Source organism: Eubalaena glacialis, chromosome 2, assembly GCF_028564815.1.
Source record: "Eubalaena glacialis isolate mEubGla1 chromosome 2, mEubGla1.1.hap2.+ XY, whole genome shotgun sequence".
In the NCBI taxonomy this organism is placed as follows: domain Eukaryota; kingdom Metazoa; phylum Chordata; class Mammalia; order Artiodactyla; family Balaenidae; genus Eubalaena; species Eubalaena glacialis.
Window position 1 is genome coordinate 132669605 of NC_083717.1, and position 72089 is coordinate 132741693.

General features: G+C 36.3%; 1 protein-coding gene across 3 annotated transcripts; it reads right to left on the bottom strand.

The window, feature by feature from the left end:
• Positions 1-7250: 7250 nt before the first annotated feature.
• Positions 7251-42768, bottom strand: MBIP (MAP3K12 binding inhibitory protein 1). 3 transcript variants are annotated; one of them, XM_061182459.1, is made up of 10 exons: positions 42621-42768; positions 38854-38973; positions 36874-37098; positions 36689-36785; positions 34120-34185; positions 33727-33879; positions 30041-30138; positions 24063-24101; positions 10621-10675; positions 7752-7794 (listed from the first exon to the last, which is right to left on the bottom strand). In XM_061182459.1, the coding sequence occupies exons 1-9, from the start codon at positions 42747-42749 to the stop codon at positions 10652-10654; spliced, it is 951 nt and encodes a 316-aa protein (XP_061038442.1). In that variant the 5' UTR covers positions 42750-42768; the 3' UTR covers positions 7752-7794; positions 10621-10651. The 3 variants fall into 3 exon arrangements, with proteins under 3 accessions (XP_061038441.1, XP_061038440.1, XP_061038442.1); XM_061182458.1 differs by lacking the exon at positions 10621-10675 and having other exon boundaries at positions 7251-7791; XM_061182457.1 differs by lacking the exon at positions 10621-10675 and having other exon boundaries at positions 7251-7794.
• Positions 42769-72089: the final 29321 nt, after the last annotated feature.

Consider the following 72089-nt stretch of genomic DNA (forward strand, 5'->3'; position numbering starts at 1 on the left):
TTGAAATATCTGGTTCTATCTGTATTAAATGACTGGTTAATTTGCATCCCTGTTTTAAAATTACATTCCAGAAAATCTCTAGGGTAGCTTGTTTTCCAAGGTTAGAAGCTATGTGTTTTGGAAATCTACCCACTCCAGAGGCTACCACCCGTACTTCAGGGTACCAGCAAAGAAGTGAAAAGAGTGGAAACAACTTAGATGTCCCTCGTTTGGGAAATGAACATAGAAACTCTATAGTTTATTCATACATTTGAAATATTAAGTAACAGTTAAAATAGGTAAAGTAGATATACATAAATCAATATGGTTAAAACTCAAAAACTGTGTTCAGTGAAAAGTAGCAAGTTTTAAGTAGGATACAATTAAAATAACATGTTAAAAACAAAACAGTACTAAAAAAATGCATGAAAATGATGCATACCAACTTCAGTTCCCTCTGAGAGAGGAAGATTGATTGATTTTCACTGTATCTCCACTTGGCCTATTTCTTTAAAAGTATAAACTTGAAGTAAGAATGGCAAATGTTAACACCTGTTAATGTGGGATGATGGGAAATGATTGTTTGATATATTATTGTCTGTACTTTTCTGTATGTTTGAAATAGTTCATACTTTTTAAAAAGGGGGCTAATTTCACAGTTCTGGAATGGCAAAGATCTATTATTAACTTAACTCCTGTATGATAGTCTAAACATATCAATATTCAAACTTTTAATTTTAATATAACTTGGAAAATTTTTCTATTTCCTAGTGATTTATAGCAGTGTAGATTAAGGTCATCCCAGGAAGGCCATTTAAAGATAAGAAAATAGTACTTATAATAAAATAAATTTCTCAGACAGTTCTGTGTTTACCAAGAACTACAAGTTATAAAAAATGAGTAAAGAACATTTGAAGCATTTTGTCCTACAAGGATGGGTTGTTTTTGAAAGTATACCAACTTTTTACGTAGAGAAAGCAACTTAAATGTTTACTTTTTTAAAAAGCATAAGCATGTGAATATTTTGTAACCCAAGGATTTTCTCACAATTTTATTCATTCCTCTTGACTAAAGTTTCCTAGAGAAACTGCATGGGGAAGTGACCTCATGTCTTTAAATTTCTTGAAACCATTAAAAAAAAATCTTGGAAAGTGATTTTATCTTGCCTAAATACATGATAATTTTTTTACTTTGCTACTATTATAAAATTAATATTGGCATATGAATTTTATAAAGCTCTTCATATTTTAAAAATATATCTTAATCCTCAATATACCAGGAAAAATACCATTACCATCTGTGTCCATTAATCTCAAAATTTTAAACTATATATTTTAAGTCATATTATGAATAATTTACAGAAGTATAAAGGGATAGCCTAATTTAAAACTTTAAAAAGAATTTAAGCATAGTAAACACAATTTTTATTTCATTTTTTTTTTGGCTTTGAAGTTATATATACTTGAAATGGGTAATGTCAGTTGAAGGTAGCTAACGGCTCATTACCTGCCATGCATGAACCTGGAATATATCCATCTTGTTAATTGTGACTCCAGATTTCAAATACGTTTCTATTAGGTTCTGGTTTATCATTACTCTGGTTCTTCTTGCATGTGCATTACCAAAATGCAATACTTTAAAAAACTTTGACATAATTTTTTGAAGAAGGATAGCAATGATTGGAAAACATTTTAATTTTTTGATTTAAAAGTACAAATTAGAATAAGTCCAGTAATTTTTTCATTTCTACATCATTTATTTAGTTTCAATCACATTTGTATACATACCTGTCTTCAGCATATTTCACGTAGGAACTATATCAAGTAAATTTTGGTGGCTAAACATCATAAAAGGTGAAAGAATACTGCCAAACTATCTACTTAGCAAAATTAGATGGTCCAGGTCCTTGTCGTAAAATACTGCATGATGAAGCGCTTCCTGTTGAGTAAGTGGATGAGAATACCATATTTGCTTGTTGTCCTTAGAAATGTATGGTTCACTCATCCATTCTTGAGTTTGAGAAAACTCATTTAGAATATGCACCTGAAGACTCATGGTCTGAGGTTTTGCCTACATGATCAGTTTAATCAACATCATTGGGATCTAGACTGTCCTCTCTTTGCATTCACCTTCTGATTCTCTTAATAATTGTGAAAATTCCTCTGTTAATGTTCTCCTACTTGCCATTATGGTCAAAATGAAAAATTCTAAACTCTCAACTGTACTACTCATTGGAAAGCCTTTAAAAAAAAAGAAAGACTCAAAAGCTGGTGTCTTTCCAGAATTTTGTACCTTCTCAAAAGGTGATGTTAATACTGGGGGCAATGTGATATGAAAACTAAGGATGAAGTAATAGTGATCATTTATCGTAAAATAATTACATGGGTATAATTAATTAGTAATGATTAAATAATTCCTGAGCTAATGAAATAGTAAAATATCTCAAAAGATGTAGGAAAAATTGAATAAAATTAAGTCACTGAGAGCCCATAATGTATCTTAGAGTTATAAAAGGGTCCTATGGACACGCATAGGGATTGAAAGATATAATGAATTTTATTATATTTTTAAAAAGTAGATTTTCTCTTTATCCCTGGGAGAATATTAAGAAAAACTAAAAGTCATGAAATATCTATCCTTATAAATAGTTGCTTAAAAACAAAAAACAAAAAACAAAAAACTAAAATTTGTCCAGTGGACCCAGATGGTATCTCTAGGGTTAACAATCATAAAACATTTTCAGTTAAAGTAACAGGCAAAAAAGTACTTCTTAAAGAACTAAAAACTTTATAAAGCGGCAGAGATCACAGGGGCAGAGTTCCCAGCCCATGCTTTCTTTCCCCACAGGGCTGGGCAAGTGTGGCTATTTTTGTTCTTCTAGATCCTAACACTCAAGCCAAAGATAACTGGCCCAAGTGTGGACAGCTGACCCAAGTTGAGAATATGAGTTCCTCTTTTTCCAGATTTTGAATCATAAGAAACAAACACGGGACACCGGAACCAAAGGGCTACATCTAAGCTAACAGCGCCATGGAGCCCAAAGTCTCGAGCAAAATCAAACTGCAAAGAGGCAGGAAAGAAGACATCTTTCAGAGAAGCCAAGCTACAAACAGAGTGAAGCAGGTATGCAGAATCCAGACAACATGCCCCAGTGCGGGCAAGAGGGTAACCAATCCTGGCTGAGCTTCCTGCAATTTGAATTATTCACGTTCTTTATAACAACACCCCTTTACTTAAGTCAGAATTGGTTTTCTGTTTCTTGGAAACAAGAAATCCCTAAAACAGAAATCAGTGCCAGGAATAGGATTGTAATAGGCTCTATGTAGAACTAGCTGTGGAGTCAAGGCAGAGGGATGGGGTAAAGGCAGGGGTGAGAGAGAGAATTCCCAATTCCATAGAAAACGGGTGGCATAGAGGTAAGAGGTGGTAAAATACCTAAACAACTGCCCAAAATCTCTTGGGCCCAAGCCACATGTCACTAAAGCCAAAGCTTCAGATTTAAGTAATCAAATGTTGAAATGTACGAATGTGTTAATTCCCTTTGGACATAATTAAAAGTCAGTGGAAACGAGTTTTCTGTACCAGGTTGTCTGACTAAAAGTAGATAGGAAAAAGCAGGAAATTACATATCTGTGTTTCATAAAGGGAATTCTTTTCTGCTGAGATTGTTGAAGGTAAGATCCAGATATTACTCATGAATTTGGAAGAGCTCAGGGCTCAGGAGCCTAGCAGTTGAAAGGATGATAGCTAGACTAGTTGGGGAAGCTCAGCCCTTTTCCACAGGATGAACATGCCTATCACCCCCAACCCCCAATTTCCAAACCCTAGTAAAACATGTCCCTAGATTGGAATGTAACCTGTGGAGGGGAGGGATTTTTAAGGGCGGACTAGGGAAGAAGTGCTTCCTGTCCTACAATCCTCTTTGAAGTCACTTTTCCTCCTTTATTCTCTTGAGGACAGAGCCATTAAGAATAATGGGGTCTAAGAAGAGCTGAATAACAAAAATCCTGAAGGAATGGTCATTAGGTGGCCTGGTGATTAAGGGAGCGAGCTTACTCGCTCCCCCTGCCCACCCCAGAAATTCTTGGCATCACCTTTTAGTCAGTGATGCACTCAAGAAAGACAATGAAAGCCCACTGAAATACTGGGTAGTTATCACCAGAAGAACCTGTCTTAAACAAGCAACTATACCAACTCACGCCAACGGCCTCTTCTGGAGGCTCCGACTCAAGCAGAAAAGGATGCTGGCACCAGACATTACTTACTGTAGAGAGGAGGACTCTCTAATGTCCTTCAGAAGAGTAAGTCTGAAGGATAACAGAAAGAGGAAATTCTTCTAATGGCCAGATCCTAGGACTGTCAGACATGACTTAGGAACATATTCTACTGCTAAGAGCCAAGAAATGGATTTGTGGTATTTATTTAGGGGCAGACTAGTGACCAGTATATGATCCTGTTTTCTAGGTTTCTTCCCCACCTCTAAGTCATCCTCCTTTTCTAATCGATAATTTTTGTTGAGGTTTTTCCTACTGTATTGCTGATGTGATCGTAGTACAATGTGCCAATAAACCCAGAGGCGGTCATTCTGTCAGGATGGTGATTACAAGCACTGGATAGAGACTGAAGGGCAGACATTTGTTGCTATACCTATAATACCGGATGACATTAGGCAAGATTATCTTGAAGGATAAGTTTGTTATGCAGAGAAGAAATATAGTGGTAAGACATTAGTGGAAACAACTTGTCCACATGCAGTTCTTGGAAATGATTTTAAAGCCCCATCTTTTTTTTTTACCAGGTGACCCCATTTTCAAGGCTTCCACAAACATGGTACAAGACTGTGTGTATGGTGCATATTCCTATGAAGAGGTCCTGCCCCATCATCCTGGCCACAACTGACTGAGACCCCTGATCACGCTGAGATTCAGTCTCTGAAGGACTTGAACTAAGATACAAAGCCAGGTAAGCAAGCAGTGGTCAATGGAGTTGCGAGGCTCTATAGAGCTGGGTTCAGAGTGTGCACCATGGAAGTTCAAAGGCATGAACAAGCCAAGGTGATGGAGACAGGGCTAACATGTCACCCATGTGAGGAAGCAGAAATGATGAGGCCTTCCGAGAAACCAGTTCACAGAGAGAGAATAAAGCAGATGCATAGATGCTTATGTGTAAGAGAAAAAGAATGAGGAAGACAGCAGGAAAGAGACACAGAGGGAGAGGGAGAGCAGAAAACAAGGAGGGTAGGGGACAGAGACAGAACTAGACAGAGCCAGAGGCAGCTAGAGACACAGAGAAAGAGATGAACCGAACCACTGATAACTTTCTGGATGCCACACTGTCAAGCTATACTTCCTGCAATTAAATTCCAGATTTCTGATGCTTTTTAACAGTTCTGCTTTACAAGCTATTTTAGGTAGATTTCTGATTCTTGCAACCAATTATTGAGCTAAACATCTGCTCCTTGATTATACCTGCTTTAAAAAAAACATTTTTTTTTACTGCAGTATAGTGGATTTACAATATTGTGTTCCAGGTGTACAGAATAGTGATTATTTTTGCAGATTATATTCCAATATAGATTATTACAAGATAATGGGTATAATTCCCTGTGCTATACAGTAAATCCTTGTTGCTTATCTATTTTACACATAGTTCCTGTTAATGCCATACCCCTAATTTGTCCCTCCTCACTTCCCCCTCACCTTTGATGATGGCAGGTTTGTTTTCTAGGTCTGTGAGTCTGTTTCTGTTTTGCATATTACATTCATTTGTATTTTTTTAGATTCCACATGTAAGCAATGTCATAAGTATTGTCTTTCTCTGTTTGACTTCACTAAGCATGATATTCTCTAGGTCCACCCATGTCACTGCAAATGGCAGTTATTTCATTTTTATGGCCAGGTAATATTCCACTGTGTATATATACCACATCTTCTTAAGCCAATCATCTGTTGATGGGCACTTAGGTTGGTTCCATTTCTTGGCTATTGTAAATAGTGCTGCTATAAACATTAGGGTGCATGAATCTTTTTAAATTAGTGTTTTTGTTTTCTCTGGATATATACCCAGGAGAGGAATTACTGGATCATATGGTAGTTCTATATTTAATTTTTTAAGGAACCTCCCCAGTGCTGCACCAATTTACATCCCAACCAACGGTGTATGAGGGTTCCCTTTTCTCCACACTCTCTCCACCATTTATTGTTTGTAGATTTTTTGATGATGGCCATTCTGACCTGTGTGAGGTGATATCTCATTGTAGTTTTGATTTGCATTTCTCTGGTAGTTAGTTGAGAAATGATGTTGAGTATCTTTTCATGTGCCTGTTAGCTATCTCTGTCTTCAGAAAAATGTCTTTTCAAGTCTTCTGCCCATTTTTTGATTGGACTGTTTTTTTTTTTTGATAGAGTTCTATGAGCTGTTTAAGTAGTTTGAGTATTAACCCCTTGTCAGTTGCATCGTTTGCAAGTATCTTCTACCATTCCGTATGTTGTGTTTTTGTCCATGGCTTTCTTTGCTATGCAAAACTTACACGTTTAATTAGGTCCCATGTGTTTATTTTCGCTTTTATTTCTTCTGTATTGGTAGACTGATCCAAGAAAATATTGCTACAATTTATGTCAAAGACTGTTTCACCTATGTTCTCTTCTCAGAGTTTTATGGTCTCATGTCTTATATTTAGGCCTTTTAACCATTTTGAGTTTACTTTTGTATATTGTGTGAGAGAATGTTCAAATTTCATTCTTTTCCATGTAGCTGTCCAGTTTTCCCAGCACCACTTGTTGACGAGACTGTCTTTTCTCCATTGTATATTCTTGCCTCCTATGTCATAGATTAATTGATCATAAGTGTGTGGGTAGTAGCTGCATCTTTTAAATGTTTAGTTTGCAACTATGGAAATAATATATGTACTGCCTAATATAAAACTGGGGCACTCCAAAAAGGTGAGGCTCTCAAGGGAGAGGGACTATATAAGTTGTAACATCTTAACTACTTTCCAAAGACACACTTGGTTTTAGTCAATAGTAATAGCTAATGTTTACTAAGCACTTCTTTTAGGCCAGACAGTTTCAAAAGCTGTACATGCATGATTTCAACTACTGTTCATAACAAATGTAGGATATATTAGCGTACATTTTACAGATAAGGAAATTAAGGCACAAAGAAAGAGATTAAGTAACTTGTTAAGGTCACACAGTCAATAAGGGGATAAAAGGTATGATCTACTATTTAGATTAAATTGACACTTGGAAAAGAAAGAATATATGCATTCATTTAAAACTCACTTCAAATTTTTATTGAATGCCTATTATGTACAAAGTACTGGTTTAAACTAAAACTGGTTAATATCAATGTTACAAATATAAAGTCTTCTTAAATATCACTATTCAAAATAAATCTTCCTTTCTGCGGTAAACACACACGTGAAGATGTACTTTCAAATTAAGTTTTTCAATTTCCAAAATACCTCCTTTAAAACAGAAGGGAATAATAAATTCCAACAATGCTATTTTCAATGCATTAACTATTTTAAAGTACACTGGAATATTTGAAGATGGCTTGCTGCAAAGTGGACTCACTCACATGAAAATAAACCTTGATTTCATAGGGAAGTCTACATTAATAAATACACTGCAATTAATTAAATGGATATGTAAGTAAGTTACACACACATATCTAAAAAAGTAAAATGACAATGAGAGGAGTTTTTCATGGAAGGTGATGAGTCACCATGGATTCTGCTTCTCTTGATTTTCTGAGCAGAGCTTGCTTGAGGGCACTAATTTTCTCATCAAGTTCAGCCAGTGAATAGTTCTGCTGTAAACAATAACACAAATTGCTGAAGTATCTTAATGCAGATAAAGTTCTAAATGTACTATAAATATATAAAATATCCAAAAGCATGGTAAATACCCTTTTCTCATGAGAATTTTAAAACTGAACTATATATTAATGTTGACTATACTATAAATTTAAAGACATAAAACAAGGCTTAAATATTTTTTTCTTTTGCTTGTCTAATGACTAAGCTCTCCTGGAACTTTTATACTTTTTGAAAGGATTGTAAAAACATTTTTTCAACTGACTATTCTCATAATCAATAGTAAAAAAAAAAAAAAAAGTATTTACGACTAGTTTAACTGCTTAAAATAACTGGAAATTCTCTTTTGCTAGATTAACTTCAGTCAACTACCTCTCCTGGAAAAAATGGATACTCTCAAATTTATTCAAAATTTTACAATCAAAAAAAATAAGTAGAGGGGGATCAAGATGGCAGAGTAGGAGAATGTGGAGCTCACCTCCCGACACAAACACATCAAAAATATATCTACATGTGGAACAATTCTCATGGAAAACTAACTGGAACCTGGCAGAAGAACTGTACAACCAAAGCTGCAAGGAAGATCTCCTCTACGAAACCAGGTAGGACAGGAAAAAAAAAACACATCAGGTCAGGACCTGTGCCCCTGGGAGGAATATGTAAGGAAGAGAAGGTTTGCATGGGTGGACCCTGGCATTGGGGAGCAAGCAGGTTAGGCCACAATCCTGAATTCCAGTCCTGGGGTCCTGCACAGGGGTAAGAAGTGCCCTTGCCTACTGGGAAATCCACTGGGACAGAGAGAAGGGCTGGAGAAGCCTAGACTCTACCCAGGAGGAGTACATGTGCTGGCTTCCCAATAATCAGGGTGGAGAGAGCCTTGCACTGGTGGATGCTGCCTCATTACACTTCCTAATCCGAAGGGGTGAACACCCCTGGCCCTGTTCACTCCACACCACAGCCTGCAAGATCTGGGCCAACTGAACACTGGGAAAAGACTCGGTCTAGCAATGCAGAGACAGAACAGGGTGCCTAGAGTATGACCCAGGTGGGGCAGGGGCAGCCATTGTCAGAGCACTCAGGAACACAGTGTTTCGTCTCCCAGTGAGAGTGCCCTGGAATGTCCAGTCCACACTGCAGCTTAGTGCTAGATTCTAAGAGAAGACTGCCACAGAGGCAGCCCAGATCTCAGGCAGCAGTGCAGCCACCTCAATTCCTGCAGTCACAACACTCCTCCATGCCATACCTTTGCACTCGATCTGGGACAAATACAGTACAGGAAAACATGCAGCCTTGGGCTGCTTCTAAGCAGAACCACAAATACCTACACAGGCAGAGCATAGGTTCTCTCTGACTGCACGGGCCTCACTTGCTTCAGCAATCACCTCCTTGGGGCAGGGTACACACTCAAGGGCAAAGGAGCCTGATCTAACCCAACCCTCTGGTCTTCTACAACAACTGTGAAATAGACCCCACCCTTGACAGGGCGGTGACAGCAACAGCAGAGGGAAAGCCCTGCCTCACACCCTGCACAGGCTTTAGATACTCCAATGCCAACCACATCCCCTATAAAGGGGATAATGGCCAGCACACGCAGAGGAAAGACGTGGCTGTCATCCATACTAAAACCATCCCTTGCACCAAAGACACTGGATACAGTTTACACAGGAACGTCCCCAGGTAGAAACAATCCTTCAAGAAGACCACAGTAGATAACTTTCTGCCTCTATGAATTTCGGAGAAAGTTAAGTAAAATATATAAAACAAATACTAACAGACATAAAAGGAGAAGTTGACTATAATGCTAGGAGACTTTAACAGCCCACTGACATCAATGGACAGCTCATCCAGACCAGAAATCAGTAAGGCAACAGAGGTACTAAATGACACAATATACCAGTTGGACTTTTAATTGATTTCTACAGGATGCTACATCCAAAAAATCCAGAATACACGTTCTTCTCAAGCACGCATGGAATGTTCTCCAGGATAGACCATATACTAGGTCACAAAACAAGCCTCAACAAATTTAAGAGGACAGAAATTATTTCAAGTATCTTTTCTACTGAAAATGGTATGAAACTAGAAATCAACCACAGAGACAAAAACAGGAAAAGGAGAGTAAATAACATGCACTAAAAAACCAATGGGTGAATGATGAAATCAAAGAAGAAATCAGGAAATACCAAGACAAATGGAAATGAAAAACACAACTTTACAACATCTATGGGATGCAACAAAAGCATTTCTAAGAGGGAAGTTCATAGGGATATAGGCCTTCCTCAAGAAAGAAGAAAAATCCTAAACAACCTAACCTACCAGCTAAAATAATTAGGAAAAGAACAAACAAAACCCCAAGTCAACAGAAGGAAGGAAATAATCAAGATGAGAGGAAATAAATAAAAGAGGTCAAACAAAAATACAAAAGATCAATAAAACCAAGGTGTGGTTTTTTGAAAAGACGAACAAAATCAACAAACCTTAAGCCAGGTTCCCCAAGAAAAAAAGAGAGGACCCAAACAAAATAAGAAATGAAGAGATATAACAACTGATACCACAGAAATACAAAAAATAATAAAAGAATATTATGAACAGTTATATGCCAACAAATTGGACAAACTAGAAGAAATGGACAAGGTTCTAGAAACACAGCCTGCCAAAACTGAGTCAAGAAGAAACACATAATTTGAACAGACCAATCACTAAAAGTGAAATAGACTCTCTAATTAAAAAAAAAAAAAAAAACTCCCTGCAAACAGAAGTCCAGGACCAAACGGATTCACCGGAGAATTCTACCAAACATAGAAAGAAGAACTCATACCTACCCTTCTCAAAGAGGAGGGAACTCTCCCAAATTCATTCTATGAGGCCACCATCACCCTGGTACCAAAACCAGAAAAAGACACTATAAAATAAGAAAATTACTGGCCAGTATTTCTAACAAATATAGATGCAAAATCCTCAACAAAATATTAGCAAACCGAATCCAACAATACCTTCAAAGGATCACGCACCATGATCAAGTGGGATTCATTCCACAGTCACAAGGATGGTTCAACATATGCAAATCAATGTGATACACCACATTAACAAAAGGAAAGACAAAAACCGCATGATCATCTCAATAGAGGCAGAAAAAGCATTTGAAAAAATTCAACATCTATTCATGATAAAAACTCACAAAGTGAAAATATCTCACCAAAATAAAGGCCATTTATGACAAACCCACAGCCAACAGAATATTCAAGGGTGAAAAGCTCAAAGCCTTCCTGCTAAATTCAGGAACAAGCCAAGGATGCCTACTCTTACCACTTCCATTCAACATAGTATTAGAAGTCCTACCACAGCAATCAGACAAGAAAAAGAAATAAAAGATATCCAAATGGGAAGTGAAGAGTCAGAATTGTCACTATTTGCAGATGACATGGTACTCTATATAGAGAACCCTGAAGTCTCCACACAAAAACTATTAGAACTGATAATGAATTCAGTAAGGTAGCAGGATACGAGATTAATATAAAGAAATCTATTGCATGTCTTTACACTAATAATGAAATATCAGAGAAAAATTTTTAAAAGGCCCATATAAAAACGTGTCAAAAACAAAACAAAACAAAAAAAAAACCTAGGAATAACTTAACCAAGGAGGTGAAAGACCTATATGCTGATAAAATGGCCATACTTCCCAAAGCAATCTACAGATTTAATGCAATCTCTATCAAAATACCTATGACATTTTTCACAGACCTAAAACAAATAAACCTAAAAGTTACATGGAAAAACAAAAGACCCAGAATTGCCAAAGCTATCCTGAAGGAAAAGAACAAAGCTGGATGTATAACACTTCCAGACTTCAAACTACACTAAAAAGCTACAATAACCAAAACAGTGCTGTATTGGCAAAAAAAACAGACATATAGATCGATGGAACAGAACAGAGAACTCAGAAATAAACCAATGCACCTATGGTCAATTGATCTACAGACCAGGGAGGCAAGAATACACAATGGAAAAAAGACAGTTTTTTTTGGTGGGGCTAATGGCAGACTCCAGGAGGGCTAAAGCCAAGAACTACTTCCCAGTACTTCTGCTGCCAGTGTCCATGTCCCTGTGGTGAGACACAGCTGCCCCCCACCTATGCAGGAAACCCTCCAACACTAGCAGCCGTGAGGCTGACAGGGTCTTGGTGCGCTGGGGGGGGTGTCAGGCCTGTGCCTCTGAGGTGGGAGAGCTGAGTTCAGGACATTGGTCCACCAGAGACATCCCGGTCCCGCATAATATCAATCAGCAAGAGCTCTCCCAGAGATCTCCGTCTCAACGCTAAGACCCAGCTCCACTCAACGACCAGCAAGCTCCAGTGCTGGATAACCCATGCCAAACAACTAGCAAGACAGGAACACAACCCTACCCATTAGCAGAAAGGCTGCCTAAAATCATAATAAGTTCACAGACACCCCAGAACACATCACCGGATGCAGTTCTGCCCACCAGAAAGACAAGATCCAGCCTCATCCAACAGAACACAGGCACCAGTCCCTTCCACAAGGAAGCCTACACAACCCACTGAACCAAACTTACCCACTGGGGGCAGACACCAAAAACAACGGAAACTACAAACCTGCAGCCTGTGAAAAGGAGACCCCAAACACAGTAAATTAAGCAAAATGGGAAGACAGAGAAACACACAGCAGATGAAGGAGCAAGGTAAAAACCCACCAGACCAAACAAATGAAGAGGAAATAGGCAGTCTACCTGAAAAAGAATTCAGCATAATGATAGTAAAGATATCCAAAATCTTGGAAATAGAATGCAGAAAACACAAGAAACGTTTAACGAGGAACTAGAAGAACTAAAGAGCAAACAAACAATGATGAACAGCACAATGAATGTAATTAAAAATTCTCTAGAAGGAATCAATAGCAGATTAACTGAGGCAGAAGAACAGATAAGTGACCTGGAAGATAAAATAGTGGAAATAATTACCACAGAGCAGAATAAAGAAAAAAGAATGAAAAGAATTGAGGACAGTCTCAGAGACCTCTGGGACAACATTAAACACACCAACATTCGAATTATAGGGGTCCCAGAAGAAGAAAAGAAAGAAAAAGAAAGAAGGGACTGAGAAAATATTTGAAGACATTATAGTTGCAAAGTTCCCTAATATGGGAAAGGAAATAGCCACTCAAGTCCAGGAAGTGCAGAGAGTCCCATACAGGATAAATCCAAGGAGAAAGATGCCAAGACACATATGAATCAAACTATCAAAAATTAAATACAAAGACAATATATTAAGAGCAGCCAGGAAAAAACAACAAATAACATACAAGGGAATCCCCATAAGGTTAACAACTGATCTTTCAGCAGAAACTCTGCAAGCTAAAAGGGTGTGGCACGACATATTTAAACTGATGAAAGGGAAACACCCAGCAAGGATCTCATTCAGATTCGAAGGAGAAATCAAAAGCCTTACAGACAAGCAAAAGTTAAGAGAATTCAGCACCACCAAACCACCTCTAACAACAAATGCTAAAGGAACTTCTCTAGGCAGGAAACACAAGAGAAGGAAAAGACCTACAATAATAAACCCCCCAAAATTAGGAAAATGGTAATAGGAACATATATATCGATAATTACCTTAAATGTAAATGGATTAAATACTCCAACCAAAAGACATAGACTGGCTAAATGGATACAAAAACAAGACCCGTACATATACTGTCTACAAGAGACCCACTTCAGACCTAGGGACACATACAGACTGAAAGTGAGGGGATGGAAAAAGATATTCCATGCAAATAAAAATCAAAAAAAGCTGGAGTAGCAATTCTCATATCAGACAAAATAGACTTTAAAATAAAGACTATTACAAGAGACAAAGAAGGACACTACATAAGTGATCAAGGGATCAATCCAAGAAGAAGATATAACAATTCTACATATTTATGCACCCAACATAGAAGCACCTCAATACATAAGACAAATGCTAACAGCCATAAAAGGGGAAATAGATGGTAACAAAATAATAGTAGGAGACTTTAACACCCCACTTTTACCAATGGACAGATCATCCAAAATGAAAATAAATAAGGAAACACAAGCTTTAAATGATACATTAAACAAGATGGACTTAATTGATATTTATAGGACATTCCACCCAAAAACAACAGAATACACTTTCTTCTCAAGTGCTCATGGAACATTCTCCAGGATAGATCATATCCTGGGTCACAAATCAAGCCTTGGTAAATTTAAGAAAATTGAAATCATATCAAGTATCATTTCTGACCACCACGCTATAAGACTAGATATCAATTACAGGAAAAAATCTGTAAAAAATACAAACACATGGAGGCTGAACAATACGCTACTAAATAACCAAGAGATCACTGAAGAAATCAAAGACAAAACCAAAAAATACCCAGAAACAAATGACAATGAAAACACGACAACCCAAAACCTATGCGATGCAGCAAAAGCAGTTCTAAGAGGGAAGTTTATAGCAATACAATCCTACCTCAAAAAACAAGAAACAACTCAAATAAACAACCTAACCTTACACCTAAAGCAATTAGAGAAAGAAGAACAAAAAAACCCCAAAGTTAGCAGAAGGAAAGAAATCATAGAGATCAGATCACAAATAAATGAAAAAGAAATGAAGGAAACGATAGTAAAGGTCAATAAAACTAAAATCTGGTTCTTTGAGAAGATAAACAAAATTGATAAACCATTAGCCAGACTCATCAAGAAAAAAAGGGAGAAGACTCAATAGAATAAGAAATGAAAAAGAAGTAACAACTGACACTGCAGAAATACAAAGGATCATGAGCAATTACTACAAGCAACTATATGCCAATAAAATGGACAACCTGGAAGAAATGGACAAATTCTTAGAAAAGCAAAACCTTCCGAGACTGAACCAGGAAGAAATAGAAAACATAAACAGACCAATCACAAGCACTGAAATTGAGACTGTGATTAAAAATCTTCCAACAAACAAAAGCCCAGGACCAAATGGCTTCACAGGCAAATTCTATCAAACATTTAGAGAAGAGCAAACACCAATCCTTCTCAAACTCTTCCAAAATAAATATACCAAAGGGAGGAACACTCCCAAACTCATTCTATGAAGCCACCATCACCCTGATACCAAAACCAGACAAAGATGTCACAAAAAAAGACAACTACAGGCCAATATCACTGATGAACATAGATGCGAAAATCCTCAACAAAATACTAGCAAACAGAATCCAACAGCACATTAAAAGGATCATACACCATGATCAAGTGGGGTTTATCCCAGGAATGCAAGAATTTTTCAATATATGCAAATCAATCAATGTGATACACCATATTAACAGACTGAAGGATAAAAACCATATGATCATCTCAATAGACACAGAAAAAGCTTTCAACAAAATTCAACACCCATTTATGATTAAAAAAACCCTCCAGAAAGTAGGCCTAGAGGGAACTTACCTCAACATAATAAAGGCCATATGTCACAAACCCACAGCCAACATTGTTCTCAATGGTGAAAAACTGAAACCATTTCTACTAAGATCAGGAACAAGACAGGGTTACCCACTCTCACCATTATTATTCAACATAGTTTTGGAATTTTTAGCCACAGCAATCAGAGAAGAAAAAGAAATAAAGGGTAACCAAATCGGAAAAGAAGTAAAGCTGTCACTGTTTGCAGATGACGTGATACTATACATAGAGAGTCCTAAAGATGCTACCAGAAAACTACTAGAGCTAATCAATGAATTTGGTAAAGTTGCAGGATACAAAATTAATGCACAGAAATCTCTTGCATTCCTATACACTAATGATGAAAAATCTGAAAGAGAAATTAAGGAAACACTCCCATTTACCACTGCAACAAAAAGAATAAAACATCTAGGAATAAACCTATCTAGGGAGACAAAAGACCTGTATGCAGAAAACTGTAAGACACTGATGAAAGAAATTAAAGATGATACCAACAGATGGAAAGATATACCATGTTCTTGGATTGGAAGAATCAACATTGTGAAAATGACTATACTACCCAAAGCCAATCTACAGATCCAATGCAATCCCTATCAAACTACCAATGGCATTCTTCACAGAACTAGAACAAAAAATTTCACAATTTGTATGGAAACACAAAAGACCTCAAATGGCCAAAGCACTCTTGAGAAAGAAAAACGGAGCTGGAGGAATCAGGCTCCCTGACTTTAGACTATACTACAAAGCTACAGTAATCAAGACAGTTTGGTACTGGCAAAAAAACAGAAATATTGATCAATGGAACAGGATAGAAAGCCCAAAGAGAAACCCACACACATATGGTCACCTTATTTTTGAAAAAGGAGGCAAGAATATACAATGGAGAAAAGACAGCTTCTTCAATAAGTGGTGCTGGGAAAACTGGACAGCTACTTGTAAAAGAAAGAAATTAGAACGTTCCTTCACACCATACACACAAATAAACTCAAAATGGATTAAAGACCTAAGTGTAAGGCCAGACACTATAAAACTCTTAGAGGAAAACATAGGCAGAACACTCTATGACATAAATCACAGTAAGATCCTTTTTGACCCAGCTCCTAGAGAAATGGAAATAAAAACACAAATAAACAAATGGGACCTAATGAAACTTAAAAGCTTTTGCACAGCAAAGGAAACCATAAACAAGAGTAAAAGTCAACTCTCAGAATGGGAGAAAATATTTGCAAATGAAGCAACTGACAAAGGATTAATCTCTAAAATTTACAAGCAGCTCATGCAGCTCAATATCAAAAGAACAAACAATGCAATCCAAAAATGGGCAGAAGACCTAAACAGACATTTCTCCAAAGAAGATATACAGATTGCCAACAAATACATGAAAGAATGCTCAACATCTTTAATCATTAGAGAAATGCAAATCAAAACTACAATGAGGTATCACCTCACACCAGTCAGAATGGCCATCATCAAAAAATCTACAAACAATAAATGCTGGAGGGGGTGTGGAGAAAAGGGAACCCTCTTGTACTGTTTGTTGGTGGGAATGTAAATTGATACAAGTATTATGGAGAACAGTATGGAGGTTCCTTAGAAAACTAAAAATAGAACTACCATATGACCCAGCAATCCCACTACTGGGCATATACCCTGATAATACCATAATTCAAAAGGAGTCATGTACCACAATGTTCATGGCAGCTCTATTTACAATAGCCAGGACACGGAAGCAACCTAAGTATCCATCGACAGATGAACGGATAAAGAAGATGTGGCACATATATACAATGGAATATTACTCAGCCATAAAAAGAAATGAAATTGAGTTATTTGTAGTGAGGTGGATGGACCTAGTCTGTCATACAGAGTGAAGTAAGTCAGAGAAAAACAAATACCGTATGCTAACACATATATATGGAATCTAAAAAAAAAAAGAAAAAATGGTTATGAAGAACCTAGGGGCAGGACAGGAATAAAGACGCAGATGTAGAGAATGGACTTGAGGACACGGGGAGGGGGAAGGTTAAGCTGAGACGAAGTGAGAGAGTGGCATGGACTTATATACACTACCAAATGTAAAACAGATAGCTAGTGGGAAGCAGTCACATAGCATAGGGAGATCAGCTCGGTGCTTTGTGACCACCTACAGAGGTGGGATAGGGTGGGTGGGAGGGAGATGCAAGAAGAAGGAGATATGGGGATATATGTATATGTATAGCTGATTCACTTTGCTATAAAGCAGGGAGGAGATATGGGGATACATGTATATTTATAGCTGATTCACTTTGTTATAAAGCGGAAACTAACACAGCATTGTAAAGCCCTTATACTCCAATAAAGATGTTAAAATAAAAGAAAAAGAAAAAAGACAGTCTCTTCAGCATGTGGTGCTGGGAAAGCTGGACAGCTACATGTATATCAAGTCACTCCCCCACACCATATAGAAAAGTAAACCGAAAATGGTTTAAAGACCTAATACAGGACATGACACCAATAAAACTCCTGGAAGAAAAACATAGGCAAAACATTTTTCAGCCATAAATCACAGCAATTTCTTAGATCAGTCTCCCAAAGCAAAAGAAGTAATAGTAAAAATAAACAAACAGGACCTCATCAAACTTAAAAGCTTTTGCATAGCAAAGGAAATCATCAACAAATCAAAAGACAACCAATATATAGTGCAGAGAGAACACCAGCCCAGAGCATTTGGCTTTGAAGGCCAGCAGGGATGGCTTTTGGGAATCCCACAGGGTTGGGGAAATAAAGACTTCACTCTTAAAGGGCACACACAAAATTTCACACGCTCTAGGACCCAGAGCAGAATCAGTAATTTGACAGGAGCCTGGGTCAGACCAACCTTCTGATCTCGCAGAGTCGTCCAGAGAGACAGAAAGTAGTTGCAGCTCACCCTGGTTACACAGCCACTGGCTGGTGGGCCAGCCATTTTTAGAAGCCCATTCTAACATGTGGACAACACTGGTGCTAGCAAGTGGCATTGTGGAATCCTCCCTCTAGATTATTAGCCCCAGGACCCAGTCCCGTCCTGGCTCAGCAGCCTGTAGGCACCAGTGCTGGGATGCCTCAGGCCAAAGCCACTAACTGGGCCGGGACACAGCCCCACTCACCAGCAGACAGGCTGCCTTAAGACCTCCTGAGCCCATGGCTACCTCTGGACACAGCCCTGGCAACCAGAGGACCCAGGACCCAGCTCCACGCACAAATGGGCAGGCACCAGTCCCAGAATCCCCTGGGCCCCGGCCCTGCCCTGGAAGCCCGCTGTAATCTCTGAACCAGTCTCACCCACCAAGGGACAGACACCAACCACAAGAAAACCACGGCTCCACAGCCTGCATACCCGGACTGCCTACCAGTAGGCCACACCTTAAACTGGGACCAGCTTGGCCCTGCCCACTAGCAGGCCAACACAAGCTTCAGGATGTCCTGGACGCCACAGTCAACTGTGTCAGGAACCGGCCCCACCCACCAGTGATCCGACACTAGCTCTGGGTCGCCTTGGCCACAGAATTAAGACTCCAGGACCTGGCTCTGCCTGCCAGTAGGCCAGCAGTAGCTGCAGGACCTGGATTCACCCATCATGTGAGGGCAACAGCCCTGAAGTGTCCTGGACCTTGACTCCAGCCACCAGTGGGCCAAAATTAGCTCCAGGGCTACCTGGAATTCTGCAGTCAGCCACCTTGTGACCCAGTCCCACCAACCTGTGGTTGGCAGCCTCCACACAAAGCAGGGCCTGGCAGCCAACCAGACTAGGGGCCAACGAAGCCTACTAGACCACCCACATAGCCAGCTGCAACAGAAGGACCCATGCAGCCCTCATAGGGGGAACCCCTAGAGCATATAGCTCAGGTAACAAAAGGCCAATTCTCCATTGTTGGGAAACATAACCAACCACCAGATACATAAAAGTAAAAACAGCAACTTAGGCAAAATGAGACTTGAAGGAACATGTTCCAGACAAAAGAACAAGATAAAACCCTGGAAGAAGAACTAAGTGAAATGGAGACAGGAAATCTACCTGAGAAAGAGTTCAGGGTAGTGATCGTAAATATGACCAAAGAGCTCAGGAGAAGAATGGATGCACAGAGACAGAAGTTAGAAGTTATTAACAAAGAGTTAGAAAATATAAAGAACAACCAAACAGAGATGAAGAATACAATATCTGAAATGAAAAATACACTAGAAGGAATCAACAGTAGACTAAATGAAAGAGAGGAATGGATCAGTGAGCTGGAATACAGAGTAGTGGAAATCATTGATGCTGAACAAACAAAAGAAAAATGAATGAAGAAATGAGGACAGCTCAGGAGACCTCTGGGACAACACTGAGCACACTAATGTTTGCATTATAGGGGTCCTAGAAGAAAAGAGAGAAAAGGGCTGAGAACATATTTGAAGACATAATAGCTGAAAACTTCCCTAATCTGGGAAAGGAAACAGACATCCAAGTCTAGGAAGCACAGAGAATCCCACTCAGGATTAACCTAAAGAGGAACACACCAAAACACACTGTAATTAAAATGGCAAAAATTAAAGTTAAAAGTAGCAAGGAAAAAGCAACAAGTTACATACAAGGCAATTCCCATACGGCTATCAGCTGATTTTTTAGCAGAAAGTCTGCAGATCAGAAAGGAGTTGCATGATATATTTAAAGAGATAAAAGGGAAAAACCTACAACCAAAATACTCTACACAGAAACGCTCTTGTTCAGATTTGATGGAGAGATCAAAAGCTTTACAGACAAGCAAAAGCTAAGAGTTCAGCAGCACCAAATAAGCTTTACAAGAAATGTTAAAGGAGTGTCGAGAAGCAAAAACAAAAGGCCATAACTAGAAATGTGAAAATTACAAAAGGAAAAGGCTCATCAATAAAGGGAAACATACAGTAAAGGTAGTAAATCATCCATGCACAAAGATAGTAAGAAGGTTAAAAGACAAAAGTAGTAAAATCATCTAACATCCACAATAAACAATTAAGGGATACACAAAAAAATTAGATGTAACAATATGACATCAAAAACAGTAATCGTGAGGGAAAGAGAGGACAAATGCAGGGTTGTTAAAATGCATTTGAAATAAGAGATCAACAACTTAAAACAATCATGTATATATGTGTGTATATATATATATATACACACACATATATATATATGTATATATATAGTCTGCTATATAAAAACCTCATGGTAACCACAAACCAAAAATCTGTAATAGATATATACACAGAGAAGAAAGACAAATCCAAATATAACACTAAAGATAGTCATCAAGTCACAAGAAAAAAAAAAGCAAACAAAAATTACCTACAAAAAACAACCCTGAAACAATTAACAAAATGTCAACAAGAACATACATATCAATAATTACTTTAAATGTAAATGGACTAAATGCTACAATCAAAAGACAGTGGCTAAATGGATAAAAAGCAAGACCTCTATATATGCTGCCTACAAGAGACTCACTTCAGATCTAAAGACTCACACAGACAGAAAGTGAAAGGATGGGAAAAGGTAGTCCATGAACATGGAAATCAAAAGAAAGCTGGAGTAGCAATATTTATATCATACAAAATAGACTTTAAAATAAAGACTGTTCCAAGAGACAAAGAAGGACATTACATAATGATCAAGGGATCGATCCAAGAAAAAGATGTAACAATTATAAATACATATGCACCCCAACATAGGAGCACCTAAATACATAAAGCAAATATTAACAGACATAAAGGGAGAAATTGACAGTAACACAATATTAGTAGGGGACTTTAACACCCCACTTACATCAATGGACAGATCACCCAGAGAGAAAATCAATAAGGAATCACTGGCCTTAAATGACACATTGGACCAGAAGAACTTATTCATATACAGAGAACATTCCTTCTGAAAGCAGAACACACATTCTTTTTAAGTGCACATGAACAGTCTCCAGGATAGATCACAGCTAAGCTACAAAACAAGCCTTGGTAAATTTAAGAAAATTGAAATCATGTCAAGTATCTTTTCCAACCACAACACTATGAGACTAGAAATCAACAACCAAACAAACAAACAAAATCACCTGCAAAAGACACAAACACATGGAGGCTACTAAAAAAACCAATATGCTACTAAATAACCAATGGATCACTGAAGAAATCAAAGAGGAAATAAAAAAAAAAAACCTGCCGACAAATGATAATGAAAATACAACATTCCAAAATCTGTGGAATGCAGCAAAATCAGTTCTAAGAGGGAAATCTATAGCAATACAAGGTTATCTCAGGAAACAACAAAAATCTCAAATAAACAACCTAAACCTTACACCAAAAGCAACTAAGAAAAGAACAAACAAAACCCAAAGTTAGTAGAAGGAAATAAATCATAAAGATCAGAGCAGAAATAAATAAAATAGAAACAAACAAAAATCAATAAAATAGTCATTTCCTTAAAAAAAATCAACAAAATAGGTAAACCTTTAGCTAGACTCATCAAGAGAAAAGAGGGCCCAATCAATAAAATCAGAAATGAAAAAGGAGAAGTTACAGCCAACACCACAGAAATACAAAGAATCATAAGAGACTACTATGAAGAACTATATGCCAAAATGGACAAATTCCTAGAAATGTACAATTTCCCAATACTGAACCCAGAAGAAATAGAAAATACCAATATGAACAGACCAATTATCAGTAATGAAATTGAATCAGTAATTTTAAAAATCCCCAACAACAAAAATCCAGGACAAGATGGCCTCAGAGGTGAATTTTACTAAACATTTAGAGAATTAATACCTATCCTTCTTAGACTATTCCAAAAAACTGCAGAGCTTCCAAACTTATTCTACAAGGCCATCATCACCCTGATACCAAAATGAGACAAAGACACTACAAAAAAAGAAAATTACAGGCTAATATCACTGATGAACACAGATACAAAAATCCTGAACAAAATACTGGCAAACCAAATTCAACAATACATTAAAAGGATCATATACCATGATCAAGTGGGATTTATCCGAGAGATGCAAGGATTTGTCAATATCTGCAAATCAATCAATGTGATACACATTAACAAACTGAATAAAAACCATATGAACATATCAATAGATGCATAAAAACCTTTTGACAAAATTCAACATCTATTTATGATAAAAACTCTCCAGAAAGTGGGCATAAAGGGAACATACCTCAACATAATAAAGGTCATATATGACAAGCCTGCAACTAACATCATACTCAATGGTGAAAAGCTGAAAGCATTTCCTCTAAGATAAAAGGATGTCCACTCTCACCACTTTTATTCAACATAGTATTGTAACTCCTAGTCACAGCAATCAAAAAAAAAAAAAGAAAGAAAGAAAAGGAGTCCAAAGTGGAAAGGAAGAAGTAAAACTGTCACTGTTTGCAGATGACATGACACCATACACAGAAAATCCTATGGATGCCACCAAAAAACTACTAGAGCTAATCAATGAATTCGGTAAAGTTGCAGGATACAAAACTAATATACATAAATCTGTTGAATTCTACACATTAACAATGAATTATTAGAAAGAAATTGAGGAAACAATTCCATCAAAAAGAATAAAATACCTAGGAATAAACCTACCTAAGGAGGTAAAAGACTTGTACTTAGAAAACTATAAGACACTGATGAAAGAAACTGAAGACAACAAAGATGGAAAGATATACCGTGTTCACGGATTGAAAGAATTAATATTGTTAAAAAGACCATATTACAAGGCAATCTACAGATTCAATGCAATCCCTATCAAAATACCAATGGCATTTTTCACAGAACTAAAACAAATAATCTTAAAATTTGTATGAAACCACAAAAGACTGAACAGCCAAACAACAGAGCTGGAGAAATCAGGCTCTATGACTTCAGACTCTACTACAAAGCTACAGTAATCAAAACAGTATAGTACTGGTGCAAAAAACAGACACGTAGATCAATGGAACAGAATAGAAAGCCCAGAAATAAACCCACACACCTATGATCAATTAATCTACAACAAAGGAGGCAAGATTATACAGTGGAGAAAAGACAGCCTCTTCGATAAGTAGTGCTGGGAAAATTGGACAGATACATGTAAAAGAATGAAATTAGGACATTCTCTAACACCATATACAAAAATAAACTCAAAATGTATTAAAGACCTAAATGTAAGACTGGAAACCATACAACTTTTAGAGGAAAACATAGGCGGAACATTCTGATATAAATCATAGCAATAATTTTTTGGATCTGTCTCCTAAAATAAAGGAAATAAAAGCAAAAATAAACAAACAAGGCCTTATTAAACTTAAAAGCTTTTGCACAGCAAGGGAAACCATCAACTAAACGAAAAGACCTAGTGAATGGGAGAAAATATTTGCAAATGATATGACTGATAAAGGGTTAATATTCAAAATATATAAACAGCTCTCACAACTCAACAGCAAAAAACAAACATCCCAATCAAAATATGGGGCAGAAGGGAAGGGATGAGATTTAAATTACTTGAGCATTTATTATTTTTCAGCATTTTGTAACTGATACTTTCTTCTACAGTTAACATCTGGATAGATTTTAATACTTATTTGGCCCATCTGAGTCATTCCACACCCTTAAAATAAAATTATTTCTCTAATTCAACACATTAATTTATGTTGCTCTTTTTTTTTCAGTCCTTAAATCCCAAGATATGATAAAAGCAACCACAGTAGAAACTTTTATTAATAAGAAAGGTATAAAACCAAACTATTTCAGAAACAAAATTAAAATGTAGTAACTTACTTGAGGTGGTTGAACTTTTCTTCTTTTTCCAGAAAAGTTCTAGATTAAAAGTAAAAAAATAATAAGTAATCAATGCTTAGAAAATCTAAACAATTTTCCTTTATAGAATAGTGAACAAAATAAGGAGAACCCTGGCAGAAATAAAGCCCACAAACTCACCTAGCACTATCTGTAACTAATATCTGCCTTTTTCTACTTTGGAAGTTACCCTCCAGAGATGATATTAAAAGTATATAATAGTAACATCACAGCAACATGCTTGTCCCTGACTATACACACTTTCCCATTAATTCCCAGCTTCTAATGAGGCTGAGTGATTGTGGAAAGAGGTGCTCTGTGGATTTCCTACTTAGTTTCCTTTAACATTTCTATCCCAGGATATTGAACAAGTGAAGCAGCAATAGACAGAGGGAAACAGAATTTGGAACACCAGGCAAAGGGGTGAAAACATGCACATACACACACACCCTTGATTGACTATAATGGACACTGTGGTTGTCTAAGTGAGCAGCTGTCTACTGCTCCTCTATGTGACTCAGAGGAATACTGATTCCACCCCACTGGTCTTGTCAGTAACCAAAATGGGCATGGGCCCAATTCTGGCCAATAATTAAGGAGAGTCAGCTGGGGATTAGGGGGAGAACTTCTGGGAAAAACTTCCTCACTTCTAAGAGAAAGCCTTCAAAGGAGGCAGTTCCTCTGGACACTGCTGTTATCTGGTTAAGACACCAGAAAGCACTGTAGCTATCTTGCCATCTGCCTGGGGAAAAAGCCAACACCAAACAGAGCTGAGAGGGGAAAGAGCTCAGTTCTTTGACAATCATGATTTAGCCCAGTAAATCAATTTACCCTGAAGATTGCATTCTGCTGAACTTCACATTTTATAAGATTATTTCCATACTGTTAGAACCAGTTTGAGTATAAACTTCTATTACTTGAAGCTGATAACATTCTCACCAACACACTACTGTGTGTTTTTTAAACCCTGACCTAATGAATTATTTCTAGACTTTGTTCTTAGTTTCACAGAACCACAAGCTCTTGAATGGCAAATTAGTATATTAGTACATCTGACAAAGAAACTATCAACATAGGTGGCAAAATTTTCTCTTGAACATTTGTGACCACTGAGATTTAGAAGAGAAGGTAAAAATTCTGATTTTCCTTTGTGTCAAAAGCTATTTTCAAAGAATACTGAGGTATGCCTCTTATCAGCAGTTTATAATAAGTGGGAAATCAGTTAAGTGTTGGAATTATTAAATATGGGGAAGAAAGTGCCTATATAAACATGCTCCTTCCTGTGCCAAACTGAGCTGGATACCTGTGGTGGGGCCTATGGGCAGGTAAGGGCTTAATGTTTAATTTGGTCACTACTCAGTCACCTACCTTCCCACAAGGTGGTTTTTTACACCCTGATGAAAATATACTTCCCCTTGTTTTCCTAACAGCTTAATCTGTAAAATATGGACAGTTTCCATGTCATTGAGCAATCAGATTATTAATATATCATGAAACCGAAGTGAGAAGTATCAAAACAAGGACATCAGTGGTTCAATGACTTTAAAACAGTAAAATGCAGCCTTTGGGGGCTTATTTTAGGTCTGAGCAGAATATTTCAACAAGCTGAACACTTAGAAACATATCTGTTGTGGATACACTGGACCAGCTTTAACATTTATTCTGTTTGGGTACAAGGAAATCTCAATGTAAAAGGCAGAAATTTTAACAAGTCTTGGTACCTGAGAGAAAATATTTGAGAGCACAACACACTAAACAGCTGAACAGAGATAATTAAAAATTGTCTCTACTCTCCCACTATTTTAAGTTAGCAGGTAATTTATAGCTACACTTATAATGCCTGTGTCCCAAAGAGAAGGTGATTAAACATATACATGAGGTTCAGAAAACCCATGCTCTAAGAAAACTCAGTGGTAAGGAGGCCTTTTTCATGACCAACCCCCTTCCTTACTTCTAATCAGTTTTAAAGGGTAACCGATTGCTAAGGGTTACAGGTGGAGTGCCTTAAATGTTTCTTCCCTTCTAGTCCCACTGCCCTGATTCAGACCTTCATTTCTCCTTGGTATGGACAATGATATGTTTTCTAAACTACTTTCTTTGACTTCAAACTCTCTCCAACTCACAACTTCACAATGTCACCAGACAGAAACCCATTCTAGGTTTCTTTCGCAAAGACTTAACTGTGCCCCAATGACACTGGAATTACAAACAGGTTAATGTGACCTTCAAGGCCCTCCAAAACGTGTTTGCAATTTAATTTTCCAGCCAGACCCACTTGTTCACCTCATGCTACAGGCCCACCATGACCTTCCCGTGTAAACGGCCTGCATGCATGAAGTTGACGTGGCCTTCAGGGCTCCTTTCTCCCCACGCTTCCCTTTAGAACCGGGACTTAACCATTACAGACTAGAGTTAAGATTCCACCTAGTCAGTGCTTTGGAACAAAGTTAACATACTTTAAAAGTCCAATAATTAACTATCAGCCAGGTCCTATCCATTCATTCGCACATTTATTCCATGCCTACTACACTCTGTGTTCAAAGATGAACAAGACACAGTTCCTGCCCTTCAGAGGCTGAAAATATAGTGTGAAAAATAGATGTGTAAACATATAATTATAAGTGATAAGTGCTATAAAATGAACAAAGTGCTGTGGAAATATACCTGTGAAGAACATTACACTTACTGTTTTCAAGGGTCATAATTTAAAATCAGTAAGTAATTCTCCGGAAATACTCATAAAATTGTATCTTTTAAATGGTCTGTTAAGCAATGCCCGTAAAATTTTTAAAACATTACCACATTCAAATTTTTCCATGTTGAATGTGATGGGTAAAGATCTTTAGAACTACTATATTAAAACGTGCAACAAATACTAACTTTGTTGTAATTCGTGCTTTACATACATTAACTTTTTTTGGAGTTTTATGTCTGTTTCATAAACGAAAAGAGCTTTACATAATCTAGTTTTTTTTTTAGGAACCAAATACAATTTATATCTTTTTTCTGTTAATGTTTCCCTTTTCATATGCTGTGCTTCAAGGTTACCCAAGATAATCCCTATCCGACTGTGTTTAGAATTCATCTACATGTGAACCTGGATTAGACACATTTCAGTTAAAAACTTTTCATAAATTCAATTTCTAACAAAAGTTCAATCCTTAGGAAATTTAATGGGCTCAATTTTCCCTTACTTTCTAACTTTAGAAGCTACATATCTAGTCTTTTCCATAGACTTCTGAGGAATAGATACATAAAACTATGCAATTGCCATACATGTACTCCCAGCAAGAGGAAGGTAAGAGCAGTGAATAATGTGCTATGTCGTCTGCAGGGTGTGTGTTCATCTCCTCTCACGCGCAAGGACAACCCTAGAGCTGGCTCCATTCTGAGCGAGAAGCGCAGCTCCTAGAGATGGCACATTCATCTGTTATGGAAGGGTGGATATGAAATCTTTGCCTTTGGGTCTGTACCATACATATTCATAGGCCTTAAGGACAGAGTCAATCTGAATGTTTAAACCATATCAGTGTTTTGTGCTTGTTGCTCAGTATTAATTTGGGTATGTCATTTCCGATACTAATCCAGAAGTGATCCTTCTAATCAAATATAGATTGTTTAATATATTTGGAAATATTCTTTTAAAGCACTAGTTTTGTTACAGATGACAACCCAACACATCCATGCCAATCCTGTTTACATTTATCACACTTCCTGCCCCTGAAGTTAGTTTCAGACCTTAGGCCTCTGACAGTCTCAGTGTTCTTACCAATTCTATGTTCTCACCTCTACACTGTCTCTCCCAGTTATCTCAAGTGTAAGTCCTACATCTTGAAAAGCTTATCTGATATTTATATCTGCATATCCTGCTATGACTCTAAGTTCACATTTCACCCAAAAATCTCTCTCTCCAGATTTTATTTCTACCAATGATGGTATCATTTTTCCAACCAGAAACTGGACTCATTCTTGCTCCATGTCTCCTTCCATATCCAATCAACTATCAATATTTGCCAACTTTTCTTTCCTACTGTCTATGGCACTAATCCTTTCTATTCTCACTCTCATGTCCTTGTTTCAGGATCTCAGTTCACATCTAAACTAGTATAATACTGTCTCCTTCTTTTCAGTCTCTCCCTTTTCATATATTTCCCAGAACAGTAATAGATAAATCTTCTAGATATCACTTGCACAAGTCACTTCCCTGCTCAAATGATTTCAATAGCATTTAAACTTTAAACTTTTGGGGACAGCATTTAAGGTCCTCTACAATCTATTTCTACCTCCTTAATCAAACATTCTAAACATTCTATCCTGTGTAAAATGGATCCCCCAAAATAAGATTATGATTTAAAGGGCTTGTTCTTTTGTTAACTAAATTTAGTAATAGGTGTATGTTAAGCTTTTAAAATCAGAATGAGAGAGAAAAGATAAATGATGGGGCAAGATCTCACTTGAGGCATCTAATACTATGATACTCTCTTGTAAGATCAGTTCTATTGTTAACAAGAATTATATTAACAAGGTATGAAATTGAACTAGAAAAAATAACCTGCCTAGGGATTTCTTAATGAAGGCAGCTTGAATGGGAAAAACTTATGGTATATTGTTGTAGGAAAAGGCATACAATCTCTATGAAGTTTTCTAGGAAGATACAAAGGATAATCCTAAAAGTGGAAGGACCTTTGTAATTATGTAAAACAACCAACAAATCTTCTAAAATTAAAGAAGATATATTGTAATTGTATGACTTATCCATGTTTATACAGCTACTTCATAGATGGTTTCTGAAATTAAATAAATGCTAATATTTACTGAGGTTTTACCATGTGCTAGACAGCAGGCTAGGTGCTTGACTGGTATTATCTCATTTAATCCTTGCTTCAGCCCTCAGTACTTTAATAGATATCATTTTATATTTGAGGGAAGTAAATCACTAAAAGTCTCTAAATTATTGAGCTTTAAGATTCACTGCTCACTTTGGTTATTCAACTTGCCTTCTTCATCTGGAAATACTCCTTTTGTACCTTACTCTAATACCAATTTGAAACTGGAAAGATTGCTGTTATTCCTAAAATAATTCTAAGCACATTTTCACCAGTGACTTATAATGATCCATGCTAACTAAGCTATCTTACATAATATTTCAGAAACAGGAGTTTCAGTAAATTTTATTAAAAGTTTAGTAAATTTAAAAATTTTGTTCACTTTTACTTTAGTTCTTTCTAATATGGCATTGTTTTAAAACAAACAAACACTAAGCCCCAGAAAAGGCAGGTGTTATGTATAATCACCCCAGAAGACTGAGGAAATTAACACAAGGAGCTCAGGATGGCTTGTCTGAAACATGCTGATATGACAAAGAAGATGCTTATCAGCACAAATTGTTTTTTACTGTCCTTGGTAAAAGGGATAAGAATGAATGAATAAATAAATGCTAGAATTGAGAAATTAAACAAATATAGACTAGTCTTTCAGAAAGTCTAGTGGTTAGGGTAAAGAAAAAGGTAGGGTGGCAGATTGAGGTGTGTGTTTGTTTCGTATGGGGGAGAAATGTAAACGCGTATGAGCTGAGGGAAGGAGTCTGTGGAGAGTGAGAGATTAAAGAGACAGAAGGGACAACAGAGAACAAGGTCCCAGAGGGAGTCTTTGTTTTACAAGATAGCAAGTTCAGAGTGACAGGACTCACCACTATTCAGGCTGATGTATTATGCCACAAAAATGGCTTAAGTTTGAGAATTTGGGTAATGTACCATAAAAGTAACCCTTTAAAAAAAATTGAGTCCATAATACAATATTCAAAATCACAATCTTTAAAGAACTAGGTAACTCTTTACTCAGAACTATGTTCATTCATCACTGAACTATTAAAAGTGTTTTGCACACAGCAGATCGATGAGTGAATTATGTGATAATGAATCCTAAAATAACATTTATTTCTTACAGACACTTATACTTACTACAGATTGAAAATATTCAGGAGAGATGCCTTCCAATTCAAGGATTCTGTCCTCAAGTTTTTTAATTCTCTGATAAATGTCTCTTGGCACCGGACCACCTAAATACATTAAAAAAAATTCTGAGATACTATGGATAATTCTTTCTTCTTACAATTTTTATTCGTAAAATACCATGCAAAGACACTTATGCAAAAGAATGGGAATTATTTAAACTTCAGAAAATAAGTTAACAAGAGTAAGACAGAATGAAATCTTTAGCAAATATTTTCATAATATACTCTATGGGATATATTGTTATACTACACTTCTCCCCAAGCCCCATTTATGCTTCCTATGTTGCTAGGCATTTTGTTTTATGTTAAATTCATTTTACAAGACATTGAATAGTTCCTGTATAGAACAACTTGTATCTCTGATAGACTTTGACAGTTAATTAGGAGGAAGAAAATGCATAGTGACAACTGACAATTCAATTCAGTGGTTGTAATATGTCATATCATTTTCTTCAATTTATACTTCTCCTTACATGCCATATTTTCTCCTTTAACCCAGAAGAACATTTAAAAGGAGCTTTACCATAATTTTCTTTTTAACATCTTTATTGGAGTATAATTGCTTTACAGTGTTGTGTTAGTTTCTGCTGTATAACAAAATGAATCAGCTATACGTATACATATATCCCCATATCCCCTCCCTCTTGCGTCTCCCTCCCACCCTCCCTATCCCACTCCTCCAGGTGGACACAAAGCACCGAGCTGATCTCCCTGTGCTATGCGGCTGCTTCCCACTAGCTATCTATTTCACATTTGGTAGTGTATATAAGTCCATACCACTCTCTCACTTGGTCCCAGCTTACCCTTCCCCCTCCCCGTGTCCTCAAGTCCATTCTCTATGTCTGCATCTTTATTCCTGTCCTGCCCCTAGGTTCATCAGAACCATTTTTTTTTTTTTTTTAAGATTCCGTATATATGTGTTAGCATACGGTATTTGTTTTTCTCTTTCTCACTTACTTCACTCTGTATGACAGACTCTAGGTCCATCCACCTCACTACAAATAACTCAATTTCGTTTCTTTTTATGGCTGAGTAATATTCCATTGTATATATGTGCCACATCTTCTTTATCCATTCATCTGTCGATGGACACTTAGGTTGCTTCCATGTCCTGGCTATTGTAAATAGTGCTGCCATGAACATTGCGGTACATGTCTCTTTTTGAATTATGGTATTCTCAGGATATATACCCAGTAGTGGGATTGCTGGGTCATATGGTAGAAAGGATGCTCAACATCACTAATCATTAGAGAAATGCAAATCAAAACTGCAATGAGGTATCACCTCACACCGGTCAGAATGGCCATCATCAAAAAATCTACAAACAATAAATGCTGGAGAGGGTGTGGAGAAAAGGGAACCCTCTTGCACTGTTGGTGGGAATGTAAATTGATACAGCCACTATGGAAAAAGAGTATGGAGGTTCCTTTAAAATACCACAATTCTTAACTAACAAACTGTCTAGGCAGGGGTATGGTAAAATTAAGGTTACTCAAATTTCAAGATTATGATTATATCCCAAATCCTTCCATTTCTTAGCACCTCCAATGCAAACATTCTGGTCTAGACCACCATCATCTCTCCCTGGATTATCACAACCTCCAAACTGGTCTTCTTGTTTCTGCCTTGCACACATAAAGCCTGTTCGCAACACAGCTGCCAGCAATCCTTTTAAAATGTAATTCAGATAGTGTTAGTTCTCTGCTCAAAACCTTCCAATACCTTCGCATTTCACTCAGATTAAAAACCAAAGCCTTTACAATAGTCTACAAGATCCTATACAATTTGGACATTCTCCCCACATTCATACCATTTCAGCCATTTTTCTGTTATTCAACTAGGCCAAGTACTCTTACAACTTTAGCACTTGTGATTCCCTCTACCTCTGTATTCACAAGGCTTGCACTTGCCAACTTCAGGTCTTGGCTCAAAAGTTACCATATCAGTAAGGCCTTCTCTGACCACACTTTAAAAAATACCAGTAATACCACCTCCCCCTACCTAGCACTCCCTCCCTATCTTTTTCCCCTTATTTTTCTCCAAACCATTACTACCCCCTGACATTCTGTATATTTTGCTTATTTATTGCCTGTTTCTCCACTCTAAGCTCTTAGAGGGCAGAATTTTATGTTTTGTTCATTGGGTATGGCTGTGCAGGTTGTACACTGCACAAACCTAGGAAGCATCAGTTCATAGACTGAACAGGTGCTCAATATTTACTGAATGAACAAATACATGATTAAAGAATCATTAGGCAATTAAAGAATATGGGTAAATTTTCATATCAAAAGTATCAACATGTTAAATATAAAAACTCTAGAAATATGGGGGGGTTTTTTTTGAGAATTTTTAAATTTTAGGATCTTGGTTGTTCTTGCTTTCGAATAAAGTAAAATGAATAACTTACTCATCTGACTTTGCTCTTGCTGCTCCCTTTACCTACAACATCCTCTGCCTCACCTCCCTACCTTTCAAGAACCATTTCAAGCTTCACTGGGTCAACAAAGCACTGCCTGAATCTCTTCACATGGAGGCTCCTTGTGCCCCACCATACCCTTCCCTCACAGCCCCTTTAACATCCCCCTTTGCTATTAATCTTTCTCCCAAACAGATTATAAAGTCCTTGACGCCAGGAACTGTGACTACATCTCAGTATCCCTCCTGTCTAAAACAGTGCTTGGTGTATAGTAGGCGTTCAACAGATACTTTTCAAAATTAACTACTTGATACCATTAGATTTTATCAACCAGTCAATCCTGTTATACCATTTGTATTGTAAATGCATCTAGTTCTGAGAAAGGGAATGAATTTTAATGCTAATCTCTTACTATCCTCAAAGATTTACTCATTCTCTTATCATCTTCTCCCTCCATCCACAAATACACCAGATAGACTGGACTCAGAAATTCCCTGAACCATATTTTATGCCTCTGTGCTTTTTGCAGATATTTAGAAGATAGAATCAACAGGATCTGGTGACTAAATCGGGAGGGAGACTGAGGCTTTGCAGCCAGTTAAGATCTAATTTGATTTCTAGTTGCCACTTACTACCTTGGGCATGCTGCTTGAGCTCTCAAAACTTCAGTTCCTTTATCTGACAATGATTACAGCACCAACATCTCACAAGGGTACTGTTAAATAGTGAGTTGATAGATGTATAATATTTTCAGAGTGACTGGCACTTAGTATTTAGTCAGTCACTTAATAAATGTTAGTCCCCAATGGCACTTATTTATTTATATCCTTATCCTCACTGGAAGATCTTAAAGGGCTAGGGTTACACTTATTAATACTTTTTACCAGCACAGTGGGGGATACGAATGAGAGATGGTCATGGTTAAGTTATGAAATTGATGGCAGGAAAAAAACTACATTAGTTTTCAGCTATGACTTTAATAAACTGAGAGCGTCAGGATATTGTTGAGAAGTGTAAGAGGAGGAAGAAGAGCGTAAACACATGAACTGTAAATTCCTTGAGGGCAGGGACTATGCTTTCTTCATTTTCGTACCAATCAGAACAGTGTTTTTTGTACATGACAGCTGCTCAATGAAAACTTGGTGACTAAGTGAATCGGAATTTCTTTAACCACTTGCAAAGATACATTACAGGACACTGCCCAACACTCTGCTTACCTGTCTGCAATCGCAAGTGAGCCTCAATGTTTTGTAGTCGTTCTTCTACAGCCTGATTACCACAATCGCGGAGCATGCTGTTAGGTTTATGACCTGACCCTTGAATTCCTTCAGGTCTAGTCTGTGGTCCATATGTATTCACAACTCTAGAAACTAAATTAAGAAACTTTTGAGCCTATTAAATTTACATTTCAAAAATCAGACAGTCTCTCTCCTTAACAGTACTTTATGTTCTTTTCATAACCACAAACCCAAGTACAAAGAAAGGCAAGAGTTTTTGATTTGTTTTAAAAAAAATAAAATTTAGATAGGAAAGTGATTTCTATTCCATTTTGCTTATAATCTAGAATAAGCTTCTGCCAGTGATGAAGATATTATATAATGGATACTTACCTTTTACATGACTTTTAAACCCAGGGTAAGGAGTAAAAACAGCATCGGTTCTCGCACAACTATTTTCTAAGGAGAATTTAGATGAGTATAAGTTTAAATATATTCTTAACTTCAAATGTATGATATTTTGATAACCCTTCAGTAATACATATTAACATATTACTCATAATCAGAGAATATCATTTTAAATAACAGTAATTAAATTACTATCATGCACAGGATAAAATTTAGTGATCTTTACTCTCTAAAACGTGTATCTAATGTTCTCTAATTTCCAGATTTATATATAGAAAAGTCCTCAACATTTGGTGGGATAATTTAATTTTTAATGAATACCAATATCCCTAAAAACCATCTGGGCCTTTAGAGAAAATAATTTATATATTATAGAGAGTTAAAGTTTCTAAGCTAAAGAGACATTATTCACTTTATTTCAACATAGAAATAAACAAAACTCAGTATTTTTACTAAAATATCTTTTTAAAAAATACAGCATTTTTGATATTACTTACTGATCAAATTAGTGAACATCTAGTATAAAGTATTATGCATTTAACACATTTTTATTTCAGAATGACACACAAAAAAGACCTTGAAACCTACAACACACACTTTTATACTTTTCCTAGATTTCCAGTGCTCATCTAAAAAAAAAATCCCTAATCACAAAAGCTACCTATCTCTTTCCAGACTGCCCCTTTCAAAACACGCAGTTTTAAGAATGATACCATGTGAAATTTTGTTCCAGATTTTTTCTAAGCTGAAAAGTATAGTTTCTTTCAAGTTATATATCAACAAATAAATCATAAACCAAGGGAGAAAGTTGGAATGATATTAACATAATATATAAACATTTCAAATATTATAAAATAATCTTTAAAATGACATTAAGTAAAACCATGCATTGCAGTAAATTTCCTAAAAAACTCTGCTTAATTAATTTATAATAAAAATGGATGGTAAAAGAGATACTGAAGGAAAATTCTTTTTTTCCCTAGGGAATTTGATTTTTTTAAAAACCCATTGTTTATATTTTGGTCAATTGAGAGGTGTTAAAAGGAACACACTAACACGTTACAATACATCTGAATTTTTTCAGTCTAAGTTTCCTTAAGATAGTTCTGCTGACACATCAAACTGTGTGAATAAAATTCCAAACCCACTTATCTTCTAAATATAGATACTAGACAGAGTCATTTTCTTTTTCTTTTCTTTTTGAAACACCTGAAAATATGTTTAAAGGGCCATCACCTCTCCATTCTCTTTCTACCATTTCATGGGGCTAAGGGTTAAAAAAAAGAAGCTATCATCCATTCCAGAGCTATATTCCAAATATATAGATTAACTGACCCATTAGAGAAAAATTCAGCATGGTGTGAAGACAGTGAATGTATGAGTGCTAGTCACTCTCCACAGCAATTCTTCCCAACACTGTTTGGAGCCAGCAAGGGATTGAATGGGCTAAGGAATCCTGCTGAGCATTTCAATTCTTGTCAATTTCTATCCCCTGGTGGTTTATAATAATAGAGTTAGCAGGGAGAACAGAGGAATAACATTAGTGATACATGTGCTTGCTCCTTCAACAAACGCTTTCTCATGGGTAGCTTGCAGTTGGATTGTAGTACCTGAGATTTTGCCACTGCTGCACCTGTTCTGAAAAGCTAACAGTAAAATATACCAAATCTAGAGATACGTATGTATAATGTTAATAGTAGAAAAGGCGGCATTTAGGACCCACCTTGAGCCTGTATTATTTCATTATTAAGAGAATCAGTGTACCAATGTGATATGAGTCAATTCTAGGTTCATCTGACAATTGTGTTCATAATAATTAGCCACGAGATATTAGAGGCAACAAGAAAAATGTTCATTCCAATTAGGAACTCTTCTCCATAATTTTTTCTAAGAACTACTTGTTCTGATTATTACTATGATACCTGACTATGATCTATGCTAGTGCTTTGCAATTTTGTATTCTGCAGCATACCTGCAGATCTGTAAATATACTATAACATCATGTGGAGAGGAAAGGAGAATCTGATGAAAAACAGCAAATGTATGCACTATGAGAGAAAGGAAAAAAGCATAAGACACCATAGTCTTGATGACAAATTGGTTTTATCGTGACATAAAACATTTCAAACAGCTAAGGAGTAGTGAGAAAACTGCTCCCTCTTGAGGAGTATTAACTTTACTAAGTTCACTTCATGTATTAATATCATAATTTCATAAATACCTTTAGAGACTTGAAATTTATATAGCTTAGACCTTCTTACTAGTGAGACTGAGACACCCTGCCACCCACACTTTATCTTCATTTCCTGAAGGAACTTTAAAACAATCTTTACACCTGTGGTAAACATTTGCCTTTTTACGTTAGCATTTATTTGACTTTTGGATAACCAAGATGAAAACCATTTTGTATTATTAAACAGAAGGAAATACTGCTGTCTTAGTTTCCAAATAAACCTGTGAAATAATTAAACTGTGTTCTTAATGTTATTCATTTTAAAAAACAAATGAAAGATCATTAAAATCCTACAAAAATTAACTTCTTCTAGGTAGTTACCTTGATTACAATCAATAACATTGCAAAATTCCCTGACGTTGTTTTCATTGATTTCAGCTTGTTTTCTTTCAATAAATGCAGATATTCGTCTGTCAATCTACAAACAATAAGCATGTGTGTCTTAATTCAAACATAGTAAGATTTAAAAAAATACTCCACCCACCCCCCAAAACCCAACTTCTTACTTCTGCTTTTCCAGCCTTTATTTGAACTACTTCTGGATCAAAATGGATCTGTGTCTTTTTCACATCTCCCAAATCACAATCTTTGTGCTTTTCTTCCTCCTGTAGGTCGCCAATGGGAAATTTGGCATTTACTTCATTCTTGTTCCCTGTTTCTGTTTTTCCTATTTCTTCAACAACAGTTGTATTCTCCTCTTTAATCAGAGGCTGAAGTTTTGCTAAAAAAGGCTGAGAACACAATTCCATCTGCTGAGGTTCAAACTGATCAAAATTAATCACATATTTACCATATTTATATAAATTTCTGCTAAGTAAAGGCAATATTCAATATCAATTAACTAAATTTAAAAGGTTGGCACATCATACATAGATCTGAGCACATGTAAGTGTTTGTGCTGTTCTCTGCTATTGTGACCAATATCATTTGTTATAAATCTGTTTAAAAAAAAAAAAAAGGAAAGAAAAGAAGAAAAAAGAAAACCTGAGGAAATTTAAAATTTTCTTTGAGGGAATCATTCTGTCACTCATCTTTTATTTTGTGCCAAATCAAAGCCTCAGCCTCTGGCACCAATGCCACTTAATTAACATGTCATTCAAATGCCTCCTCAGAATACTAAGGCTTAGTATTTTTCCTCCTTAACACGAGAGCCAGTGCTCTCACTCAGCAAAGCCCTGCATTATCACTATATCACTGGAGATTCTCCACTTGAAACTGCAGTTGGCCGAAGTAAATGAGAGAACATAGACATGAAATATATAGGTGTTACGCTGAGTGAACACTCAAGCTTCTCCTGACATGGCAAGATATCTTCTTGGGTCACGAAATTAAATTTTTAAAAAGAAAACGAACAAGAGCCATAGCTGAAAAGAGGTAGATGCCTATCACCATACTAGAGGGGGGAAAAAACCCTGTTGTATAATGTAAATTATACTACCCATTCCCCCCGCACAGACCCATCCACAATTAGGCCTCAATTGAGTCCTATAGCTCATTGCTTCCGCCCTTTAAAACTAGGGTTAACTATTACTTTTAACATGAAACAGAGTTAAAATTTCCCATAAAGTCACTGAATAGAGGACTGAAAATTAAATGTCTACTCCATTAATCAAAACACACCAACACTTGTCAGTGTTCCAATTATTTTTTCATACCTACAATTTTGCTTCCATTATTTGCTATACCAAATACTCTTCTGAATCCTTATAACATCTTAATAGAAGTAAACTGACCAATCCAAACCTTTGCGACACTTCATATTTTATACTTTGAGTAGAGATAAACTGCAAACTTGCATCAATTATAACTGCAAAGATGTTCAATTGGAAACTAGCAAGGTCATAAACTGTTCAGTTATTGAACTGAAATATTAAAAAATATAACAATACTATTATAAATTAACAATTCAGTGTTGACTTAATATAAAGGATGAATTATTTCAAACTCAAGAAAAAGACGATAAAATAGTGACTGGCTACTTACTAATATGAGACATTAATGTCACAGAAATTACTTTCTTTTTAAAAACTATGCTGAAACTGTTTAATTGCAATAGACACTCCAGGATGTGTCATGCTGGGATAATGCCACTTCTTGAACCACTGAAAGCACTCCATGAGCCTCCAAACTCACCCAAGGCATGGAATCATTATCATAGCATGACACACACCTGCCGTGTCTTATTGCTTAATTATAACCCACCATAGATGCAACTGTATTGAATTTTCAGTGCAAGTCTAGAATTGAATAGAACTGCATTCATTCAATCTTCATACCCACATCAGCCTGTTGGGCTATATTCCTGTAACTGTCCTGATCACTATGTAAATTAACAGATTTGGATCCAATCTGGCCGAAGTAACCTTTTATTAATACCACTATTAATATAGTGTTAAGATAGAACTGACAAATACTACAGCTTACAATTTAACTACAATTAATTTCTAGTCTCAATATCGAGTTAACATTTTTAACACGAAATTTACCTGTAAATATAAAACATGTTGTTCAAGTGCACTAAAGAGCAAAGCAGGCTGGAATGCCGAGAGGCTCTGGAGCTTGTTCCAATCGATTGTAATTTTCACCACATCATCTCTGATGTTAAGCTTCAAAGGGGCAAACCAGCAACACCACAAAAAATTACAAGATTAAGCTGTACACATGGGATTGTCCAAAATAAGATTTCTACAGAATAACACACCATTTAGCTCAAAGTTCTCAAGTTTTCAATCATACATAAAAATGCTCTACACCTAGTTACCACTTTAAAAAGCCAAAAAACGTGAAATTTTCATTAAAAAATAGAATGACACCTCACTCTAATTCTATTCTTGGGTCTGTGTAATGGGACCATCTTTTTTGATAATTCATTATCTAAAAAACTTTGGATAGGGGTCAAAATAGTCTTGTTCTACTCAGAATCCTACTGCTTCTAGCTCAGAGCATTAAACAGAGGGGGCAGGTACCTTTATGAAAGTTCTGATATACACATTTCTTTTTGTTAAATATGCACATAAACACATAACTGAAATATATCATTCCTCTGATGTCTTCTGAATCACATTTTTATTGTTTTCAATTTTAGCCAATTTTAAAAATAATTTAAAAATCAATTCATACATTTATATTCATACATATTATAAAGTCTAGTGATACATGGCAACGTGTTTATCTACTTCAAATAAAAATTAAACTATTATTTAGCTGTGGAAATCTGAAATTGAAAAACAAATACTTTTCCACAATAGTGAAATAAATGGCCAGAGACTGGATGGAAAGGCCAGACTTACTGCTAAACAGTATTTTCTAGTAAAGTATGAGGGCTCATCGTATGAAAATTTCTTATAAATTGGCTATCCGTGACCTATGACAATAAAATTATATACAGAAAACTACCAAGAACCTGAATATAAAATTAATATCAAAATGAGTGAAGATTTTAGAGGGAAAGCCTCCATCTCTAGTCTTTCGAGTGAATAAAAGTGAATCACCGTAAACTTTTCTAGGGACACGTGTTTATAAGGATATACTACATCGCAGAATCAAGTTAACTATTATTTTTTCAAAAATCATTTATTTAAAATTAGTCATGTTTTCTACAAAATAAAGACAAGTGTTACATTAGTTCAAATACAGATCTTATAAATTGTGATTGTAATAAAACAAAAAGATAAACCAATGTACATAGAACGGAAAAGATCCTAAGTTCCCAAAAAAGGCACTATATGAATGAACGCTATATGACAGAAGTTCACCACCCTTTGACCAGAAATATTTAAAGTCCATATTAGACAAGTGTAAAGAAATAAGTTTTGTGTAGGCTGCACTGGCAAAAATTAGTTTACATTATTTTAACTAAGGTTTTATATTAAGATAACCACATTAATCTTAATTTACATTATTTAATGCCTATAAAGATTTCCTTAGACAACAACTTATGCATGGAAGTAAACTATTACTATACTTTTACAGTTCTCAAGGGATCTATAGTCTATTATAACAAATTTATGAATACAGTTTGGGGATAATGCAGGCAAATCCTCAACCAAAGCAAAGCATCAAATTTTCTAGAGACAATAATAACTTACAGAAATTAAATTTAATGTTTGGATCATATTCTCATTTCAATTCAGCAGAATTATGTAAGCTTTCAAGTGCAGTTAAAGATACTTGGTCTTTTAAGAAAATCACATAATAATGTCACAAATTAACTTTAAAACTATCCCAATACATCCAACTATTATTCAACAAATTCCCTGTTAGTAATATGAATTCTATGCATTTTTACCCTATAGAACTTGTAAACCATTCACTCAAAAATGTGTTAGTCTGCCATTAATATGGCCTATTTAAAATATGTATTTCAGTAAAAACTTTATTAAATTAATATGAAAATCCAAGCTAACAATAAATATTTCTTCAGCTTGGTAAAATGGACCAACCAGAGGTAAGCAATAAAGTTAAAATTAGAAAATTGGAAATCTGGGATAAAAAATACTTTTTAAACATTCAACTTTATGTTTCCTATTGAGGAGAGCTAATAACACAATGATACTATACAGAATGAACTTAGGCATTTTACAACATACATTTTAAAAAATTCCTTAAACTTGTTTTGAAAGGAAATAGTGATTTCCACCAAGGGCAATTTTATAAGTATAGTACTCGGGCTTTAATTCTTTAAACAATACATCTCGAAATATAAAGAGTATTACCAAGTTGGCTAGCATTTAATTGATGAGATGATCTTATTTTTTGACACTTGTATAAATGGTCCTTTCACTCTGTCATGAAAACTCACCAAATATTTACTCTAAACATTTTTGACAGGTGACATAAGTAAATTTTAATCACATCTCTACTTTTACCTACAGAATATCTGAATGTTTAAAATTTTTAAATGAGTTTTAAAAATTCAGTATACAAACTATTTCAAAAGAAATGTTTAAATTATTTCTTAATGTTATTTTTTAAAAGTATCTCATCAGTGGGGGGAAAAAACTTGTGTAAACTACAGGTGCGTATAAACTTTTTTCATCTTGATATTAGGATATTAAAAAAAACCCTTAAAGTTCCAATGTCCACGCCATAGAAAGTTCTCAAACTTTTAAACCATTTACAGGTCTTGAGTCTTGAGACTGAAATAATATGTCCCCAAGTCTTAAAAAAAATGTTTAAGTCCTTGACAAACAAGTGAGTTTAAAACTTTTAGCCCAGTCTATTAATAATCGTTCCATTACACCAAACTGAATGTTTAACTTAGAGTAATACTCTTTTTAAATTAGAACAAATATTAGGATTTTTAAAAATATTTAAATAACGTTTTAAGAGACTGATTCTCCATCCACCCAAGGCTTTTAAAAATAATTTTCACAAATCAAACGCTCTACTTTCATAAAGGAAGTTACCATTATCTTCAACATAAATGCCTAATTCCGTCTAAGATTTAAAAAATCTGCTTTTTAAAAGCAGACAAACATTTTCAAGTTGTTTCTCATCTAAAATTTGCTTTGCATTTTACATCATGAAACGAAATAGTGACTTGAGTGTAAGGAGCACCTTTATTTAAACCCGATTTTATTATGACATTTCTACAAAAGCTATTTATCAGCCAGTTAAACTAGTTAATAACTAAATTATTAAACAACAGTTGTGATACAAGCAGTATCGACCATGGATAACTCAGCCAACTTTACGCTATGAGTAGTTTAGATTAATTCCTTTTCTCTTCTTCCCCGTTTTAAAGGGGAAGAGATGCAAGCAACGGCCAGAAGTAAAAAAGAAATAAACAAAAGCAAGTGACTCATAAGAGGAAATCACCCAAAAAAGGCGGAGAGAAAGCTTTTCCAGAAATCGCAGGCCGTACTAACCTATCAATTTCTATAAAGAATGATCTGGAAGTAAAAGGAGCCTGAGCGCCAGGCGCCTCCCAAACCCTCAGAGAAGCTTCTCCGCATCCATTCTCTCCAAGCCTGTTCATCTCCGAGCCGGGTTTTCACTTACACTAGCCTCACTCACTCTTGGGGAGAAGAGTCGCACGGAAATCTAGCCTGCAACCGGCCGTGAACTAACCCGCGCGGCCATCCTCACTCAGACCGCAGACGGCGGGGCCCGGGCTCCTCCCCCGGCCTCGGCTACTCGCACCAGGTCCCACATCCGGCAGGCCTCCGCTGCCCCCTGCCTCCGCTCGAGGAAAAAAGGGGGGAGGGGCTAGACGGTTCCCAGACCCCTACTCCCACAGACCACCACTCACTTGTCCAGCCAGGGTATGCAAGGAGCGAAAGACTTCGCAGACCACCTCTTGGGAGAGGTTGGGGCTGCAGCTCCGCTCTAGGCTCCTGTCACCGATGGTCGGGCGACTAAGCTCAGCGGCAGTAGCCATGACACTTTCGTAGGCCGCCCCCGCCAGCACCGAAGAGCCCTCACAACCCACCCCTCCCTCCCCTGCTTTGGTCGCTGAGCGATGATGTAAAAGCACTGCGTCTCTTTTAGAGCGGGGCTTTGAGCACCCGCCCCCTCTATGTGACTGACAAGCACGTGCACCAATCAGGTGCAGTTACAGGGTTCCGCAGAGGACCCAGAGCGGATGACTGCGAACCTGCGTGAGGCTAGCTACAGTATTTCAGATAATGATTGGAGTCTTTATCTAATGAGGGTTAGCTTCTTGAACCCTCATTAGTTAGTTAACATCACTAATTTAACATAAATTAGTTATCATCACTAATTTTTCATGCGAGGAAGAGGATATAAAACAAGAAAAAACTTTTATGCCTCATTTACCATCAAGGGAATGATATTAATTACTTTAAATCTGCAAAATAATTCTGTCAAGTTTTAAAACTGATAAATCAGTTGTTACTCCCTGGGTACTACGGTAGAGACGCTCATCCTAAAGCTGTTTTAAAGAAGGGAAACACTGTCAATATGATTCTAACAGGAATTTAACCAAGTAAGCAATCGCATGCAACACAATCTTTGAAATTAAAGATCAATCCGAATTGAAATTTGACAAAGTATTACTTATCAGATAACTTTAGTTAAAGATATTTGAAAGATTTTGTAGTATTACAGAGTCTAACATTAAAAATTTTGTTGTGCAATTGAAAAGAAATTTTAGAAAGTTTTTAGTGTTAAACTTTATTCCAAAACACTTGAAAAAAATAAACATCATCAGTTTAGAGATGAGGGATTTAAAATTCTTAATTCCAGTAGTCTAATGCGCTTACAGTAGAAGAAGCAGAGGTGGAAACCTGCACAATGTGTATTCAGTTTTAGAGTACGCTGAATGAAAGGGGGGAGGAATAAGGCATCAAGGAACTGGGATTAAGGGCAGTAGGGATAAAAGAACGCCTTTGACCTGCCTCTAGGGAGCCTGTTAATTAGGCTTTCATTTCCAAAGATCACCAGGCGACAGGATCTTGAGTAATCTTGTCTGCTCCCTTGTTCACAGCAAGATATACAGTTTATAATCCAGCCTATGTCTAGAGATGTCCATAAAAAGATTTCACAATATCTAATCCCAAATTGAGCAACCTTCTCCTTCAAGCCACTCATCCCCATATTTAACCTAAATTCATGATTCTTTGCAATGTTAGCAATTTTCTTTGCCTCTGGTTCTCTTGTTAGAGAATAATTCTAATGGGGTAACTAAAAGTTTTTGTTTTGTAACATATTTGCAACTAGTTTCAGATTATTTGTTTTCATCTAGGTGTGAGGTTTGGTTTTTTTTTCAAATATTCAAGACAGTGGTATAAGACACATTTGGGAATTTGCTTTGTATATTATAAGAATACCATCTTTAATAAGGTACTGCTCATTCTTTTCTTTGCCATCACTGATTTTGAAATTTCAAGTTTTACTTGTTCCCTTGAACATCTAATATAGAATTAATTGATGGCCATTTGATCTCTATATAAATTCTCTATGAGATTCTCTGTTTCAATATGCAGACTTCCACTTATATCATAGTATTGCTTACTTAGCTAATACTTGCAATTTAACTCTTTTGTGCATTATTTCTTCTTTCCAGGGACTTTTCTTACTCCTTCCTGATGCCTATTACCTTCATTTTGGAACTTTTTCTTATTTTCTTCTATTTACTTTAAATAGAAGAGTTTGTAGGCTGAAAAGATGTGGATTTCCTTGGGCTAACTTTAAATAGAAACATATAGAAAATAATGTGTAACAAAAATATGATGAAAGCTCTGAAATTTAGAGAGTAAAGGAAATAATTTACCCTTTATAGAAAACTAATTACAGTTTATAAAGTGGGTTGCTGAAAAATCTTCTGCCTGGCGGAAATAATTCAAACTGTTGGTCTTGGCATTAGCGACAGAATTAGAAATACAGTCCTGAAAGTTCATCCTAAGAATCACTTGGGAGGATAGAAACTATAAATGAAATCTAGGCTATCTACCTTATCAACAAAAATGTCCTTTACAAAGAGCTTTAAAGGTACAACCCTATTAAATAAACAGTGCCCAGCAAAGTGCCTGAGATACACGTGCTCAATAGATGGTGTAATACACCTTTTTCCTAATGTAGAAAAGGAAAAGTTTAATTTGCCTTCTCTGGCTCCCCATCACCTGATGGATAAGCCCAAGTTCCTTAGAATGGCATCTAAGGCTCTTCTCATGATCTGGCCTTTTCCTAAATTTCCAGCCTTATTTTCTGCCACAAACCATCTGGTGCTTAATGCTCTCAAAACTGCTTTTACTTCTTCAAAGCTTTACTATTTTTTTGCCTCCATGTTTTTATTTGTGCCCCTGCCTCCTATCCAATTGGAAAACTCCTATTCCTCCTTCAAAAACTCCAGTTCAGAAATCTCTGGGAAGTCCTTCCTCATACTCCTTGTCATAAAGACCTTATCTTCTCTGCTAAACAACTCCTACAACTCGTATATGCTTCCATTATTGTACTTATCACATTGATATGAAATTTACTTGACTACGAATCTGTCTCCCCACTGAGCTATGACACTTTATATGTATCATGTTTGTATACTTAAGGCTTAGCATAGTTTCTGGCACAGAGTAATTGCTCAGTATATGCTTGTTGAGCTGAATTTATTTGCCTAAGTTGAACAGATTTGTAAAATGGAAAAAAAAAAAAGTTCCTACACTTGAGGGGAAATTGTAACATGTAGTAAGAATGCTATAAACAATTCATTTCAAATAATGAAGCATGTCCGTTTATTCTCCTCTGGAACAGCAAATTCAAAAAGTGCTCAAATTTTTCTTAATGAATAAATACAGCTAGTCTCCATAACCTTCTCACGAATGATACCCATACAAATTAATTGTACCTACTATATGCCAGACACTCTGACCATGTTGAAGGTACAAAGATGAATCAGGCAAGGATATTTCTCAAAAAGCTCCAGTTCTCATGGGTGAGGCATATATGTAAACAAACATCTATGATATAATGTGACAATGATCATATTAGAGATATGTATAAAGCAATACAACCTATTAGTTCCTTTGGGGAGGTGTTTGGATTCAGTGTCAGGAAAACCTCTAAACACTTGATGTAAAACATTGATTTTGAGGCTCAAATGATGAGTACAAATTCTCAATTTAGGTAAAACAGGAGCAGCAACTTGAACATGCCTTGATGTGTTTAGGCAGGATCATTGGATAGAGAAGTATGGTGAAGCCAGCATTTCCCAAAGTTTGCTCTGCTGAATACCAGTTCTGTAAGATGCTTCTTCCAACAGAAGTTTCCACGATCAAAGAAGTTGGAGTAAAACTGACTAACTGTGTTACCATGTCGTACAACGGATCACAACATTCCACTTTCTATTAGCAAGGAGCTCAGTACTACAATCAAGTCCAAGGACACAATAAACCAGTTTCAAAATCCCAGCTTTGAGGATTGGTTTATTGGGACTTCCCATACTGATTTGTGATTCATTCAAGGCTTAGAAAACATACCTGTTACTTGAACAGAGAAAAATTTTAAATAAATTATTACTAATGATAAGTTGTTAATTAACTGAAAAGATAACAAGAAAACAATAATCTATCGCAGTGTTAGCAAATTCAGGAAGCAGATAACCCCTCTAGGGCTGCGGGAACAAAGGGAAGAGTTTGGAATTATTAAAATTCAGGAGCTTAGAGGAACATCCCTCTGGAGTCCCTCAGAGAAGGGGGTGCTGCTGAGCTTGGATTGGTGACTTAAGGGGGGGCATGATGAGGCTGATTTTGCAAGTTTTAAAAACTGAAAATAGAGCATCCAACCACTGTAGAACAATATAATGCAGTCTAATATACATGTAATTGGAACCTCTAAAGGAGAATAGAGAGAGAGATTGGGGCAGAAGAAACATTTCAAAAGATGATGACTGAGAAATTTCCAAATATAGTGAAAGCATCAAACCACAGACCCAGGAAACCCAGAGAACTCCAATATTATATACTGCTGTGTAACAAATTACCCTGAAATTTAGTGGCTTAAAGCAACAAATATTTCTTATCACCAAGTTTCTGCGGGTGAGAAATTCAGGAGTGACTTTGCGTGGTGGTTCTGTCACCCACTGTGGAGAAAAGCAGTGAGAGAGAAGCCACAGGGCCTTTTAGGACTAGTCTCTCAAGTCACACATTGTCATTTCCATCTGATTCTACTTGTTAGTAGCAAGTTACTATGTCTGGCCCACACCCAAGGGGAGGGAAATTAGGTTCCATATCTCCATTTCAAATATGAAGGAGAAATAAAGATTTTTTAAAGGTAAACAAAACGAAGATTATTCATTACCAGCAGACCTGCACTATAAGAAATGTTAAAGGAAATTTTTCAGGCAAAAGGACTATGACAGCAGAAAGAAATTGGTATCTACACAACAAAATGAAGATCTTAAAAAATGATTAAAATAAAGTGATATATGAGACATTTTTTTCTTATTTTTATTTGTTCTAAAGATAATTAACTGTCTAAAGTAGAAATAGTGGCAAATTATTGTGGGTTTATAGCACATATAAGGGAATGTGAGACAAAAATAGCACAAAAATTGCGAGGGAGGAATTGTAAGTATTCAGTTGTAAGGTTTTTACCTTGCACATGAAGCAGTGTAATATTTGAAGGTAGACTGTGATAAAGATGTAAATTATAAGCTCTAGGGTAACTACTAAAATATTTTTTTAAAAAGTATAAATAATAAGCTAATAATGGAGATATGAAGGAATCATAAAAATATTTAATTCAAAGTCAGGAAAAGAAGAAGAAACAAAAAAGAGATGTGGCAAAGAGAAAATAACAAGGTAATAGATTTTAATCCAACCATATCAATAATTAAATTAAATGTGAATGATCTAAACACAGATTTAAAGATTAAAAATTAATATCTAACTATATGCTGACTAAAGGAAACCCACTTTAAATATAAAGCTTAAAAGTTAAAAGATGGAAAAAATATATACCATGCAAGTACCAATAAAAATAAAGCCAGAATGACTATTTTAATATCAGACAGTGTGGATATCACAAGAGCAGTATGTAATGTTAAAAGGGACAGCTCACCAAAAAGACTTAACAACATTGTTTGTGCACCAAAAGCAGATCTTGAAAATATTTGAGGCAAAAACTGATAGAACTGAAAGGAGAAAGAAACAAATCCACAATCATGTTTGGAGACTTCAACACCATTCTCTCAGTAATTGGTAGAAAAAGTAGAAAAACAGTACCTAAATTGCTAATTTTAGTAGAAAATAGACCAACTAAAAGAAAAATGGCTCATTCAAGGGTACAAAGGCATGTTTTACATTTCTTCTCCCATTTTATTATAGTTGTTAATCACCTCATTTATTTTTATAAATGCTCACCTTATATTAAAAATATTTTTTCTTTGGAAAATCATGTAAATCAAGCTTTACAATATCAACCCCATTATTCCCCTTTGATTTGTATTTTAATTTCAGAGGTAGGTAGTCTACATTTCTAATTCATTTTCACAAGTCAGTAGCTCCTAATATTTAAGATTTAGGTTTCCTAATAGATGTACAAAATCTATCTAAAGAAAACTATAAGAGGACTTCCCTGATGGTACAGTGGTTAAGAATCTGCCTGCCAATGCAGGGGACATGGGTTTGAGCCCTGGTCCAGGAAGATCCCACATGCCGCGGAGCAACTAAGCTTGTGTGCCACAACTACTAAGCCTGTGCTCTAGAGCCTGTGAGCCACAACTACTGAGCCCATGTGCCACAACTACTGAAGTCGGAGTGCCGTGCTCCGCAACAAGAGAAGCCACTGCAGTGAGAAGCCCACGCACTGCAACAAAGAGTAGTCCCCGCTCACTGCAACTAGAGAAAGCCCATGCGTAGCAGTGAAGACCCAACACAACCAAAAATAAATAAATGTATAAAAAAGAAAACTATAAGACACTTCTGAGAAACACAAAGTAGACTTGAACAAATTGAAAGACCTCCCACACTCTTGGCTAAGAATTAAATATCATAAAGTTGATAGTTCTCCCCATATTAATGTATAAAGTTAATATAATTTGAATAAAATATCAAAAAATATATTTTTCTGGAGCTGGAAAGTTTATTTTAAAGTTAATATGGAAAAATAAACAAACAAGAATAGTCAGGAAAATCTACATATGTTATATCTGCCCACAAATAATGATTATTATTTAGCCTTGAACCATCCATTATGTTTAAAACCAAAAAAATGAAAAAATGTATTTTATATTAACCCATATATTCATCATTTCTGGTGCCCTTCATTCCTTTGGGTAGATCCAAATTTCTATCTGGTCTCATTTCCCCTTCACTTGAAGAGCTTCCTTTAACTCTTTTTGTAGTGAAGATCTGTTGGTAATGACTTCTCTTAGTTTTTACTTTTCTGAAAAATTATTTTGGTTTCAATTTTTAATATATTTGCTGGGTAAAGAAATCTGCTTTTTCTTTCAGTACCTTAAGGATGTGTCTCCATTATCTTTTGGCTTGCATAGTTTGAGAAGTCTGCTGTAATTCCTAGCCTTGTTCCTCTGTATATATATGTGTGTGTGTGTTAACTCTGGCTGCTTTTAACATTTTTCTCTTTATTGTTGGTTTTCAGCAATTTTGATTATACTGTGCCTTGGCATAGTTTTCTTTATTTTTATTCCACTTGGGATTCATTGAGCTTCCTGGAACTGTGGTTTTGCTGTTTTCATCAATTTTAGAAAATTTAAACTTTTATTTCTTCAAATATTTTTCTAGCACCTCCTCTCTCTCTCTTTTCCTCTCAGGACTCCAATTGTACATATGGTAGGCCACTTGATATCCCAGATGGATATTCATTTCTTTCTAGTCTTTTTCTCATGGTGTTTTATTTTGGATAGTTTCTATTGTTATGTCTTCGAGTTCATTGGTATTATCTTCTAAACTGTTTAATCTGTTCTAAATCCCATCCAGTGCATTTTTCATTTCTTATATTGTACTTCTCTACTTTAGGAGTCCCATTTGAAACTTCATTATATCTTCCATATATCTCCTCATCATGGTCATGTTTCCTCATATTTTCTGGAGCACAAAGAGAATATTTGTATTTGGTATTGTGAAAATGAATAAAGGAAAACCTTATTCAAAGGGAGTTGGGAAGTCCTGAAGGGGAAATTCTCACACACCACTTGTCACAGCTTACTTGATATACCCTAGCAGAAAGAAGGAAGATTTTCTCCTCTCCCAGCAACAACCCAGCCAATGAGATGCTGCCACAACCCCAAACTCTCACTCCCCTCCAATGAGCTTTTGTTCAAAACAGCCCCTCCCAAATTCCTCTTCCTCTATAAAGAATGCTCCTCTCCTTTGTTCTCTATACTTGCCAATGGTTCAACATGGTTTTCATGTCCCAAATTGCAATTCCTCCGTTTTTCACTAACAAACTCGATTTTGCTGGATAAACCACTTACCTTTTTTGTTTAAAAGGTTGATGTTACTTGGTGTCAGAAGTGGGATCTGTAGGCAATGAATCCCTAAAGAACTAACAACATAGCAATAGAAACTATCCAGAATCATGTACGTTACCCACTTGAGCCCTTTGCACTCTTCATTTCACTGAGTCTTTTTTTTTTTCCTTGGTTCAGTAAGTAAGTCTCCTCTAATATTTGAGCTACCTCCTTTTGTTTAAGCTCTCCAACTTTAATTCAGTATCTGTTTTTGTTTTCATTAAGGCATCGTCCTTTTGGTGAGTCCACATTTGTTTTCTGAACCTCAGGTTCTAAAGTATGGGATCCCAATTCTCTAAATTCTCAGGAGGATCCTCCTTCTGGGACCCCAGCTAGTTTTATGTTCAAAAACTATAGTCCCTCTTCATGTACATTTTTAGCTAAATGGACCAACTTAACCAAAAGTAATTTACAACTCCAATGGCCATTATGGGGAACTTTCAACATCCCAAAACTTGTTTTTCTCAGAACTAAATTAGAAGACTGCAGCTCTAAAATTAAACAGATGGGAATAAAGACACAGACCTACTAGAGAATGGACTTGAGGATATGGGGAAGGGGAAGGGTAAACTGGGACAAAGTGAGAGAGTGGTATGGACATATATACACTACCAAATGTAAAATAGATAGCTAGTGGGAAGCAGCCGCATAGCACAGGGAGATCAGCTCGGTGCTTTGTGACCACCTAGTGGGGTGGGATAGGGAGGGTGGGAGGGAGGGAGACTCAAGAGGGAAGAGATATGGGAACATATATATATGTATAACTGATTCACTTCGTTATAAAGCAGAAACTAACACACCATTGTAAAGCAATTATACTCCAATAAAGATGTTTAAAAAATTAAATTAAATTAAATTAAATTAAACAGACCAAATAGGATCCCTATTTTAATCAGAAACTGGAGGCTTCCAAATGCATTCAAAAATAGAATCTCCTCTTTACAAAATACTATTTCTAAATTAACCAATGTAAGCAAACAATTGAAAGAAAACAAGAAAGCTTCTGAGGCTTCTTTTCCCTCTCCCCCATCCTCTTTGTCTCTGGTGCCATCTTCCTCTCTCCCTTCTGTGCCATCCTCACCTCCTCTATACCCTCTGCTTCCTCATTCTAAATGTCTCATTGAACTTCCATTTTTCTTCGAAGCTCTCCCCACTTCCTCCTCCCCTGAATCTATTAAAATTTGTCCCTTTGAAATCAGACTCTCGAAGAATCCAAATGCTAAACCCCTTATTTCTTATGTTCCCTGGACTAAAACTATGAGCCACAGTCAAAATTTTTCCTAAAGTATCTAAGGATCCCCACAGATTTGCTGAGGAATTTAATATAGTCATTCATACATATCAACTTGGTTTCTCTGACTTATATCAGCTAGTTCATATGCTTGTCAGTGAAGGCCAGGCCCAACACTGAATGAAAACTGCTAATTGGGATGATCTCAAGAAGTCTTTTAAATTACAATCTGGAGAAAAATCACCATTGCTTTATTATATTATCAGGATCAGGAAATTGCCGGGTAACTCCATTTGGCAATTGCTAGGGCTTTCCCAAACCCAGCTGATAGAAACAAAATTCAGGCTTGTCCCCAGAAGCCCAATGAGCTGTGCATGATTATTATTTTTGGCCAATTCCAAATTGTCTTTAAAAAATTCTGGTCTTCCTTTGAATGTTGAATCCACTCGGGTAGCCTTTAATTCTATGTTAGTTAATGAGCTGAATCAGGATCCTTCTCTTCCAGTTAAAAGGATCAGGATAGAATGGGAAACTACACCCTCTCCAGATTTAGTTAATTTAGCCAACCAGCTCACCCACATCCTGGATGATTCAACTAAAGTAACACCACGAAAATCCTAAATTTTCAACTCTAGCAAATGGAGGCCCCTAAACAAAATTAAAACCCTCTTGGTCTCTGCCATTATTGCAAAAAGCCAGGACATTAGAAGAAAGCCTATTACAAGCTTAAGTGCCCCAGGTGTCTTCAGTCCTCTAGCCAGTCTTTCCAATGCCCTCCTAACCCCCAATGACAGGACTCTGAGGAACTACAGAGGTTTTCCCAAGCCTTTTCCTTAGTCAACTTGGAGAAACCACTCTCCAGATTGGGAATGGATCTCTCTGTGTTCTTACTGACTCTGGAGCTACACTCTTGGTGCTCAACCCCACTGTTATTAAACAGCTCCTACTTTGGGTATCAAAACTGTCCAAATAGTGGAGGTCTCAAATATCCTTCAACAGGTTCCTGTTTCTAAACCTATCTCCTTTTACTTAGGCCCTCTAAGAGACACCCACCATTTTCTCCTTAGTTCTCCTTCTCCTATGCATTTACTGGGCCAAGATTTCTTAGAAAAATATCATGCTGGAATTTCTTTCTCCAAAAACGGGGAAATAATTCTAGAATTTGATAGCAGCAACCAAAATGGACAACTAAGCAAAACAAATGATCCTTCAACATTTTTTGTTTGTTCCATCTCTGATGGCACTAGAGCTAATTCTAAAGACACTAGTTATTTGTCTCTATTGATCAGCTACCACCCTCCTTAAGGGCAAAATCCTTAACCGACACTGGCACAATCCACAGTGCACCTTCTATTAAGATCCAAAGAGATTCCTCAAAGCCTTTCCCCAGAATTAATAAATACCCTATAAATATGGAGGCCCTCCAGGCCATTAAGTCAATAATAGAATACTAGAAGGTCCTGGGCCTCATTTTCCCCCGCACTAGTCCCGGCAACACCCCTATTTTACCTGTCAAGGAACCCAATGGTTGGGGATGGAGATTTGTCCAAGACCTCTGAGCCATAAACAATATTGTTACCCCTCATCACCTTGTTGTTCTCAATCCCTATACATTACTAGACTCCATCCCCACTGAAAGCTAATTTTTCACTGTGATTCATTTATGTAGTGCCTTCTTTAGCATCCCAGTGGATAAAGATAGTCAATATCTCTTTGCCTCTATTTGGGAATGACAACAATACACCTGGACGGTAATGCCCAGGGTTTTACCAAAAGTCCTTCTTACTTCTCACAAACCTTAAACGCTGATTTAGATGATATAAAATTTCCTGGAGACTCTTACTTTATTACAATGTGTAGACAATTTGCTTCTCTACCCTGCTTTCCATGTCTCCTTATAGGAAGACAGCATTCACCTCTTAAAACTTTTAGCCTCAAAGGAACAAAATTTCTAAGGAGAAACTGCAGTTTTTTCAGACCCAAGTTTGTTTTTTGGGGCCCGCTCTCAGAACAAGGGCTGAACCTAGATCCAGATAGGCTTCATGGGATCCTGAACTTCCCAAAACCCCAAATCAAACCCCAACTACAAGTTTTCTCAGATTTGCTGGCTACTGGCAGAACCAAATTCTGAACTTTTCTCTCACGTCCCAGTCTTTATATGCATTACTAAAGAACAACCAACCTGACCCTATTGCTTGAAAAGATCAGGATGACCTAGCCTTTAACACCAGAAAGGAAAGCTTGATAAATTCCCCTGCCCTTGGTCACCTTAATTATCAACTTCCCTCTTTCCTCTTCATATATGAGAAGGATGGAAGCACTCTTGGAGTACTTACCCAAAAACATGGGGATTACTATTGCCCCGTAGAATACTACAGTCAGCAGTTAAGTACTGCTGTTAAGTACACTGTTAAGTACTACGGTTTAGCATTGGTTCAAGGATAACCCCCTCACTTCAGAGCCATTCCTGCCACTGTCCTTTTAGTTAAGGCCGCTGGAGAAATAGCCATGGGATCCCCTCTAACCATCTTTGTACACCATGCAGTACAAGCCCTCCTGAATTCTCAGCACACTCAACACCTCTCAGCCAGTTGTCTCACCTCTTGCTAACTGCTCCTTATATAGCTCTTTCTCACTGTAATAACCTTAGCCCTGCCATCCTTCTTCCCTCCTATAAAAATGATACTCCTCATGACTGTTAGACTCTGACAGATCATTTTTTGACCACTCACAATGATTTACAGGAAACTTGTCTAACCAATGCTGAGTTCTCATGGTTTACCAATGCTTCTTATTTAAAGGATGAAAATGGTAAACTTTGTGCTGGATATGAAATGCAGCTCCTTTTGAAGTCATGGAGGCAGTATCTTTGCCTTTGGCTACCTTGGCCCAACCGGCTGAATTATATGCTCTTACTTGAGCTTGTACTCTAGCCCAGGGCAAAGCCACATTTATACCAGTAGTCAGTATGCCTTTGGAGTAGACATGACTTCAGAATGCTATGGAAACAAAGAGGTTTCCTTATCTCTAATGGAGATAAAATGAAAAAATGCACTTATATCCAAAATTTATTAGATGCCATACTCCTACTAGCCATTTTGACTATCATTAAGATCCCTGGGCATTCCAAACTTGACTCCCCAGAAGCTAAAGGAAACCACCTAACTGATATTTCCACCAAGAATACTGCTCTCAAAGGAACCAACAACCAAATTCTGTTATGGTCCAAAGGGATGTTTCTAGATAATCTAGAAAATTTGACTAGATATGCCCAAAAATCAGCCCCAGAAAAGGAAAAACAATATTGGAAATCTAATAAAAAGAGAACCCTGGTTTGAGGCAAATACTAATCCAGTCCTTCCAGAGACTCTAAAATTCCCATTACTGACCACTGCACATGCATCAAACCATTAGTCTGTGGATAAAGTGATAACGTTTATGAATCAATACTGGTGGGGAAATATTAATAAGGCTGAAAGAAGTGCCTACTTTGCTAGCCCTACCTGCCCAAAATATAATCCAGGGAAACCAGTCCACACTGCTCCTGGACACTTTAAATTGCCAAATGGACCATTTGAAGTTTGGCAAATGGATATTATTCAGCTTCTTTGTCTCAGGGATATAAATATATGTTTTAGCCATGGTTTGTTTTGTTTTTCCACTTGGTCTAAACCTTTCCACGTAGATAAGCTGCTGCCACTTCAGTGGCTAAAATACTATTATAAAAGATTATCCCTACCTGGGGAACCCCTCTTGAGCTCCACAGTGACTGGGGAACCCATTTTACTAGTCGAAGGGTAAGCTGGGACAAAGTGAGAGAGTGGCATTGCCATATATGCACTACCAAATGTAAAATAGATAGCTAGTGGGAAGCAGCCACATAGCACAGGGAGATCAGCTCCGTGCTTTGTGACCACCTAGAGGGGTGGGATAGGGAGGGTGGGAGGGAAACACAAGAGGGAGGGGATATGGGGATATATGTATACATAGAGCTGATTCACTTTGTTATACAGCAGAAACTAACACAACATTGTAAAGCAATTATACTCCAATAAAGATGTTAAAAAAATTAAAAAGTCTGCGCTGTTTGGCCAGTCTTATAGCATTTTCACTGTGCTTATCATCATCCTCAAATTAATCTTTAGGACTAGTTGAAAGAACTAACGATGTCATCAAAACCCAATTGGCAAAATTTGTGGAAACCCTCCAAATACCTTGGCCAAAGGCATTGCTGTTGGTCCTTCTAAATCTCAAATCCACCCCCTTTGTAACTCATAAACTACCACCCTTTGAGATAATTGCTGGGTGCCCCATGCATCTAGCTCCTGTCTCTTTTGGTCCACAAATAATAAAAAGAGATATACTTCAATATTGCAAAGGTCTAATTACATCCAGTGAAAATAACCATGCTTTAGTATTACAATCTTTTCACAGCATTCTCCCAAGAGATGAAGACCTCAAACACCAAACTTTGCAGCATAGAGATTTCATCTATTGGAAAAGATATCTCCAGAAAGACTCTCTTCAACCCCATTGAAAAGACCCCTATCAGGTACTGTTAACCAATCCTTGTGCTGCCACACTCCTAGGAGTAGACTCTTGGATTCATGTGTCACATCTAAAGAAAGCACCAAACCCTGACTGAGCCTGTACACCAACTGCTGACCTGAAAATAGATTTCCAGAAATTAAAGCAGACAACAGCTGAAGGAGATGGCTTTTCCAAGATGACTGGACCAGACCTGTATACCTTTTTCTCAATGTTGCTTCTTAGCTTATTTTCTCCCTTTCTTTCTTGGAAAGGCAATGCTCTTATCCGCATTTCCCAATCTACTGCAAAAGGGGGAAAACTTTCTGAATGTTAGATCTGTCACCAGAAACTCCAATCTGTTCACTATGTCATAGACTGCTTGGTCTTACCCGTAGCCAATTTCTCTTTAGTCCCAAATGCCACTGCTGTGAGCCTATGAATGTTAGCTATTGGGTTAGACTGTTATGACCATACCTTGTTTCAATCTTTCCCCAGTCAAAACCGTACTAGTTCAACTAAGCACCTCCATCCTCATTAATTATATGACCGTCACTCCCCCACATTCTTTTCCTTATCTAAACATGATGTGTCCCCTGCATCCAAGGGAAATACAAATAGGCTAACTCCTATTTGCAAGGCTTTCAGAAAGGACACTTTTAGGATGGAATGACACGTTACAGAATGTCATCCCAATTCCTCTGATCTTTGGCTTAAAAAGGTCAATCAGGAAATTCCAGCTAATGGATCTATCAATAACTAGATCTTAGCTAGAGTTCTCTGCACTCCACCTGCTTTCATTTTTGTCTTCAGTGAACAGCATTTCCCATGGGGATATGAATGTTTAGATAGCTGGCGAATTGGAAGTCAATGCCTATTGGGACATTTAATTGTTCCTGTTAACATACATAACAAACCAGAAGTCTCCCATTGGCCCACCCCATTAAGCTTCTGTGGCTGCCTTAAATGGAAACTTCTAGGAGGCATACATGACGCCAGGTTTGCCTCCATAGGGAGAGCCTTTCTCCCTTGGGTTGGAGTATGTGCCAGTGAATACATTATCAGAAATCTTTCCCTACCATTACAAGGGCTATCCAATTCCCCAGCCAAGGCAGTAGTGACCCAACAAAAATTACTTGACTTGTTGGCAAAAGTATTTTTAGACAGTCACACAGCTCTGGATTACCTGCTTTGTGAACAAGGAAGCATTCGTGCAATAACAAATACCACCTGTTGCACATGGATAGATGCCCCTGGAGAGGCAGAAACTCAATTACGTAAGATCAGGGAACAGTGCACTGGTTAACACAAATATAACCCTACTCTCCATGGTCCTTTGATTTTTTCAGTTGGCTACCTTCAAGTCTAGAGTCCTGGTTTAGAACCATCATACAATCTGGATTTGTCATATAACTTTAAATGTTGCTTTGCATAATTATTTTTAAGTTTTGTACCTATTGCCTGTCAAACCCTTGTAGAAACAATGTACTGATAAAGTGATGCTAGCTCAATGCTTCAAGATGATCTCCAACACTTACGACCTTGATAAGATATAGACTTTAGATGAGAAATTCCTGAGAGTTCTCTCTCCTATCCTTCCTTGTTACTCAAGTGTGGCTTCAATGGTTTCCAATCTGTATACTTTCCCTCCAGTGTGGGACATGACAACCAGGAAAGGTTCTTCCTGGCATCAAAGGGATAAAACCACTAAATATGGGAAAACTGACTCTTGATCAGTGATGCTTTAGAGGAAAGATCTTGATCAAAAGGGTGAAATGTGAAAATGAATAAAGGGACACCTCATTCAAAATTGAGTCAGGAAGTCCTGAAGGGGGAGCTCTCACAAACATACCACTCATTGCAGCATACCTCAACAGGAAGCTTACTTCACATACCCTAGCAGAAAGAAGGAAGATATTCTCCTTGCCCAGCAACAGCCAGCCAATAAAATCCCCTGCAACTCAACCAATAAGAAGCTGCCACAACCCTGAATTCTCATTCTCCTCCAATGAACTTTAACTCAAAACAGCCCCTCCCATCTTCCTCCTTTCCTATATAAAAGAGCACTCCTTTTCTTTGTTCTCTGGACTTGCCTATGAATTGGCATGGTTTGCATGTCCCAAATAGCAATCCCTCTGTTACTCCCAAATAAAGTTGATTTTGCTAGCTAAACCACTTACCTTTTTGTTTTAAAGGTTGACATTATTTTAATATCTTTGTCTTTTAGTTACATCATCTCTTATTTCTGGGTCTGTTCCTACTGAACGATTTTTGTTATGGTTATGGGTCATATTTTCCTGATTTTTTGATTGCCAGACACTGTAAATTTTACATTGCTGGTTTCTGGATTTTGAAGCATTCATTAATTAGGGTTTTATTTTGATATGCAGTTAAGTTACATATAATAAGTTTTATGTTTTTGAGGCTTGTCTTTAAGCTCTGTCTTGGCATGTCCAGAGCAGCCATTAGCCAGGGCTAATTTAGCCCCACAACTAAGGTGATACCCATCCTGAGTATTCTAATCAATGCCCCTTATATTGCAAGAGCTTTCCACTCATGTTGGTGAGAACACAAACTATTTACATTCCTGTGTGAGCACTGGTAATTGTACTGCCTGTTACTTTAGAAACTGCCTGTTACTTTAGTTTTCTTTCACATGTACCTGGATCAATACTCAGCCAAAGATCTGCAGATCTCCAGAACTCTCCTTCTCTGCAGAGCTCCCTTTTCTCTGGTTCTGTCCCACAAACTCTAGCTGCCTTGCCTCCCCAAACTCTGATCACTGTCTCTTCAACCCAGTGAGATAAACAGACTTTATTCGCATTCCACCTCCCTGAGCTGCAGACTAGAAACTGTCTAGTTACTGCCTAGTAAACTGACACAATTGTAAGGCTCAACTTGTTTGCTTCCTTTCAGGGATCACAGTCCTATGATTCCTATTGTCCAACGTCTGAAAGCATTTGCTTATTTTATCTGTTTTTAATTTTTTTTATTTTTCTAGTTGTTTACTTGGCAGGATAGATCTGAATCCTGTTACTCCATCTTGGTCAGAAGTAGAGATCTATCACTGCTTTTATTGACTTTTTGGTTCTCTTAGGGGTCATGCAGTGGTTGTGACACTTTCCAAAGTAACATTCTCCAGAACTGAGAAAGCTAAATTCCTGCTAAGCCAATAATAGTACCAGCCAGGCTACATTTTCACAAGGGTAGGAAGAGGGTGTTGGGCAAAGCACAGATGTCCCAGACAATGACTCTACCTCTAATTTTCTACTATTCTGAAAAGTTCATTCCCTGACTTTGAAGCAAGTTTGCTTCAAGAACTACAATTGCAAATCCACTTCTCCAAACATCTTAAAGCAAGGATCTGTGGGTGTTAAAGTTTCTATGTTCTTATGTATCTGAAAATGTGTTTGTCATCACTCTTCACTGATAGTTTGACTTGTCAGGTTTTTTCTTAGAACCTTCTCAGGTTCTAAGGTTGTTTTTTGTTTTTTTTTCCCCGCAGTACTTTGAAAGTATTTTTCTGACTTTTTTTCTAGAACTATTGTTACTGATGAGAAATCTAATGACAATATTTTCTCATTCCTTATAGTGTTCTGTGTCTTCTTTATGGAAGCTTAATGATTTATTTTACTTTTCACAAGTTTCATCATGGGTTTAGACATGAGTTTTAGAAAATTAATGTTGATTAGCATTTGATAAGCTTTTAAAATCTGAAGACATGGGTCTTCAAATTTTTTTTCCTGCCAAATTGTTAGTCACTTTCTCTTAAGATATTGCCCATCCACCAGTCTCTCTATTTTTTCCTCCTGAAAATATGTATCCCAAGTGTCTCTTAAAATTTCTTTTATATTTTATGTCTTTTAATAGCTTGGTTCTGGGAGTTTTCCTCAGTTCCATCTTCCTGTTCATTAATTTGCTTTTCATCTGTATTTTGTCTGCTATTTAGCCCATCAGCTGAGGTTTTTAAATTTCAAATATAGTCTTTATATCTAAGATGTCTAATTGGTTACTTTTATTAACTACTAGGTTAATGTGTGTGTCTCATCAACTATTTTTGTTTTTGTTGATTTTCTCCTTTTTCTCTTTGAAAATATTAAATGTATTTATTTAATATTTCTAACCCAGACTTCTATACTCTGTCAAGCATTTGCTGGTCGGTTTCTCCCTTGGATTGTGCGGGGATAATTTCACCCACTTTATAGAGTTGTGAGCATAAAATTAGGTAATATAAAAATTTTCTCACACCAGTGGCTAGCACATACAATCGGGCTACTATGTTCTTTTAAACACTTTTCTCAAGTTATTTGACTATATTCCTTTCTTTGATTCTCACTGGTATTCCCATCCTAACCCTTCTATTTTCAGCCATCTATTACTTTATAAAGAAAGAAATGAAAAGTACACGTCACTCATTCCTTCTCCCAATTGTTTTCCTCTCCCATTTTTAATGGCCTCTGAGAGATTCTACAACATTCCTCAAGATGAGAAAGTGTCTATTGGTATATCTACTGGTTGACTAGCAGCAGTTTTTCTTATATTCTACATTTATTTAAGGGAAACCTAAACCTACTTCCTGTGTTGATAAATTGGCTCACCACGCCTAGTTGTTGAGGTAAATTACTCTTCATCTTCTTTCTCAATCATGCAATTATCTTTATTGAGTTAATGCATGTAAAATGCTAGAACATGGTGCCATGCACATAGTGAGTTCTCAGTAAAGTTGGCTGCTATCATTATTAACATCTTTATCTTCTTAAAGAGAATGATCATTAAAATTAATAATATTCTTTAACTATCTTATTCTACTAAGATAACAACTAGATGTTTTCTTTCTTCACCAGAGAACATAATGAGAAGAGTGACTTGAGGGTTTCTGTCTCTAACACTTAAGAGAGATGCAAAGAAAAATTTCTATAGATTTTTAAGGATTATAAAAATAAATAGAATTGTTCTCAAAGGCAATAAGATTAACTACATAAAATCAAATCCCTTCTGATCCTATGGCTGCTTCTAGTATTTGGTAAATATAATCTTGTAATCTACCCTAAGAAAGTATTCTGAAACACAAAAAATGTTTTGAGCATAAAGATATCCAAAATATATTTCTATTTATACATGTTTAAAAATTAGAATTATCTTATGCAGTTATTCAAATAATATTTAAAGACTCAAACAAAATGGGAAAATGCCTGTTATAATGTCAAAAGAAAAAGATGGTGTAATAAACTGTATAGAGTGTTAGCTTAAATACTGGAATAGTACCTAGAAAAAAAGACTGAAAGGAAGTTCACCAAAATATTGACTGTGATTGGTTTAGAGTGATCTTTTTCTATATATTTTCCTGTATTTAAATTCTCTACAATGACTATGAATTGCTTGAATAATCAAGGAAATAGAAAAAACTCAATGGGCTAGTACTAGCTGCATGACTTAAGTCGCTCAAATCAATTGAAATAGAGTATGTGAAAGTATGTTGTAAACTAAATACTAAAGTAGTACGGTAAATTATTGTCATTATCAATAACTGAAGGGTAATATAATTCATCTTTTGAACTCTCATATGGAGAGCTCTCTTTTCAGTCAATTTCATCTAATTTATTTTTATCAATACAAATTGCGTTCCAAAACACTTGGAAAATCTCCCTGAGGATAATAAAAATGGTATTACCTGTTTAGTTATTGCTTTAAACTATTACAGTGATGATAATAAACAAAACCCTTTAACCTGGTTTTACCTCCTGTTCTTACACTCAGGCAGCAGCATTATCCCCCTAAAAAGAAAAGCTAAAACTATTAAGATTTAAAATATAATTTTACAACAGCTTTCTCTAAAAGATGAGTTAGTTAAATCATGGGCAAAGAAAATACCAAAATTTACACGAAGAAATATATGCCTATTAAGCAACACATTAACCGCAAGTGATTTCATATGTAGATTACCTATAATTTGAACGTAATTTTCTAAATTTTTTTAATGTGAGTAGTTCCAGAAGTTCTTTGGTGTTTAATAACATGTGCTATTATTAAGACAGTTGTTAAAGTGCAGATGTTTTGTTCAGTGCCTGATCCATTAAGATACTGCCTAAGAGAATGTTATTACTTACAATTGAAGGTAACTATTTCTGGATCTCCTGGCTTCCTTCCTTCTCAACACCAATTATATGTCAGATACTTTGGTAGGTAATGGAGATGCAGCTGTGAACAAGCCAGATACAGACCCATCCTTGGGTTGCATGGAGCCTAGTCACACAATATTTGAGTGCCTGGTATGAATCCAGTCCTATCCTGAGAATTTGAGGGTTCCCAATGGAAGGATACTCCATATACTTGAAGAGTTCTTGAGTTCTTATCCTCTTGAATGTTATTTTCTTGACCACTACATAACACTTTATATTGACCACCTACCTGGCTTTCTAAAGAGAGGAACTGAGAACAACCAGAGTCAGTCAGCTTCTTTCCATCTAAGACTAGGAACCCATCTAAACTGAGGAAAATCCAGGTGTCAGAAAATTGGTTTAAAATACAAGATACTAATTCTGCCATGGAGTTTAGAACAGTGATGTATTCAATCATATCATTTTTGAATAAACTAATGCCATTTTGTCATATTTTCTTATAGTCGTTTCAAATATGCAGACACATGGGATATGTAAATTTGACTAGATGACAAGCAGCATAAATGAACATGATAGTAGCTAAATCAGTAGAGGCTGTTCTTTAATTTGTGCAGATTTAATGTCCTCTGAAAGGGTCTCCTATTTATTCAAAAAAAAGATTTTACAGGATTTATAGTATGGGATTTCCAAAATCTCTCAATGGAAAAGTAAATATTTATTTAATATTAATTTTATAACATCTTGCATTCAACATTTGTATAGTTTTATGAAACTTTAAGATAGGAGTCTATCATAAGAGGACACTTCTGTGGACATTCTGATACAAATAAAACAATTCTAAAACAGGTTTATTGATGGTATAACTATTTCAGAAGTCATGTTGGAATGCAATTTTAGAATAGTCAGTTTGGAATAAAGTAATTAATTTTTATGGGTTAAGAACATAAGGGAAATATCACATAACACCAAATCAAGTTGTCTGGGGGACAGAGGGCTTGCCTTTAGCGAAATGAGAAACTCTACTTTGCGTTCATTAAACCTCTATCTTTCTGCCACACCAATCCTCACCTTCAGTCACCACCCTACCTCTATGTGTTTCCCTGATCCTTTTCCTGTACTATAGAGAATTCTGTTAAAATAGTATTCTTGGAGAAAGTCATACCACTATGTGTACCCCTGGCCCACTGCAAAATCAATCTGTCCTACTCCAACTGGGTTCTCATTGCTGCTTGACAGTCTTGATATTGATCTCCCATTTATTCCCCAGCACACTTCCCTTATAGCAGGTGCTTCAGATCTCTCTGCTCACACATCTAATTCACTACTTACCCTTTCCATTATCAACAGATAATAACCATCCTACTTTACAGAGAAATTCACAGATAACTGGTTGTGACTTCTCATTTTTCCTTATTTCTACCTCAAAGCAGCAAAATTTTATTGAGTATCAACCATGTGCCAGGCACAGTGCTTGGGCAATGGTATGCCAAAAATGATGTAGCTGGTGGATCTTTGTATGCACCATGCCCAGCACCGTTCCTGGCACACAGTAGGTGCTCAATAAATGTTGAAATGAATGTATGCACTGATGAAAACATAGGTCTAAAGGCTAAGGTACTTTAGAAGGTATTTCCTAAAGAAAATACCATTCAAGAAGAGGGGGAAAGTACGGAATAGATATTATGACCTTAGATATTCTTTCTTAGTAAAGAAGGATGATTCCTATCTCAAAGGAAGAGGTGTTTTTTATTTCCAAGTCTAAATTCCTCATACCATTGCTTTCTGCTTCCTCTGTGAACTTGATTCGACTCTCTCAGAGGAAGACAACTTCACTATACCTAAACACACCTTTCCCCGCTGAAACCTTCATCACCATCATTAACAAAAACTAAATTCTGACTCTGCTGACTACAAACATCCTGTTTTCATACTTAATGAAGTGGTCTGAATTACTACAGTATACTCATTTCCTTGCCACCCATATTGCTCTCTTGCATTCATTTTGTCTGTTTTACTACTTTTATCTATACCAACTGAAATCTCACCTATCTTTCAAGACTCCGCTTAAGACTCACCTCTCCCATCAAGTCTTCTCTGGCCCCTGTAACTGGTAGCTTCCTTGAGCAAGTCAGCATTGTCTGTGCTGATCCTATGACATATATCCTAACCTGCCCCCCACTTCTGTGCAATGCCATGGGTTTCATTTCCCTAACACAGTCTCGGTTCAATAAATATTGGTTGAATGAGCATTGATAAATAGAATACCTTAAAAGGGAGATGGCAAAAGAAAAAAATGGTTAAATTTATCTTTTTACAAAAGAAACTTTTTCTATAATCATTTTAATAAACAATTCATTTAAAATGTTATTTCTATTCATGTCTTGCTACTCAAGTGAATGAAATGATCAGCAATTTGGCTAGCTTCAATCTTTAGCTAGCAGGATATTGTTAGAAATGGTGTTGGTGATATAGCCTTAGATCCCTTCCTCTACCATGGGAGGAAACTAATGCCTTAATATCATATGTGTTACTAAAGTCTTGATTTCTCCAATGAAACATCAAGGGAATTGCAAGGCACCTCTGAAAGACTGGTTTCTGAGCAAATTCCAAGGCGGATTACTTAGACTACAAATGGGGATTTCTGGTTTGCTTTTAAATGGTTCTGATATTTTTCATTTTGCATGTTTTTCAGCTGGTACTGGTTATCACTGTACTTTATCAAACAGCATCCCCATTTCAACTGAGAATGAAGAGGTTCTTAGATAAAGAATTTGTAAAAGTCAGGTATATAATAAAGTCATGGATGGTTCTTGGAACTTGCTAAAATGAAATGCTGCATCTAAGTGCAATATAAGTGCAACATCTTAGCCATATAAGATCATTATCATAAAGTAATCATCATGATTAAAAAAACTCTAATTGAATCATTATTCTTTCCAAAAGATCGAAATTCTAAGAATACTTCTCAGAAGCTCTCAAACTTAATATGGAGCAGGAAATATTGCAATGAGCCCTCGAGAGTGAGAAATAAAAAACAGTTGTGCTCTTCTTTCATTATACTTTTTAATCATTTCATTATTCATAACTATACAGTCCTTATGTGTGGTGAAGAATGTGTTCATAGGGGAATGTATCTGTCAGCATACTGGTATATAAAAAAGAATAAAAGTAAAAACAAAATAAGCAGTGTTAGTAGGTTCTCATATTTCATATTTGAAACTTTAGATATATATTCCTTTTTTGAAACAAATATAAGAAAACAATAAATATTTTAAAATGTGTATTTATGCCATAACTAGGTGAAAGCAACTCTTAAGTAGATTAGTAAAGCCAGATCTGTGATTTCTTATTTTGACTCCCTGGACAGTACCAACAGCAAAATAATGCCAAAATATGCATATCATTTTGCAGCTGGACCTACAAGGACACAAATGATATTTTAATATTCAATCAGAAATGTTACATATATAAACATTATAGACATCTACCACTAAACTTTGTGGTGATTAAGATTTTAGTGGAGTCTGTGATCACTATAAAATTTCAAAATTTCAAAATAATGTGCAGAGTTTGAAGGTGAAATGGATACCAAAGAGGAGAAAGGAAGGAAACTGTAAACAACTCAACAACAAGATGTTTGAAGGATCTATTGAGCTTGATTCTTCACCCATCAGTTTAAGAAATGAAATAACTAATTTTACATACTTCTGGTTCCTATTTGAAGATGCTTTAATTTAGCCACTCATTCTGTTCTTTCAGTCTTCTTCTTATAACTTGACATTCTGAGCCCCATCTTGACCTTAGTAAGCTGTTATATCAGGCAGCATAGGATAGGCTATGCTGCAGTAATCAAACTTAGTTGGTTAAAACAAGTGTGTTTATTTCTCTTGTTACATGTACAGCATGAGCTGGCTGGGGACTCTGCTGTATATTATCCTCATTTAGGGACCTTGGCTGAGGAAAGGGCTCCACCTCCATTCTTCCACAATTACTGCAGAAAAGAAAAAGTAAACTGGCAAATAGCACAAACTATTAAAGCTTCTCCTTAGAAGTGATATGTGTCACTTCTGATCACATTTGTTGACTAAAGCAAATCATATGGTCATGCTAACCTCAAATGGGGTCACGGGTAATCCTCTCATGTGCCCAGTAGGAGAAAAGCCAAAAATATTTAGTGCACAGCTACTGAGAAAAGCTTGGAGATGGTAACTCTTCTAACTCATTCTCTGTTCAAGCCAGATTGGAGTGTGGATCCCTTTTCTAGTTGTAGAAGTAGAAAGATATCAATGGATGATAACTCTTCCAGGACCAAATGTGAGAGAATATTATATGGAGCATTAGGATAAACTGTTTTACTCTTCATTCATTTGTCTATGGATTCATGGTCTTCTTTTGCCCCCAAGGAGGCTATCGTTTGGTGGAAAAAGGAAACAATTATAGGTTTAGCCTCCATGAAACAACTCGAGGATGAGGCAAACTGTCATATCATCCAAGTGAACGGTGATAGTCCACATAATAAAGTAATAGGGGCAGATGAAATTAACTTAAAGATCAGTGTTGAGTGCAGTGAGTTAAGAAAATTTCTTTGGAGAATGTCTAACATTAGATGGACATGGAATGTTAGGTTTAGATTGACAGAAATAAGGAAAGAGGGTATGTCTAGTAAGAAACAAAGCAACTAAGAGGCCAGATATGGGAATGAGCAAGGAAGAAGGAGAGGTGAGATTTGCTCAGCTGGAGTGAAGGGTGAGATTAGGGGTTGAAGAAGCAGTTAGGATCAGTTTTCTATGAACTTGAACACCAAGCTAAAACATTTATATTTGACTTGATGGGCAGCAGTGAGAAACTGTGGCTTCAACCGAAGAATAAAAGAGTGTTTTATGCTGTTGGAATTTTTAGGATACAGCTAAAGAAGAAATTCCTCAGAGGTTATGTTTTGTCACAAAGAAATCTTGAGAAAGCTGACAATCGACAGGGTTCCTCTTAGACCTTAAGGAATTTCCGTCTGGTTGGGGAGATAGACTGTGTCTATGAGGTAAAAGTAGTCTTTGGTTAAATTTTTCAAGTATAAATTTGGTCACTGATGGAAACTCTTTCCCTAAGTAATACAATAAATAAAACTCTAATTCAACTATCCAAAAACGTTTTGGTGATTCTACCTGGAGACAAGAGGTTGATTTAACTTACATTACAATGATTAAACACATACATATAAATAATAAAATAAAAATATGTATATATGCTACCTAATAAAAGAGAATATTGTGTTTTCAAATCATGAATAAAAATGTATTGTGTTCTACTAGTTAAAAACATGAATCAGGGTTTCATAGGAAAAGCATGGTCTTTAGAAAGAGACAGATGTGTGTTCAAATTCAAGCTCTACAACTTTTAGAGAAGTACAGAAGGTAAACTATTGTATCGTGCAGCCTCAGTTTCCTCACCTGTAAAATGGTGAAAATTATTATAGAGAGAGAGTTGTTATGAAAATTAAACAATTAAACTATAAAACATATATAATGCCCCTAGCACATTATAGGCATGATAGCAATAATGGCAATGATTACATATAAGCAATTACTAAATACTGAACTGAATTAAATTTAAGGAAAGTTTCCTGTCTTTACATTGTAAGGATTATAAAATTAATAAATCAATGCATTAACTATTAACTAAAGTCAACCTCATAATTTTATTTTTATTCTAGAAATAAATAAAAAGAAGAAATAAAGAAGAAAATAAATTTTAATTCAGAGAATGCAGTGTTATATTTCTAAAGTGTTCATTATCCTTGGTTGGTTTTATTCCACTTAGCAGATGTTCTCTCTTCCTACCTCAAGGGCAGAAACTTTCAACAACGACTACTTCCCCAAACTGGGGTGAGCAATGCACTCTATTTTACAGATGAGGAAGCTATACAAATGAAGTAGCACTCAAGAAGTTAGTTGAAAAATTAGTACTTTAACTCAAGGCATTTTCTTTATAGATTCTGTTGTTTCCCAGTAGTTTTATAGTACCTGGCCTTTTGGCTGAAAAGTTATGGTTATGAGTGTGTCAATCTTCAAATTGTTTCCCAAGGACCATATTTAGTCCATCTTAGGTCCCTGAGGATTTAATTACTTTGCCAAATTGTGTTCCTGGTTCTTTCCTCATATCTGCTCCATACTTTGAGTATAGGAGATCTGAGAGTATGAAAATAAGTAAAATGAAATGAGAAAATAAAATAGAAATTCATAGTTAACAACGTTAATGTAGTAATCATAAAATTTTAATTTGAAAATGTCTTACGAAATTTTAATTTAATTTTTAAATGTCCTATATATATGCTAATGGGGCCATTGGAATACTGAGGTCTGATACTTCCTCTGACTGGGTAGATCAGCAGAGTGTGAAATTAATGTTCTTAGTCTAAGCAATTATGAAGAAATGAACAATGGTAATCATTCTCCTGAAGTATTTATCTTAGTCGTTTCTCAGGAGATGGTCTAGAGTTTCTGCTTTACTGGAGAATCAACACCCAATAACCATTTTCGCATTATTGATCACAGAGCTTGAAATGGAATGTTTGTGTGTGTGTGTGTGTGTGTGTGTAGAAAAAATGTGCTTACAGTGACAAAGTAAATTCTTTGTGACTCGGTTGTACCAGGTAAGTATTTCAGTGTTAAAGTGTGAAGGGGTTTCGCACAAATATATATGATAAGCCACTGATGAAAAAAGACCTTTGTAATTAGACATGAGTGCTGCTATGTCATACAAAGAAACAAAAAAAATCTACTTCTCCCCCCAAAAAAAAATCAAGAGGAAAGGAAAGGGAAAAAACACCACAGCTTAAATGACAGGTTTTGTAAATGTTCTGCTGTTTTATATTTTTCAGTTGAAACTACAGTTTCCTTTTTCTTCTTTCTACTTTTATTACACAGCCCAGAAGACGGACATTTGGCAAGCCATAATAGACTGCTCCTTTCCCAGGTATCTCCTGCTTGTTTCCTTTATCTATGAATAGGAAATGGCTTAAAGGCACCTGTGTGATGAAGGTCCCAGGGGCAGCTGCCTGACTAGTGAATGCCTGATTCTGTGTTAACATGCTTTGTCAGATATTGGCAGAATCTGTTCTCTTCTTTTGCCTTTTCAGCCAGGGTACCATTGACAGCCTGGCTACCCATTTATAGAAATGTTGTCCATCAAACTGTGAGGAAGGACAATAGTGTTTTTCTGTGGCCAGTGACTGTGGGAAACTTTTCTTTGGCTATTCAGGCAATTTTTGTAGCTTGCTCTGAAGAGGAGAGACTGATGAGTGCAAAAAGTACAATTAAGCAAAGCCAGACTTCAATTGAAGGCTCTAGTGTAGTCTGCTGTTCTCGGTTTTTTTTTTTTTTTTTTTTTTAGAGGGGGAAAAAAACCCTATGGGTTTTCACGTTGCTGTGTGGCATTCAGCAGGGGGCTATTACAATCCTAAATTTTTTTTTCTAGACCACCTAATTCTAAGTTAAAATTAAATGTAATGAGAGCCACTTGGAGTTCTGAATATTTTAAAGCATAATTCCCACAGAAGGGATTCGACCTAAACTGCAGTGAGCATCAGTTGGCTAATTATAGCTGCATTTTATATTACAGCAGGTGTCAGATGCAGTCATCTCAATAAAGTCCACATAATACTCTGGGAAATAACAAAGACTTTTCTTTGAATGTGGGTACTAATTTCTGCTAGGTGTCATATGAGCCTTGATACTTCTTGGCATTAACAAGAGCACTGCAGCACTCAGAAATGCTCTTTGCTTGGGATGAATTGATACTGTAAAGCACTTACCAGTCAGACTTGGCAGATGTCAGTAGTTAATACTTATGTTGCAGAGGTCGGAATATAATGCAAAGAGTCTTATGTAAATACTCTCAGATGATGGGCTGGTTTTGAGAAAGCGCCAGAGCACCGCACCAACTCACTTAATGAAAGTTAAATAGATAGCAGTGGGGTATCTGCATTTACTTTGGCTCCTGCTTTATTGCACGTCCTCCAGAAGTGAAGGGCAGATGGGAAGGCAGTAAACTAGGTGAACAAAATACACTGGACTTGGATAAGGACTTGTTATGTTCACAGTACTTTCCTTGAATTCATGTGGGTGATTCAAATTACTGAAGTGATAGAGAGGGCAAAAGCATGCCTGAGGATAAGGACTCCTGTACATATCCAACAGATACAAAATAATTTTAATTTAGAAAATATGTCCACCTTTGAAATATAATTGGACAATAGGATAGACCAAAGGGATGTCACTTTAAAATCATGACAATTGTCCTGCAATTTTCCATTCTTCTAGGAGATTTAGAGTTCATCCAACCTTTTGTTGTCACATTGGATCAGAGCAAATGAGATCAAAATGGAGGACCTATTAAAATCTTATTATGAAATACCAAGTAGAATATGACAAATGTGAACTCTTTACATGCATTCCACTCCGGAATCAACAGTGTTTACTTTGAATCTAATTCAGAACTAACAAAGCAAAGGCAGTGTCCTTAATTATAATCCCCCAAATCAGCCCTGGGTTCTCATTTTGGCATGTTATGGTTTATGTACATCTCATAGCAAACCCTGTAGGGTGCTGTCGGCAATTAGGCAGGACTTCAGGGAGTTTAACATTCATTCAACATTGATTCAATCAATAATTGAGCACTGGTGTGAGCAAAGCACTGTTAAGCCCAGCATTGAAATCTACAATGGGAAAGAGGACACAGAGTCTGTCCCCAGAGTGCTGACCATCTACTCACAAAAACAGCATCTCTCCAGGCTCTTTTGAAGATTTCTGCTAATTTTCGTTTAGATCAGATATGTCCATGGATTTTGATACAGTCCAGGACAAAATTGTGAAGTAGTGTGAAAAGTCACACAGAAATTACTACAAGGAGCACAAGTAATCTGCTAATGACAATTGTTTTCTTATAGTACTCAAAGTCTCAATTAATTTCTTTTTTTTCTTACAATAAATGTAGTGTTTTTTATTACAGAAAATTTAGGAAACACATATAAGATACAAAAAAGAAAATAATCCATAATTCTACTGCCTCTTAGACAACATTATTAATATTTTGGTGTGTATAAAGTTTATTCTTCATTCTTCATTTATATACATGTAAAATGTATATGTCCATTTTAAATTATGGGATTATACTATTTGGTAAATATCTTTTAAAGCAAACCTTATGATATATTTAGAATATCTTTTTATATTATAATATATTCTTCCAAAACATAATTTTTACTGATTACATAATAGTCTAGTACATGGATATGCCATACTTTATTTTTAAATTTTCTATTATTGTACCTTTAGCTTATTTCCGATTTTTTGTTAGTATAAACCATGCTGTAATGAACACTCTTGTAGCTAGATTTTTTTTCTAAATCCATGATAATTTGCTTATTCCTGGTAGTGGAAATGCTGGATCAAGTGCAGCTTTAATTAAAGATATAGATTTTATGACACTTGTCATAAAAAAGAAAAATACATTTCATAGGAAATTCTTTATTGCTTTTCATCTAGTATGAGATTTTAATTGTTGAGAGAATTTAAAGTAAAAAAAAGCAAGAGTTTAGTTTAAAACACTAAATTGTGAATAAAACAAGATATTTCCATCTAACTAGGAAATTGATCAGCTATTATCTGATTAAGAAACAGGTAGCCATAGGTAGCTTCTGTAAGCCATGAGATTTTCAGTATAAACAGGATCTATACAATGAACTATAAATACGCAATGCCTGGCAGCACAGCATGAATAGCCAAGGTACTGGGGCCATTATTTAAACTTTTATGTGGAAAGAGTTCTGCTATATATTTAAACATTATATATACATAGAAAGAGAGTTCTGGTGCACACTCAAATATTATGTATATATACATTAATTGGTAGTGTGGCTAT

Coding starts and splice junctions, on each gene's coding strand:
- MBIP (XM_061182457.1), bottom strand. CDS start 42,749: ATGGCTACTGCCGCTGAGCTTAGTCGCCCGACCATCGGTGACAGGAGC. Junction 34,186..36,688: donor TGTTATTGATTGTAATCAAG/GTAACTACCTAG, acceptor AATTCTCCTTAG/AAAATAGTTGTGCGAGAACC. Junction 24,102..30,040: donor CTGAATATTTTCAATCTGTA/GTAAGTATAAGT, acceptor CTTTTAATCTAG/AACTTTTCTGGAAAAAGAAG.